At 36.3% G+C, this 67092-nt stretch overlaps 4 protein-coding genes across 4 annotated transcripts; 1 reads left to right on the top strand and 3 right to left on the bottom strand.

Moving 5' to 3' along the window:
• Positions 1-18683: 18683 nt before the first annotated feature.
• Or5m10b (olfactory receptor family 5 subfamily M member 10B) lies at positions 18684-19631 on the bottom strand. The gene has a single exon (NM_001000297.1). It carries the CDS (start codon positions 19629-19631, stop codon positions 18684-18686), a length of 948 nt encoding a protein of 315 aa, NP_001000297.1.
• Positions 19632-23513: 3882 nt separating this feature from the next.
• Or5ap2b (olfactory receptor family 5 subfamily AP member 2B) lies at positions 23514-24467 on the bottom strand. Its single transcript, NM_001000296.1, has one exon. The coding sequence runs from the start codon at positions 24465-24467 to the stop codon at positions 23514-23516; it is 954 nt and encodes a 317-aa protein (NP_001000296.1).
• Positions 24468-37903: 13436 nt separating this feature from the next.
• Or5ap2 (olfactory receptor family 5 subfamily AP member 2) lies at positions 37904-38857 on the bottom strand. Its single transcript, NM_001000934.1, has one exon. It carries the CDS (start codon positions 38855-38857, stop codon positions 37904-37906), a length of 954 nt encoding a protein of 317 aa, NP_001000934.1.
• Positions 38858-47823: 8966 nt separating this feature from the next.
• Or5ar1 (olfactory receptor family 5 subfamily AR member 1) lies at positions 47824-48756 on the top strand. Its single transcript, NM_001000295.1, has one exon. It carries the CDS (start codon positions 47824-47826, stop codon positions 48754-48756), a length of 933 nt encoding a protein of 310 aa, NP_001000295.1.
• The last annotated feature ends 18336 nt before the right edge of the window (positions 48757-67092 follow it).

Genomic DNA, 67092 nt, shown 5'->3' with positions numbered 1-67092 from the left:
AATGCCCTACTTTTTTTATCTTTTCCATGCTTTCTGAAGAAAAAGAAGTAAACAGAAGATACAAATAAGATACCGAGCTGGTTATTTCTGTCATTAATACTGACTAGTGATAAATTTTGGGTTTTTCATTTCCCTAGGCATGATAATATCTCATTTTAGATACAAAATAAAATAAATATTAAATTCATATTTTTACCTACAAATCATAGATGTCTCATTTAACTTTAGAGTTATAGATGAAACTCAATTTATAAAATATGTCTTTTAATATGTAACAAAGATTCAGATTCAAATACTAACCTATCTTATTCATGTACACATAAAAGTGATATTCTGTTCTGTCCCATTATAGAAGCTTACAACAGTAAACAAATTCTGCCCATTGCTGGGACACATATTATACTGTAGACATTAGCCACAGGTAAAATTATACAAATTAAATGAGTCATTTTTAGATTTTAGAAAACCCTGTTTTATGAAGATAGCATTTACACCATGAGTAAAAAATGTAATTATCTTAGACCAAGTGTAGATTTTTGCTTTTAATTTTGTTTTACCAAATCCATCATGAAAATACAAGCTGAAGTCTGGATAGGTATTTGAACAATGTCCTCTTTGTCATTGTGTGTGGAGTGGGGGTGAATATGTAAAAATACATAGCTTAGTCTTTAGACATTATATACTTGGACAATAATGTGTTTGTCCTCCAACTATATATTTGAAAAATATGTATATGACACAGATTCTTTGGTGACACAGAAATACCAACATATAAACAGAATGGTCAAGGGAAATTCAGGAAATATATTTCTACAGTGATAAAACAACAAACATTCAAGTTACAAGTTTACTTACCAAACACAGAAAATAAGTACCTGTGGATATGTATACACTACATATTACATAAACAAAGTGAAGATATTTATAATGTGATTATTCAAAATAGTCCCATAGGTTTCCAACAATAATTATAAAGATCCAATTAAAGTAGTCATATTCTCAGAGGCAGAACCTTAACTCTATGGCTTGAGGAAATGATTTTCCTTTGAGACCAAAATCTTAAACTAATTTCTATGTACAGAGCTTGACATCATGTGCATAAAATCTCAGCATAGTTAACAAAGTAGGCTTGTATCATTTTAGTCTTTTGACTAAGAACAAGTGTACTATCTCTTTTTGCCAGGTTTCCTGTTATATCCTCAGTATGGGAAAGTATATTAAATGGATTTTTGGAATTATGATATTAAAAGAGAGATCATACCATCCAGTCCACATGTCAACCTTGGAGTACTGCCTGAAATATTATGAAAAAAGACTAAAATTAAGTAAATTTTGTGTGAGTAATTTTGATATTATAGGCAAATAACATAAGGATACCATTTATTTTTGCTGAGTGTACTACATGTACAACTTTTGTTTCTTAGCAACATGATCTTAGTGTAAGATCATGGAGAAGAGGTTAGGCTGTATGAGTGATTTGAAGAAAAACATTGAGAGAAGATACTGCAAATCCATAAAACTGGAGTAAAAGACTTGATAAATCTGGGACACTTTATAAATCAGGGCGTTGAGGACACTGGAATTAATTGGACCTGTGGAGTTATTGTTGTCAAGACACTAAGAAACAGAGATAAATCTGAAAAATATAATTCACAAACTGAATGACTTACAGTATGGTTATTGAAAGGAAATTTAATAATAGATTCAAGAAGGTATTTCAGGATATTTGCTAATCCTGTGAACCTCAAGATTGTGTTATTTACTGAAAAAAAAATCCACCCTGTTTCTAGTTGTGTTGTGGCATACACTGAGCACATAACTTCACTCTGGCTGCAAAACAGACGTACCCTTAATATACACATTTAATCTTAATCAATAAGGGAAATTGTTTGGAAGAAAACAACCAAGTTTGAAAGTGATGTGTCATTGAATGACAAAGTGATAAATCAGAGAAAACTCAGACAGAACAGGATGTTCCCAACTCTCCTGAGAAGAGAGGAACAGTATCTAAGAGAGAAGGGAAGAGAGGAACAAAGGAAGGAAGGGGTTTTATTGGGAGAGTTTTACAGAGACAGATCACAGAAATAGAACAAGCTAGCTAGACATGAGTGAAGGCAGGAAAAGCCAGAGAATGAGGAGCCAGACGAATAGAACATATTGCCAAAGTAAGAGTTTGAAGCCAAGCGAAGTAATTCAGTAAGAAACTGAGAGAAACCAGATTGAATCAACCATCTTGGAGAGGGATTCTGAGCCAGAACTGCTGAGTTGAACTAGCCAATTAGAGCTCAGAAAGAACTAGAATTGGTGATCTTATTCAGCAGTACATCTCAGAGACTGAAAGCATTCTAGACCTAAATTAGATTGAATGGAGGCTAGAAGCTTCCAGGACTAGGCCTAGTTTACCAAATGGAGGCAGAAAGTTCCCAGATAAATATTACATAAAGTAAGTTAAAAAATTTATAAGAAAGCTTGAAAACTATTTAACAAAACATTTCTAAGTGGGTGAAGAAGGAGCTAAATGTTTTCATTTCAGGTGTCTTTCAATGAGCATAAGTCAGACTGTGTATCAAAACATAGTGCAACAATTATTAGAGAAACATCCTCAAAATTTATATCATACAAATGTTTTATGAGAAAACAACAATCGTTTCTATATTTCTATATAAATATCTGTTTTTATCATTGTAAAATTAGATAATTCAGCACCTGCCAGGTGAATCCTTTTCCAACCTGAGTATGAAAAGCTTTCCTGGCTTCCATTACAATATAAAACAAAATTAGTAAAAAGTGCCATCACTTAGATTCCAACACTCTACTGGAGATGGGGAGAATAGAGGCTACTATTACTAATAAAATTTCCATCTAAAATCTCAAATGAAGAGAATACCAACAAAGAAGTTCACACAATATGATCACAGAGGAATTCTGATTCACAGCTTCAATTTCTGAACAACAATGTATTTCTCCTCTCAATGTCTTACAAGTCTCCTTAACTGATAAGCAACTGAATAAGTAAATAAGTTTAGATAACTTATTTTACAACAGTGATTCAGATATATTATTTTTCTTAATAATAGACACAAGAGATCAATGAAATAACAGTAGCTCAAGTAAAAGCTTAACTACACCCATAGAGAAAAACACCCAATGAACAAAAAAAATTTTAACTTCCTGAACTCACAATGTAAATTTATTCCTATTTGAAAGGCAAAATGACAAAAATAAATCCACACAAACACTTTTGAGTCACATTCCTACTTGCTGTGCCCCAGCTTCCAATAGGGGCAGGAATCACTACTCAATGAGAGACCACACATAAAGGTAGAAGTCCAACCCACACAAACCAGAAGACCACTGAGCAAACAAACCCATGAATATAATACCATTCAAGAAAGACAACTGCAGAATCTGGCACCTTACCTTTAAATACCTCAAAACATATGTCTACAGTCCAGCATGAGGGTGCAAGAAACAATCACCAAGGCATAATGTCATCACCAGAACCCAGCTATCCAAGTCTAACATGACAGAAGCAAAAGTAAAAGACCATAAATCCAACTTTAGGAAGATGATTGAGGTCCATAAGGAGGACTCAAGTCGATACCTTATGGAAATTCAGGAGGTTTCAAAGAAGCAATTGGAGAAAATGTATGAAACCCTAAAAGAAAGTCAAGGGGAAATAGAAAACAAAGTTTTTGATTTGAAGGAAACAAAACTGTTCAAGACCCAAAAACGAAAATAGTAGTAAAGAAAACACAAACCGAGGGAATTCCAGAAATAAAAGGTATACATACACAAAGAGAAAGCACCAACACAAGCATCATCAGAAGAATACAAAAGAAGGAAGAGGGAAATCTCAGGTATTGAGTCACTTTTCTACATAAACACAGACAGTTAGATCAGCACCATTTGTTGAAACTGTTTTCTCTTTTCTATTATATGTTTGGCTTCTTTGTCAAAGATGAAGTCTACATACGTGTGTGGTTTTATTTCTTGGTCTTCAACTCTATTCCATTGATCAACCTGTTTGTCTCTGTACCAATCCCATGCAGTATTTATTACTACTCTGTAGTAGAACTTGAGGTCAGGGATGGTAATGCCCCCAGCCATTCTTTTACTGTTAAGAATTGTTTTTGGTATTCTGGGATTTTGACTTTCCAGATGAATTTGAGTATTGATCTTTATATGTCTTTGAAGAATTGTGTTGGGAATTTGATGGGGTTGCATTCACTCTATAGATTCCCTTTGATAGGATGGCCATTTTTACTATGTTAATTCTGCCAGTCTATGAGCATGGGAGATCTCTCCATTTTCTGAGATTTTCTTCAATTTCTTTCTTGAGAGACTTGAAGTTTTTATCATAAAGATCTTTTACTTGTTTGGTTTGAGTTACCACAAGATATTTTATATTACCTGTAGCTATTGTGAAGGAAGTTGTTTCCCTAATTTCTTTCTCAGCCCATTTATCATTTGTATAAAGTAAGACAATGTATTTATTTGAGTTAATTTTATATCTAACCACTTTGCAGAAGTTGTTTATCAGCTAGAGACGTTCTCTGTTAGAATTTTAGGGGTCATTTATGTATACCATCATGTCATCATGATACCTTTATTTGTTCTTAACCAATTTGTAGCTACTTGATCTTTTTTTGTTGTCTTATTGTTCTAGCTAACACTTCAAATACTACATTGAGTAGATATGGGGGAAGGGGTCATCCTTGTTCTGACCCCAAGTTTAGTGAGATTGCTTCAAGTATCTCTCTATTTAATTTGATATTGCTGTTGGTTTGCAGTAAATTGCTTTTATTATGTTAGGTATGGGCCTTGAATTCCTGATCTCTCTAATAGTTTTAAAATGAAGGCATGTTGTATTTTGTTGTATGCTTTTTCTGCATCTCAGGAGATGATCAAGTGATTTTTTCTTTGAGTTTGTTTATATAATGGATTATGCTATTGGCTTTTTGTATATTGAACTATCCAAAAATCCTTGAGATAAAGCCTACTTGATGATGATCTATGATCATTTTGATGTGTTCTTTGATTTGGTTTGCAAGAATTTTATTGAGTATTTTGGCATCGATATTCATAACAGAAATTGTTCCAAAGTTCTTATTAGGTCTTTATGTGGTTTGGTATCAGCTTAACTGTGGTTTCATAGAGTGAATTGGGTGGTGTTCCTTCTGTTTCTATTTTGTGGAATAGTTTGAAGGGTATTGATATTAGGTCTTCTTTAAATGTGTGGTAGAATTGTGCACTAAATCCATCTGGACCTAGACATTTTTGGCTGGGAGTTTTTAATAACTTCTATTTCCTTATGAGATATAGGACTGTTCAGACAGTTTACCTGCTCTTGATTTAACTTTGGTATGTGGGATCTGTCTAGAAATCCATCCATTTCATCTACATTTTCAAGTTTATTTGAGTATAGGATCTATTGTAGGATGTATAATTTTTTGATTGCCTTCATTTCTGTTGTTATGCCTCTCTTTTCATTTTTGATTTTGTTAATGTGAATACTACCTTTGGGCCCTTTAGTTAATTTGTCTAGGGGTTTACCTATCTTGGTGATTCTGTCAAAGAACTATCTTTTCATTTTGTTGATTCTTTGTATTGTTCTCTTTGTTTCTATTTGGCAGACTACAGCCCTGAGTTTGACTATTTCCTGCCATCTACTCCTCCTGGATGAGTTTGCTTATTTTTTTCTTCTAGAGCTCTCAAGCATTCTGTTAAGATGCTAGTGCAGAATCTCTCCAGTTTCTTTACCAGGGCACTCAGTACTATGAAATTTCCTCTTAGCACTGCTTTCATTGTGTCCCACAAGTTTGGGTATGATGTGTCAACATTTTCATTAAATTCCAGGAAGTCTTTAATTTCTTTATTTCTTCCTTGATCAAATTATCTTGAGTAGAGAGTTGTTCAGTTTTCATGCGTATATGGGCTTAATATTGTTTTTGCTCTTATTGAAGACCAGCCTTTGGCCATGGGGATCTGACAAGATGCATGGGATTATTTTAATATTCTTGTATCTGTTGAGGATGTTTTGTGAACAATTGTATGGTTGATTTTGGAGAAGGTACCATGAGGTGCAGAGAAAAAAGCGTATTCTTTTGTTTTAGGGTGAAATGTCCTGTAGATATCTGTTAAATCCATTTGGTTCATAACCTCTATTAGTTTCACTGTGTCTCTGTTTAGTTTCTGTTTCAGTGACCTGTCCATTGGTGAGAGTGCAGTGTTGAAGTCTCCCACTATTATTGTGTGAGGTTCAATGTGTGTTTTGATCTTTTGTAGATCTTCATTTATGAATGTGGATGCCCTTCCATTTGGGGCATAGTTGTTCAGAATTGAGACTTTCTCTTGGTGGATTTTCCCTTTAATGAATATGAAATGTCCTTCTTCACTATACTTGATAACTCTTGGATTTAAGTCTATTTTATTGGATATTAGAATGGCAACTCCAGTTTCTTTTCTGGGACCATTTGCTTGGAAGATCTTTTTCAATCCTTTTACTCTGAGATATTGTCTGTTTTGTTATTGATATGTGTTCCTTGTAAGCAGCAAAATGCTGGATATTGTTCCTGTATCCATTTTGTTAGTTTATGTATTTTTAGAGGTGAATTGAGTCCATTAATATTTTTGAGATATTAACAATAAAATTATTGGTGTTATTATTAATAATAAGACAGATGGCTGTTGGTTTCTGTTGTATTTGTTTTTGTAGGTAGATTTATGTGCTTATAGTTATCCCCTTATGGCTAGTTGTGAGATGCTTAATATCGCGTCTTTCTTTGGTGTAAGTACCTTGCTTGTTTTGGAGTTTTCCTTCTGGATCCTCTATAGGGATGGACTGGTCAATAGATACTGTTTGAATTTGGTTCTGTCCTAGAATATTGTGGCATCTCCATCTACATTCATTGAGAGATTTTCTGAATATAGTAGCATGGCCTGGCATTTGTGCTCTCTTGGAGTCTGTATGACCACTTACCAGGCTCTTCTGGCTTTCATAGTCTCTATTAAGAAGTCTGAACCCACACACCTATGGTCACTTGATTTTTGACAAAGGAGCCAAAACGTCAAATGGAAAAAAGACAGCATTTTCAGCAAATGGTGCTGGTTCAACTGAAGGTAAGCATGTTGAAGATTACAGATTAATACATGCTTATGACCCTGTACAAAGCTTAAGTCCAAGTGGATTAAGGACCTCCACATCAAACCAGATACACTCAAACTAATAAAAGAAAAAGTGGGGAAGAATCTCGAACACATGGGCACTGGAGACAATTTCCTGAACAAAACAGCAATGGCTTATGCTCTAAGACCAAGAATTGACAAATGGAATCTCATAAAACTACAAAGCTTCTGTAAGGCAAAGGACACTGTCATTATGACAAAACGGCAACCGACAGATTTGGAAAAGATCTATATCAATCCTACAACGGATAGAGGGCTTACATCCAAAATATACAAAGAACTCAAGAAGTTAGACTGCAGGGAGACAAATAACCCTATTAAAAAATGGGGTTCATACCAAAAAAAAATGGGGTTCAGGACTAAACAAAGAATTCACATCTGAGGAATACTGAATGGTTGAGAAGCACCTAAAGAAATGTTCAAAATCTTTAGTCATAAGGGAAATGCAAACCAAAACAACCCTGAGATTATACTTCACACCAGTCGGAATTGCTAAGATCAAAAACTCCGGTGATAGCAGATGCTGGCGGGGATATGGAGAAATAAGAACATTACTCCATTGTTGGTGGGATTGCAGACTAGTACAACCACTCTGGAAATCAGTCTGGAGGTTCCTCAGATAATGGGACATTTCACTACCTGAGGACCCAGCTATACCACTCTTTGGCATATACCCAAAAGATGCTCAAACATACAACAAAGACACTTGCTCCACTATATTCATAGCAGCCTTATTTATATTAGCCAGAAGCTGGAAAGAACCCAGATGCCCTTCAACAGAGGAATGGATACAGAAAGTGTGGTACATCTATACAGTGGAATACTACTCAGCTATCAAAAAGAATGACTTTATGAAATTCATATTCAAAGAGATGAACTGAAAAATATCATCCTGAGTGAGGTAATCCAATCACAGAAAAACACACATGGTATGCACTCATTGATAAGTGGATATTAGCCCAAATGCTTGAATTACCCAAGATGCACAGACCACATGAAACTCAAAAAGTATGACCAAAATGCAGTTACTTCACTCTTTTAAAAGGGGAACAAGAATACCCTTAGGAGGGGATAGGGAGGCAAAATTTAGAACAGAAACTGAAGGAACAGCCATTCAGAGCTTGCCCCACATATGGCGCATATATATTCAGACATCAAACTGGATAAGATGGATGAAGCAAAGATGTACAGGCTGACAAGAACTAGATGTAGATCTCTCCTGAGAGACACAGCCAGAATATGGCAAATGTATAGGCTAATGCCAGCAGCAAACCACTGAACTGAGAACTGGACCCCCGTTGAAGCAATCAGAGAAAGGCCTGAAAGTTCTGAAGGGGCTTGAGACCCCATATGAACAATAATGCCAACCAACCAGAGCTTCCAGGGACTAAGCCACTACCCAAAGACTATGCATGGACTTACCCTGTGCTCCAAATTCATAGGTAACAATGATTAGCCTAGTAGGGGCACCAGTGGAAGGTGAAGCCCTTGTCCCTGCCAAGTCTGGACCCTGAGTGAATGGGATTATTGGGGGGAGGGTGGTAATGGGGAGGATTGGGAGGGGTTGGGGGGATGTTGGCCTGGAAACCAGGAAAGTGAATAACATTTGAAATGTAAATAAGAAATACCCAATTTAATAAAGATGGAGAAAAAAAGAAGTCTTATGTAATTCTAGTTTGTCTACATTTGTATGCTACTTGGCCCTTTTCCCTTGCAGCTTTTAATATTCTTTCTTTGATATATGCATTTAGTGTTTGATTTTTATGTGACAAGAGGATTTTCATTTTCGATCCCATTTGTTTGGTGTTCTTTTTTTTTTTTTTGGTTTTTTTTTTTTTATTAACTTGAGTATTTCTTATATACATTTCGAGTGTTATTCCCTTTCCCGGTTTCCGGGCAAACATCCCCCTCCCCCCTCCCCTTCCTTATGGGTGTTCCCCTCCCAACCCTCCCCCCATTGCCGCCCTCCCCCCATAGACTAGTTCACTGGGGGTTCAGTCTTAGCAGGACCCAGGGCTTCCCCTTCCACTGGTGCTCTTACTAGGATATTCATTGCTACCTATGGGGTCAGAGTCCAGGGTCAGTCCATGTATAGTCTTTAGGTAGTGGCTTAGTCCCTGGAAGCTCTGGTTGCTTGGCATTGTTGTACTTTTGGGGTCTCGAGCCCCTTGTTTGGTGTTCTATAGGCTTCTTATACCTTTATGATCATCTCTTTCTTTATGCTGGGGGTGATTTTCATCTATGATTTTGTTGAAGACATTTTCAGGTCCTTTTAGCTGAGAATCTTCATTATTCTCTATGCCAATTATTCTTAGATTTGATCTTCTCATTGTATCATGAATTTTCTGGACGTTTTGGGTTAGGATATTTTATGTTTGAATTTTCTTTGACAGTTTGTTCAATCTCTTCTATGGTATCATATACACCTGAGAGTCTCTCTTCTATCTTTTGTATTATGTTGATGATACTTACATCTGTAATTCCTGAACTCTTTCCTAGGTTTTCCATTTCCAGGATTGCCTCCATTTGTGTTTTCTTTATTGTTTCTACTTCTGCTCTGATTCTTAGATCACTTTATGCAATGCCTTTGCCTGTTTGATTGTGTTTTCCTGTATTTCTTTAAGGGATTTTTTTTTTCTCTTTAAGGGCTTCTACCTGTTTACCTGTGTTTGGCTGTATTTCTTTCAGAGAGTTATTTATAGCCTCCTGAAAGGACTCTATTATATTCATGAGATAGGAATTTAGGCCAACTTCCTGATTTTCAGGTGTGTTGGAGTATTCAGAGCTTGCTAATGTGGAAGAACTGGGTTCTGATAATGACCACATATATTGACTTCTGTTGCTTATGGGCTTCTGCTTGCATCTCGTCATCTGGTTATCCCTCGTGTTTGCTGGTCTGGGTGGCTCTCTCTGGAATCTGACTCTTTAGCCTTAACCTAAAACAGAGATGGCTATAAAAGTATAAGAAGCTTACCAAACAGCAAATATACAGGACCAAATAGGTAATATCCTCGCCACATGATAATGAAAGCATTAAATGTACAGAACATAAAAGAGAATTAAAAGCTGCAAAAGAAAAGGCCAAGAAACATATAATGGAGACCTATCATAATTACACCTGATTTGTCAACAGAGACTTTAAAAACCAGAAGGACCTTAGTAAATGTCTTGCAGTCACTAAGAGACCACAAATGTCACCCAGACTATTATAACCAGAAAAAGTTTCAGCCACCATATATTGAGGGGGAAAAACATAGTTTATGATACAATGTATATTCTGATACCATAAAGTAAAAAGACAGAAATATGTCTAGTTTCCTCCTACTCTATTGAAACCACTAGGATACCATGGCACATTTCATTTCTGGGGAGCTCACCTCTTAATATAAGAGCATACTACCTTAAATCCTATCTTCTTGCTAAGTAGGTCATATCACTAGTCTTACTCAGTCTGTTAGTCTACATGGTTAACTTTTGAATTAGTTCATTTTACCTTCACAATAATCAAAATGTTGAATCTGTGAGTTATTCTCATAGGCAAAGTAAAGTAATTAAATAACATGCTTCCTGAAGACAAACTAGCTATCTCCTGAGAGGCTCTGCCAGAGCATGGCAAATACAGAGGAGAATGTTCACAGCCAACCATTGAACCAAGAACTGGATCCACATAAGAGAAGTTAGAGAAAGGATTGAAGGAGCTGAAGAGGTTTGAAACCCCATAAGAACAACAATACCAACCAACTGAAGCTCCCAGGGACTAAACCACCATCCAAAGAGTACCCATGGACAGACCCATGGCTCCAGCTGCATATGTAGCAGAGGATAGACTTGTTGGGCACTCTCAATTAGCATACATGGAGAAACCAACATATTTTATAACAAAACTAAATTTATACAATATCTTTCCATGAATCCAGCCCTACAAAGGATAATAGACGGAAAACTCCAACAAAAAGAGGGAAAATTGAAAGCAAGAGAAAGCAGAAAGTAATCTTCCTGTAACAAACCCAAAAGAAGAGAGGTACACAGACATAATTCCACCTCTAACAACAAAAATAACAAGAAACAACAATCACTATTTCTTAATATCTCTAAGTATCAGTAGACTCAATTCCCCAATAAAAAGACATAGACTAAGAGACTGGATATGTAAAGTGAACCCAGCATTTTGCTGCATATAAGAAAAAGCACCTCACTGATAAAGACAGACTCTACCTCACTGCAAAAGGCTAGAAAAAATTCTAAGCAAATGGTCTGAAGAAAAGAACTCGTATAACCATTCTAATATAAAAAGAAAATCAACTTTTAACCAAAAGTTATCAACAAAGATAAGGAAAGACACTTCATATTCATCAAAGGAAACATCCAGCAAGATAAACTCTCAATCCTGAATATCTATGGTCCAAATGAAAGGGCACCTACATTCATAAAAGAAACCTTACTAAATCTCAAAGCACACATTGCACCTGAAACAATAATAATAATGTGTCTTCAAAACCCAACTCTCAGCAATGGACAGATCATGGAAATCAAACCTAAACAGAGACATAGACAAACTAACAGAAGTTGTGAACCAAATGGATTTCACTGATATCTACAGAGCATTTCAAGTTAAAACAAAAGAATATACCTTCTTCTTAGTACCTTGGGGTACCTTCTCCAAAACTGACCATATAATCAGTCACAAAAGAGACCTCAGCAAATACAAGAAGATTGATATAATCTGATACATCCTATCAGATCACGTCAGACTAAGGCTGGTCCTCAAAAACAACAAAAAATGACAGAAAACCCACATACACATAGAAGATGAACAATGTTCTACTCAATGACAACTTTGTAAAGGAGAAAAAAAGAAAGAAATTGAAGACTTAAGAATTTAATGAAAATGAAGGCACAACATGCCCAAACATATGGACCACAATGAAAGCATGTTAGGGAGAAAACACATAGCTGTGATTGCCTCCAAAAGAAAACTGGGGAGAGCATACACTAGCAGCTTGACAGCACACCTAGGAGCTCTAGAACAAAAAGAAGCAAATACACCTAAGAGGAGTAGACAGCAGGAAATAATCAAATTCAGGGCTGAAACCAAATGAGTAGAAACAAACAAACAAAAAAAAAGGATACAAAGAATCTACAAAACTAGGAGCTGGTTCTTTAAGAAAATCAACAAGACAGATAAAACCTTAGCTAGCCTAACCAGAGGGCACAGAGGGAGTATCCAAATAAACAAAGTCAGAAATACCAGGTACCAGGTACCACATTTAAATTAGGATTAGATAAACCATCTAAACAGTCCCATAACTCCCGATAGAAGAGGTTATTAAAAGTGTCCCAACCAAAAAAGCCCAGAACCAGAATTATTGAGTGCAGAAATCTATTCGACCTTTTCAGAGAACATAATGCCAATACTGTCCAAACTATTTCACAAAATAGAAACAGATAGAATGCTACCCAATTCATTCTATAAAGCCACAATTACATTTGTACTTAAACCACACAAAGACCAAAAAGAGAAGGAGAACTTCGGACCAATTTCCCTTATGAATATCAATCCAAAATTATTCAATAAAATTCTTGCAAACCAAATCCACGAACACATCAAAATATTCATCCAGCATGATCGAGTAGGCTTCATCCCAGGAACGCAGGGGTGGTTCAATATACAAAATTCCATCAATGTAATCCACTACATAAACAAACTCAAAGAAAAAAAAACACACGATAATATCATTAGTTGCTAAGAAAGCATTTGACAAAATTCACCACCCCTTCATGTTAAAAGTCTTGGAAAGATCAGGAATTCAAGGTCCATACATAAACATAGTAAAAGCAATATACAACAAACCAGTTGCCAACATTAAACTAAATGAAGAGAAATTTGAAGCAATCCCACTAAAATCAGGGACTAGAGAAGGCTAGCCATTTACTCTCTACTTATTCAATATAGTACTCAAAGTCCTAGCCAGAGCAATCAGACAACAAATGTAGATCAAAGGAATACAGATTGGAAAGGAAGAAGTCAAAATATCACTATTTGCAGATGATATGATCGTTTTCTTAAGTGAACCCAAAAGTTCCAACAGAGAACTATTAAGCCTGATAACCAACTTCAACAAAGTGGCTGGGATTAAAATTAACTCAAAACAAATCATCAGCCTTACTCTACCCAAAGGATAACAAGATGGGAAAGAAATTAGGGAAATAACACCCTTCATAATAGTCACAAATAATATAAAATAACTCAGTGTGACTCTAACCAAGCAAGTGAATTATCTGTATGGCAAGAACTTCAAGTTTCTGAAAAAAAGAAATTGAAGAAGACCTCAGAAGATGGAAAGATTTCCCATGCTCATGGATTGGCAGGATTAATATTGTAAAAATAGCCATCTTGCCAAAAGCAATCTCCAGATTCAATGCAATCCCAATCAAAATTCCAATTCAGTTCTTCATAGTGTTAGAAAGTGCAATTTGCAAATTCATTTGGAATAACAAAAAAAAAAAAAACACAAAGATAGCAGAACCTATCCTCAACAATAAAAGAACTTCTGGGGGAATCACCATCCCTGACCTCAAGTTGTATTACAGACTAATACTGATAAAAAAAAAACTGTATGGTATTAGTACGGAGACAAGCAGCTAGATCAATGAAATAGAATTGAAGATGCAGACATGAAACCACACAACTCTAGTCACTTAATCTTTGAAAAAGGAGCTAAAGGTGTCCAGTGGGGGAAAAGTAGCATTTTCAACAAATGGTGCTGTTTCAGAAACAAACTGAATGTCAGCATGTAAAAGAATGCAAAGATCCATCTTTATTTCATTGTACAATGCTCAAGTCCAAGTGAATCAAGACTGCCACATAAAAACAGATACACCCAAACTAATAGAAGAAAAAGTGAGAAGGAGCCTCTTACACATGGGCACTTGGAAAATTTCATGAACAGAAAATCAATCAATGACTTATTCTCTAAGATCAAGAATCGACAAATGAGACCTCATAAAACTGCAAAGCTTCTGTAAGGCAAAGGCTACTGTCATTAGGACAAAACGGCAACCAACAGTTTTGGAAATGATCTTTACCAATCCTACATCTGATCGAGGGCTAATATCTAATATATACAAAGTACTCAAGAAGATAGACTCCAGAGAATCAAATAACTCTATTAAAAAAGGAGTACAGAGCTAAACAATGAATTCTTAGCTAAAGAATATCGAATGGCTGAGATGTACCTAAAGAAATGTTCAATATCCTTAGTCATCATGGAAATGCACACCAAAACAACCCTGAGATTTTATCTCACAGAAGTCAGTATGGCTAAGACTAAAAATTCTGGTGACAACAGATGCTGGCAAGGATATGGAGAAAGAGGAATACTCTTCCATTGTTTGTGGGATTGCAAGGAGGTACAACCACTCAGAAATCAGTCTGGAAGTTCCTCAGAAAATTGGACACAGTACTACCTAAGGCTACAGCTGCACTACTCCTGAGCATATACCCAAAAGATGCTCCAACATATAACAAGGATACATGTTCCAGTATAATCATAGCAGCCTTATTTACAGTAGCCAGAAACTGGAAAGGACCCAGATTTTCTTCAATGGAAGAATGGATACAGAAATTGTGGTACATCTACACAATGGAGTACAACTCAGCTATTAAAAACAATGACTTGGGGGTTGGGGATTTAGCTCAGCGGAAGAGCGCTTGCCTAGCGAGTGCAAGGCCCTGGGTTTGGTCCCCAGCTCCGGAAAAAGAAAAAGAAAGAAGAAAAAAAAAGAAGAAGAAGAAGAAGAAAACAATGACTTTTTGAAACTCATAGGCAAATGGATGGAACTAGACAATATCATCCTGAGTGAGGTAACCCAATCGCCAAAATACACACATGGTATGCACTCACTGATATTACGGGATATTAGCGCAAAAACTCAGATTACCTAAGATGCAATTCACAGACCAAATGAAGCTCAAGAAGTAGGATGACTAAAGTATGGATGTTTCAGTCCTTCTTAGAAGGTGGAACAATAATACATACAGTCACCAAACTATTGCTGATGCCAAAAAGTGCATGCTGACAAGAGATTGATATAGCTGTCTTGTGAGAGGCTCTGCCAGAGCATGACAAATACAGAGGCGGATGCTTGTAGCCAGTCATTGAACTGAGAGCTGAGTCCCTATTGGAGATGTTAGAGAAAAGATTGAAAGATCTGAAGGGGTTTGAAACCACATAAGAACAATAATATCAGCTAACTAGAGCTCCCAGGGACTAAACTACCATCTGAAAAGTACTCATGGACAGACCTATGGCTCCAGCTGCATTTTTAGCAAAGGATGGCCTCGTTGGGCACCAATGGGAGGAGAAGCCATTGGTTCTGCCAAGACTGGACCCCCAGTGCAGAGGAATGTCAGGGTGGGGAGATGGGAAGGGGGTGGTTGGATAGTTTGGGGAACACCTTCATAGAATAAGGGGTAGGAGATGGGATAGTGGACTTATGGAGGGGAAACCAGGAAAGAGGGATAACATTTGAAATATAAATTTTAAAAATCCAATTAAAATAATGTTTCAAAAAAAGGATCCCTTGGGCAAATACAACTGGAAAGCAATTCAACAAGAAACAATCTCTCAATTAATAAAATGGACACCTATGTAGGAAAACTTCCAATAGCATCAAATAGACAGACAGACAGGCAGACACACACACACACACACACACACACACACACACACAAACACACAGGAGAGAGAGAAAGAGAGAGAGGGAGGGAGAGGAAGAGGGAGATTAAACACACTAGTAATAAACTCTACATCTCCAGTAATGCATTGAAGCTGATGTAAAATGATTGCATGGGAAACCCTGGGCAAATATGATTGCTTACATTCTTCTATTAAAGACAGGTTAACAAAAAGGTGAGTATACAGCAGGATAGCAGTCTCAAGTCTTGAACTTTTTTATATTAATTTTGTTTCATCAAAATTAATTGCTTTTGTATTAATTTTAATAGAATACAAAATAAGTTATTATTGTGAAATTTAACAAAGACTGAGTCCAGCTTTGAGTTTGCAACTTCCTGATCCTTGTGTCTTCCCTCCTGTCTTTTGTATGAGTCTGAATATGTTCCTGCCTGGTAGCTGACTTGTGTATCTGTCCCTGTGTATGTGTGTTTCTGTGTGACTATTTCTAACAGGTTTCATGTCTTTTACTAAACAGCACAGAAAGCATCCCACGGGAAAGGAATGGAATGCTTTACAGAAAATTTAGATGGAATTTTCAAAGGATTAAATCACCTGCTCTAACTGACCCAGACAACAAACTGCACTAGAAACACCGTTGTTTTTTAATATTGATTCATAATCATAATTGTTGCTTTCAACTTATATGGTAGATTTTGTGATAGCTTTATTCCTAGGACTGGGTTAAGTTGTCCTTTTCAGAGAAGTCATCTCTATATATGTGTCTGATTCACTTCTTTCTTGTTTTATGAGTGATTCATGGCAATTTTTCCAATAGTATTATTAGCTATAATTCATGTGTATTAATCAATTTCAACTTATAAGCAATTTATTAACAATAGGCACTTACTATCTTATACTTAGTTAAGTCAAAAATTACAAAAATTTAAGACTAATATTAGCTTTGTAAACGTTTGTATAATACAGTTGAATGTTGATATAATATATTTTAGTACACTATTCTGATATGTATAGACAGTATTTCTCCTACATTTAGGAAAGTCTGTAAATACAAGATAACAAGTCTTCTTTGAGATAGAAAGTAGCCATTGCATAGCCCTACACCTTCCTCAGCACTGACAACCTTCTATATATTTTGTAGGTAGACATAGTATATATCAAACTGTGATAATAAAAAAATTAAAACCATTCAGAATTGAACCAATAAGAAGATTCAAGCGTTAAAATATTTTCTGGCTTCAATCATGGCTACGTAAAGGGTGAAAGGAGATAACCAATTTTTATGAACTGTCTTCTGAACTCTGCCTACTGGCCATGGCATACATGTAATACTCTACTCTCCACATAAGCAAAAAAAATAAACAAAAGGAATTATTTTTAATACACAAATTCCAAATTCAATAGTCTAGCCTAAATGAAAAGAAAACATATACAAAGAGATAAGACTATAACAATATTTTATACAAGAATAAAGTAGTTAAATGACTTGCATGAGTATGAAAGGAAACAAAACATATAGTGAAATGTATATATTAATTTTGATTCCTTAGGACTTTCATCATTTTAAATTTGTTATTCCAAATTAATTTTTTGTTTTTATACAGATGAAATGACAATTAAATTGTCATCATAATTAAAAATGATGAATTATGTTCATATAAATATAGATATCCTACTCATGAAATGAATGTTGATATATAGCATAAGATTTTAATGTTGCCTTATAAACCTTATCAAAATATACAAACATGAATTTATTCATAGCTAAAATAAAACAGGACCATCTACCTCACTCAGTGTTAAACATTAGACTCATAAGTTTCTGCTTCAATTCATCCTAACCACCTAGCTTTTTTATGGAGTATGTATTTACATTAATAAAATGCAGTTTAAATAGTCTACCATAACCAAATTTTTACTTTCATATGAACCAAATATTATTCTATTCATAGTGTACAAAATTGTCATATTAACATGAAACCCCAGGAATGTATACTCTAGTTATTTCTTTAAAACAAAAAACACCATGGACATTATAACCATCTTTCAAATTTCATTCACAGCAGTAGAAGCATGGTGTTACCTTATGAGATCAACATACTAAACATGCCCACCACCATTCTGGTGTGTTGAGAACTGATAAATATCAAACTGAGGGTATCCAAAGGAGAATCAGAAAAGAAATGTGCTATTTTATGATTGAGGGACCTTGTGCAAGTAAATTAATTTCCGTGCTAAAGACTCTATATATCATGAAGACACAATCACTCATTCATTAATCATTAACAACATGAATGTCAAAACTTAATACAAATTAAGAATTAAACAATGTTTTGAGTAATGTTTTTTCTTTTGATTTTCTGCCCTTTAACTGATAAATCAGTCATCAAAGCAATCATTTTGTAGTGTTCTTCGTAGTAAAAAATTCAACACTTAAAAAAACTAAAAATTATTTATTCTTTTTTAAACATTCTAAATTTTCAAGCATGTCATCATTCATAGGGTATGGCTTATTTCCATTAAGACATGTTATATAGAAACTACATTTCATGTAAATTAGGACAATCTTTTTATATGAAATCCTGAAAAATAAATAGAGTATTAAAGATGTATCTGAAAAATTTATAATTTCAACATATAGTTTTAGTAAAATGTATAACTGGATGTTGTAAAGTACAAGAGTAAATTGGTTACTATATGTATATGCTGTCACACAAACCATAAGTTTGAAGTACTAACATTTTCCTACAAAGATACAATGTCATCAGAGATATCTACTAATAACACATAAACATCTTCCTAAACCAAAATTTTCTGACAGAACTTTCCCTTGATCGCCTGTTTCATAGCATTGATGACATCCTTATTCCTCAGGCTATAGATCAAAGGGTTCAGCAATGGACTCAAAAAAGTGTAAAACACCGCAATTACTTTGGACTCCTCTACTGACCTCTCTGATGGAGGCTTTAAATACATACAGAAAAGGGTTCCATAAAATATGGTGACTGTTGTCAAGTGAGAACCACATGTCGAAAAGGCTTTCTGCCTACCTTCTGCAGAACGGATCCTCAAGATGGCTGCAAAAATGTACAGGTAGGAGAAAAGAATGATAGAGAGAGAACTTATGAGAGTGAAGCCAGCAACAACAAACATGGCCATCTTTTTGACATGAGTGTCAGAACAAGCTAGCATGATCAGAGGAGGATCTGCACAGTAAAAGTGGTTGATTGCATGGGAGCCACAGAAAGACAGGTGGAAAGTGAGCAGAGTCTGAGACAGCCCATTCAGGAAGCCAAACATATATGAGAATGCAATGAGTGAGACACAAACATTCTTGGACATCCTGGTACTGTAATGCAGAGGGCTGCAAATTGCCACATAGCGGTCCAGTGCCATTGAAGCAAGGATATAAAACTCAGTGATCACCAGAGCAATGAAGAGGAGACACTGTGTGAAGCATCCAGCATAGGAGATGGTCTTCTGGTCTGAGATGAAACCGTGCAGCATGTTTGGGGTAACATTGGAAGAGTAGCAAATGTCTACAAAGGAGAGGTGGCCAAGGAAGAAGTACATGGGTGTTTGCAGGTGGGAATTGGTCCTGATCAGCACAATCATACACAGGTTTCCTGTCAGCGTTATAAAGTAAATGACCAGAAACACCACAAAGAGGATCCTCCCCAGGACTGGGCTGTCTGTGAGTCCCACAAGAATGAAGTCCATCACTGCAGTATTGTTTAAAGATGACATTTTCTTTCACCTTGCAAGTCGAAAGTGACAAGAAATATAAGCATTGCCTTCTCATCTAAACTGTGTGTTCATTACTGATTTCTTAATGTGTATATGTTGATCTGAAGCCCAATTCCTCCTCATCGATTACTTCCAAATGCCTACCTTGAATGCCCAACATACATTTTTTGGTGTTCTTTTTTTTCTATTCTTTTTGATCACACAAGCAGACAAGACAACAAACATAACCAATTCTCATTGTATTTCTTTTTCTTTATCACAAATGTATGTTTATTCATCATAAACAAATGCTTTCATATACATATCTTCTTAGTAATATCCATGTAAAATGAATTTCCATAATTTTAACATTTGAACTGTATTGAAAAATTTTTTAAATGTATGTCACTTTAGTCATTGCTGCCAAGCAAATTGGAAATGAAGGGGTGTGTGTTTTTAATCTTTGAAGCCACCATATCCTGTACACTTAAAGCCATAATAAAATATGACCATCCAATATATTATGGTACTTTTGACTCACAGTTGTCAATAAGAGTTTCTGAAGTTCTGCAGTTTTCTTTTAATAAATTATATAAATCTTTCAAAATCAAGGAATAATCTCAACCATGGTACCAGTTGCTTGCATTTTCAGCACTTGTAGAAGGAAGAGTAGCAATTTCTGGTCAGCCAGGGTATCAACATAACAAAATCACGTTTCCAAAGTCCAAACCACCACCACTAGTAACAACAATAAACAATAATCACAAGAGAATTGTTCCCTCTATGTTAGATGTTTATCAATAATTAACTTCTATTCACTGAAAATTCCATTTGTGCCAGTATTCAACAATATAAGATTACACCAATTATCAAAACATGTTTTCATACAGAGTGCGTGATGCAGAGCAAAATAGACACTATAAAGCTATGTAATATGTTGTCAGATGAAAATTAATTATGATAAAAACAAGGGTGGAAAGGTTTCAGATGGAAGAGAAAATCTTCCTTAGAGGGAGTAATTGAATGGTGAAAAAGATATTCAAGTGACTAAAATAAAGCCTATCACTGGAGTGTGGAATGTGTGTGTGTGTGTGTGTGTGTGTGTGTGTGTATGTGTGTGTGTGTGTGTATGTGTGTGTGTGTGTGTGTGTGTGTAAAATGTTTTTATATTCTAACTTATCCATAGTTAATTTCTTTCTGGAAGAATCTTAAGGATGGTGTCAATGTCAGTTTGATCTACCATCTAGGACTTCTATGCATATGTGATTTTTTGTGATAAAATTTCCTCAATACTAACTTTCAATATATTTGTTTATTTGCTTCTCATACAAATACAGCAGATACATAAGAGTTCACATATAATATTGGATACTTTAGAATATTTATGATATATGTACATATGAATAAAGTGATCTAGAGCAATTGACATTATATTTTCTATAATGACAAATAGCAATTTATATATAAACACATGAATATATTTTAGATATCAAATACAGAATTCAACCTACCTGAAAATGCTGACCTATTGCACATCCTAAGAAGTAGGAAGATTTATAATATATTTTCTTGATTAACTCCCTAAGTGTCTAAAGATACCATTAAAGATCAATTTAAACATTTTTTGATTCTCAAGGGCATAAATCTAATTTGATGCTGTGAGGAGTTGTATTCACCCATGAGGTCAAAATCTCTCCCTAACATATGTAATATGTAAACAACTCTCTCTCTCTCTCTCTTTCTCTCTCTCTCTCTCTCTCTCTCTCTCTCTCTCTCTCTCTCTCTCAGCGTTTGTGTGTTGTTTTAATCTATTAATTTAAATAACAAAAGACATAAATATAGTTATATGATGTTTTGTAAAGTAGTATAAGATTCTACCTAGACTCTCTCAGTTTTCTCTGTACTCACTAAAGAGAAGTCATCCCATAGGATTGAGGAGTAAGATAAGATAAATGACAGTTTTGAGGAAACATTACTGAAAAAAAAAAGTAGGGCACAAATACAATCTTTTACTTGATACCCATTTCTTGAAATTCATTGAACTCCAATTTTTTTTGTTTTCTTCTAAATAATACTATCTCTACAAATTTAATGTAAAATAGTTTTTCTCTCAATCAAACAAATCAAATTATCTTTTGAATATTTAGTATTATGATGATGAGAAAAAGAATGCTAATCATTCTCAAATTATATTTCTTCTCTGAAAAATATAAGATTGATTTAAAGGAAATGGCGCAATTCATTTTTAAGCATGTAGAACACAGAAAATTATTTTTTATAACTAAATGGCACGAATGTTATGATAGAAACCAAAAACTTTTTGATTTGATTAAAAGGTTTATAAGACTGCTACTGTTAACCATATCATAAACCATAGCTGATGAATGCATAAACATAAGGCATAACCTGATATTACTTCTCTGCTAAATGAATATATTGATAATCTTATCCCTGAGTCCTTATCTTTATACTTATAGATTAGAATATCACTAAATTGTTATTGGAGAATCTTCTTTTTTTAGTTGATAGAGATTAAACAGAGACTCTCAGCTGGTCAACATATGAGAATAAAAGTCTGTGAGGTGCTACTCCAAAAGGAAGGTCTACATCACACTCTCTCCCCTCAGGAATCACTGGAGAAGAAAGGGATGAAAAGTTATGAGAGTCAGAGATACTAAGCATCTGTACTTAAATATGATTTATTGGATAGAACAGGACTGTTGCAGAGATGAATTCACAGTGACTGAAGCTGTATTCCACAGACCAGCAATAATTCAAGCCAACTCTACTTATTCTGTGAAAGACAAGAAATATCACTAAGACACTGTAGTTCCGGTTAATTTTTAAATTATAGGAAAAAATTTATAATTGTGATTTTAATGTGGATTATTCCAAAGGTAAAGAAATAAAGTACACAGATATGTCAGGAATAATTCATGTACATCTGTAAGAATATGTCTATGATGATCTGAAAGTGTATGTATTATATCTTTATTTTTTATTGAAGTAAAAAATAAATCTTGGCTAAGTGAAAAAATTAGACATTAAAGGATATTAGAAGACTATGAAAGGTTGCCTAGATAAGGTAAATTGTCAACAATTCTCTCTAAATTTATTTTCAGAGATATGACTATTTTTTTTTGGATCATACAGGATAGTAATGTTTTTCTTCATGGTCTAAGGTGGTTGATATGTTTTAAAGAAGCATTGATGAGGAAGTTACTCAGTTCTATATCTTCACAATATCTACTTCAGTGTGGCATATTAACACAGCTGTTAGTTGTCACATTGTTCCAACATTGATCTTCTCCTACATCAATGAACAACATAATACTCACTCATTTTATTTCACAAATTTTTACAAGAACCTCTTGATATTCTGGAGGGAATAGAGATAAAACTTTCAATTCTGTCTTCAACATGTTTTAAATAATTTAAGAAAACCAAATATTTCCACATTATTGCTACAGTTCCCATTCTATAGTAACATCTGGTAAAAGTGTTTGTATTACATATTTTATTCTTTAGATTAATATGAGAAAGTAGAATTAATATTGGTAATCAATCTATTAAACTAGTCAAATGTGCCTATCATGGAGGAATGATTTATTTCTCATATACTATATATTTGTGCAACTCAAAATCACAGCTATTTTCACATAGACATTGACTATACAAAAAAATTGCCTTGGCAAGATAGTTCATTCTCTGAAACACAGAACAACATTTACCTAACATATGTATTTGTGGGTTGAATAGGCATCTTTATGACATGGAGGTGATGAAGAAGCATGTTTAATGATAATACATAAACTTGAACATGTTGAAACAACTGAAGATATCAGATAGCATTTTTAAATATTCTATTATATTGTGCATAACAGAAGAATGGAAAACATAGCCTTATAGAATGTGTTTCTGTATGATTTTTTTTACTGCCTCTTTCACATCTTTATTTTTTAAACTGTAGATGAGAGGATTAAGCATGGGGATCACTACTGTATAAAACACAGAGACGACCTTGTCTTGTTCCATAGAGTAGCTAGTAGTAGGTCGCAAGTACATAAAGAGAATTGAACCAAAGAAGATAGTAACAGCCATCAGATGGGAGGAGCAGGTGGAGAAGGCTTTGTGTCTTCCCTCTGCAGAAGACATTTTCAATATGGCAATGAGGATGCACAGGTAAGAAATGAGAACAATGAGAACACAGATGAGAACAGTAAAACTGGAAAAAATCATGATCACAATGCCATTCGTATGGATGTCAGAGCAAGAGAGTTTGAGTAGGGGTGGTGTGTCACAATAGAAATGATTGATCTTATTAGAGGCACAAAAGGACAGTCGGAAAGTCATTCCTGTGTGGATGGCTGCATTGCCAAACCCTGCTAGAAATGAAGTAGACACGAACATGAAACAAATTCTCCCAGACATGAGAACTGGGTATAGGAGGGGACTCCAGATGGCCGCATAGCGGTCATAGGCCATCATGGCTAACAGGAAGCATTCAGTTCCCAAGAAAGAGCCAAAGAAGAAGAACTGGGTAGCACATCCATTGAAAGAAATGCTCTTATCTTCAGCCATGAGGTTCAGCAGCATTTTAGGGGTGACTGTAGATGAGGAAGAGGCATCAACAAAAGAAAGGCTGCTAAGAAAAAAGTACATAGGTGTGTGCAGACAGCGGTCAATCTTAATCAGGGCCATCATCCCTAAATTACCCACCAGTGTCACCATGTAGATGATCAGAAACAATATAAAGAGGAAATGTTGTAGGTCTGGATTGTCTGAGAGGCCCAGAAGGATAAATTCTGTCACATCTGTGTCATTTTTATCTTGGATTCCTTTTACAATTCTGACCATCTGTGCTACAAAATAAAAGAAGTTACAGCATTCCATTTGGCTAGATGATTGTGTCATACTTACATATATATATACTAACGTAACATATATATCACATATAAATATTAAATAGTGAAAAGTGAGATCAGTGAAATTTTAATGTGTATGATATTAAGTCAAAAACATTGAATATTGTATGTCAGATCCTAAGTACCTTGAGACAAGTACTTTATTTTCCACTAACTTCGACTACATTTTATATCATTTGTGCATTAATTACAGCATATCATTATTTGGTATTATGTCTACTATGATTATAATTAAGCCTTTATTTCTGGAGAAAATTAACATATTTTTTAAAGCACAGAGTGTTCCTTCACAGTCCTAGTGGAAGAATGAAAAATAATAATATTTGTAAAAAAGAAATAATCAATAGCAAGAAAGGCAGCAATTATCTTTAAATTAAATATTGGATTTGTGAAGTAGGGAATTTTTAGAAAGCTAAGGAAAAAAATGAAGATAACCTCATACAGCCAATAGGTTTTCAATAACATCTTAAATTTAGAGAATTATCAACTGTACAATCCTAGCCTATTAGTACCTAGAATTTTATTAATTGGATAATCATATTGTAAAATTAATATAAAATCTAGATCCAAAAGAACTGAAAAAATTCTCTAAGATATAGAAGTCTATAATTGAGAATTACAGAACTACAACAGACCCTATTATAAGTCAAGCTGAGGATGTTATTATGTACTGAATATCTCTATGATGAAAAATGAAAGAGCTGCATGTTTTCTGCTTAATGAATAAACCGTGAGAAGATAGGTATTAACCTTAACCCCATTTATATGTTATACAAAATGTATGTATAATACTCACTCAGTATGTATGTAATTCTCACTCATTGTGCCTTAGACTATACAATTTTACACTTTAATTTTCAGTAAAAAACAAATCTGATGATGATGATATTTACTGAATAGTAAAACACAAAACACCAGAGATAATTTAATGATTTTTTGAGCAATACATTGGGTTAATATAACAACTTAATAATTTGAAATTTAAATGAAAAAAGTCAGGCTACTCATGCAAATAGCATGGAGAAGGATAAAGTACTAAAAGTAGAGGTAAAGCTCAGCTATATCATTCTAGTCATTAAAATTAAATGAAACATCTCTTTCATTTCATTAAAATTAAAAATTAGAAAGCAATAACTACCAGTACATTGTTTCAATTATAACTAAATAGTATATTACTAATATTTTAACAACCTGTATTAAAGTAAGTATAAACACGTTTTACAATATGAAACAAAGCACTTGATTCTCCATCACTCACAGGAGATGGAAAATTCAAAGAATAGAACATACTCTACTCTACTCTACTCTAACTAGTTTCTATTATGTCAAGATCCTAAGACCTAATAAAACTTTTTATTTCCATTGAGGAGTATAACATCTGCGCCTACAGTTCTACATGAGTCTCCATTCAAGTCAGTGGTGAAGATTTAGTAGAAGTTGTACGAAGCCTATGCTTGTTATCATCTTCATGTGTTAAAGTCAAAGAAATATGGGGCATTCACTTTCAGTGTTGCCTCCTAAGGTATAACATACGTTCATGGTACAACACAACTTTCCTTTTTTTCAACATCATATTACACTACACCTATAGATCACTGATATAGATGGATGGGTTCTTTCTTGGAGTAATAGTCACCTGTGAACTTCAATAATAATGTCAGAAACAAGAAAGAATGCATCTTTCTGTTTTCTCATTCCAACACCACCTCTGAGAGTACAAATATAATAAAAGCAAATGAATTAATAAAATACCCCAGATGTGATAAACATACAAAAAGGAACAAATACTAGGAAACTTCACATATTTAATGTGTAAAATTTTAATGACTTACTGCACCTTACAGGCTTGCTAAGTGTTCGTTGTGCTATTTCATTTAAGACTCAGGAGATTGAACACTGTTACCTCCCCTTTGTAGAGAAGAAATTTAACTTATGAATCATCAACTCGCTGGGAATAACCAGCTTCATCCTGATGGATAGATTCTACATGCATACTCAGTCTCATTCTGCTAACATTTGTGATCGTTCAAAATGTCAACGACTAATGTCAGCACTTGTACAAAGAATACCCCATAGTTAATTCTCAGAGCTTCCATAACTCTCTAGATAATATTTAGAATTACAGTAAAATTTGACATATTTTTGACAAAATCATATAATTAAAGTTGCTGAAAATACTTTGTTAGAATTCCCAATATTGAATAACCTTACATTACCCAAACACGAGTTGTCTCTCATAGCATGAACAAGCCTCCCCCTTAAGTATTTTACATATTAGTTTTTTTTCAGTTTCTCTGCAATATTCATCTTCATGCTGTTCTCAGTCAAACTGCTATCCAAAGATGAGTTCTTGTTTTAAATTTCCAAGTTTTTTTTAAATAGCTGTAAGATTTCCGTAGCTGATTCTTGAAATTTATAAAAATGCTCTTACTTATGCTAGGCACACTGACACTCACCTTAAATCCAAGCAACTGGGAGGCAGAAGCAGGCATAGCTCTGTGAGTTTGAGTCTAGGCTGGTCTACATAGAGATTTCCAAGACAGCTATGGCTACATAGATAGACTCTGTCTCAAAAGGGCTCTATATCATAGCCTTTATACTGTTTTATCTTTGCAGATAATGTAAAGTATTTTAGTAAGGAAAATGTGTGTAGCATTTATATTGCTCAAGGCTATTAATTCCCTGTCAGTGAGTAACTTAAATTCATAAGATTGTAAATTTTTTTCATATCAAGAAGCCAAAAGACTAAATATCTTTACATTGTTTCATTACCATTTGCAATTCATTGATTGTGATTAGGTCTGTGTGCCTCATTTTCTTTCTTGCCCAAATTCCTACACATTATCAACAACAGATTAGATAAAAAGCATAAGTCCATTTTTAGGCAAGGCATGCTCTTTGATTAAAAAAAAATAGTGTTTCAGACAAATTTAAGAGACTATCCAGTACAAGGATAGGATACAATCCTTTTCTCTGTACTTGACAGGTACTCAATTCTGTCTTTCACTTACCATATCAGAATACAGTACCTTTGAAAATGCAGTATCACTAATAACGTGTTCAGAATGGTGAGCAATTCTCGCCCCTTAGAGTCTTAGGAAACACTAGACTATTCTTATTCATTTAAGTAGGATATACTTGATGTTCTTTCATCTCTAGGGACTCCATCTCCTATGTGCCTCATTGTAATCTATTGCTTTTCCCTGATGAGATTAAGAAAATCTCAATTCTCTTTCATATTGTTTTGCTTTACTCATAGGGTACCAAAGTCCAATGTTGAATAATCTGGGGTTCTGAATTCATAACCTCTATTCACTATCTGTTTTTTGTTTGTTTGTTTGCTTGCTTGTTTGTTTTTGTTTTTGTTGTTGTTGTTTTGGTAATGACTAGAGCTGCTGTGATTAGGAATTATGAGTCCTCAGAATGTTGGGGTGCTGCCATCTTTGTTCTCCTTCCTGAGGTTAGGATTATGAGTTGTAAGGTACTAATCACAGAATAGCATGGTGGGAACTGCCAAGTAGTTGAGAAGAAGGATGCGTACACTTGAGTTCTGGCCCTTCAATCACAAACTGAGTCTTTAATCCCTTTTCCCCTAAACATCTCCATTATTCTTCCTTACATCATAGGTGACTTGAGAAATCTAATAATGTAAGTGAGGTGACACATTCAGTCCATAATGATCACAGGTATCTTAGAAACTCCATAGGCATAATTCTCCCTCTTTTCTGAGTAATAAACAACCATCAACTTACTTTCTCTAGACTGACACCATTGACATTTATACTATCCAAATACTCCTTTCCTACATATGACATGAATATAAAATATATTTATCAAAATAAAATGATGAGTGCATTGATAGTGCTGTTTGTGGAGGTTTGTAAAGGGAGAGGGAGGTGATAAGGTTGATTGCAATTCTAATTAAAAATACATTTTAAAAAGAAAATAACTGGCCCTGAGAAGACTGACATCCCAGAGTAATTATCATTCTCCTGCTGCCTCTCTGCCACCTCCACCAAACTCCTGAACCACACAGGTAAACTTCCCTACCCCCACCCATTTTCTTTGCTCTTTGAGTTCTGTGGGCCAAGGCAAACTGCACTGAGTAGCTTGCCATCCCAGAGGGGCTTCCGTTCTCCTGCTGCCTCTCCTCTACCTTCACCAAACTCCTAAAAGTACAGGTAGGTTTCCTTTCCTTGATTCATTTTCCTGTTGATTAAGCACTGTGGTCCAAGTCAAGCTGCTTTGAGCAGGCTGCCATCCCAGGGTGGTCTCCATTCTCTCACTGCCCCTCCCCCACTCCTCTATCAGACCTGAGACCATGAGCCATACAGATTATCTTCCCTTCCCTTACCCATATATCCTACTCTACCTGAGCCCCATCATCCTTCAAGTCTGCAACGCCACCTGAACCCATGACAGATAGGCCTGCATGGTCCCCTCGACAGCCTACCTGTATCACAGAAGGTCTGCCATAACTATGAACATAGATGAAACCCCCACCACAACCCTATTAAAGCTGGGACCCTCAGAGACCAGCAAACATGGGATCTATCCTGCTCTTCCTAAGCAACCTGTCTTCCTTCTGGTCTACACCTATGCCTGGAAGCTTGTCAGAATGTAATTTGACACCCAGTTTACCTACCATAGTGAGCCCTAGCTATCCTAACAACCTGAAGTGCAAGATTCTGACTTAAAAATTCCATCTCATGAAGATGATAGAAGTATTAAAAGAGGATGTGAATAGCTCCCTTAAAGAAACATGGAAAACACAGGCAAACAGGTAGAAGTAAATAAAGAGTAAACAAATCCCTTAAATAAAGGAAAATATAATCGAACAGGAGAAGGAATTGAACAAAATGGTCCAAGACCTAAAAATGGTAATAGAAAAAAAAGGAAAAATGAAATCACAAATGGGGGCAACACTGCAAATAGACAACTTAGGAAAGAGAACAGAATTTATAGATGCAAGCATCATTAACAGAATTCAATAGATGGAAGAGAGATGCTCAGACATAGAAAATACCTTAGAAGATATAACAACATTGATCAAAGAAAATACAAAGTGTAAAAAGTTCATGAAAAATTATCCAGAAAATTTCGGACATAATGAAAAGACCAAATCTAAGAATAATACAAATAAAAGAGGGTGAAGTTTTCTATTGCAAAGGGCCAAAAAATATCTCCAACAAAATCATAGAAAAAAATGTCCCTAACCTAATGAAAGAGATGGATATAAACATGCAAGAAGTCTATATAACAACAAATAGATTAAACAAGAAAATAACCCCCCTGCTAAATAATAATAAAACCAATAAATGTACAGAACAAAAGAAGAATATTAAAAGCGGTAAGGCCAAGGTAGAACTATAAGAATTATACTAGTTTTCTTAAAAGACACTAAAAGCCAGAAAATCTAAAGCAGATGTCATGTAGACACTAAGAAATCACAGATGCCTGGCCAGGCTACTATACTCAACAAAACTCTTAATTACCATACATGAAAAGACAAAGATATTCCATGACAAAACCAAATTTAAACAATATCTTTCTACTAGTACAGTGATACAAAGGATACTAGAAGGAACATAAGGAGGGTAACTGCACCCAAGACACATAAAATTAAGCACCTCACCACAAACCCAAAGGAGAGAATTGCAAACACATAATACCACCTACAACAACAACAAAAAAATCAAGAACTAATAATCAATGGTCTTTAATATCCCTCAACATCAATGGACTCAGTTTCCAGTGAAAAGACACAGGATAAAAGAATGGATACTTGAACAAGATTCATCATTTTTGTGATTACAAGAAACACCTCAGCCGCAAAGACAGAAACTACCTCAGAGTAATGAGTAAAAAGTTATTCAAGCAAACCATAACAAGAAACAAACTAGAATCACCATTATAATATCAAATAACAGAGACTTTCAATCAAAAGTAATCAAAAGAGATGGGGAAGGACACTTCATACTCATCAAAGAAAAATCCAACAAGATGAAGTCTCGGTACTGACCATCTATGACCCAAATGCAAGAACACCCACATTTATTTTTTTTTAATTAACTTGAGTATTTCTTATATACATTTCGAGTGTTATTCCCTTTCCCGGTATCCGGGCAAACATCCCCCTCCCCCCTCCCCTTCCTTATGGGTGTTCCCCTCCCAACCCTCCCCCCATTGCCGCCCTCCCCCCACCAGTCTAGTTCACTGGGGGTTCAGTCTTAGCAGGACCCAGGGCTTCCCCTTCCACTGGTGCTCTTACTAGGATATTCATTGCTACCTATGAGGTCAGAGTCCAGGGTCAGTCCATGTATAGTCTTTAGTTAGTGGCTTAGTCCCTGGAAGCTCTGGTTGCTTGGCATTGTTGTACATATGGGGTCTCGAGCCCCTTCAAGCTCTTCCAGTTCTTTCTCTGATTCCTTCAACGGGGGTTTTATTCTCAGTTCAGTGGTTTGCTGCTGGTATTCGCCTCTGTATTTGCTGTATTCTGGCTGTGTCTCTCAGGAGCGATCTACATCCGGCTCCTGTCAGTCTGCACTTCTTTGCTTCATCCATCTTGTCTAATTGGGTGGCTGTATATGTATGGGCCACATGTGGGAACACCCACATTTATAAAGCTCAAAACATACATTCAACCTCACACAATAATAGTGGAGGACTCTAAGCAATGGACAGATCATGGAAACAGAAACTAAACAGAGACACAATGAATCTAACAGAAGTTATGAACCAAATGGATTTAACACATATTTACAGAACATTTCATCCTTAAACAAAAGAAGATACCTTTTTTCATCATCTCATTCTCATTTGGAAAAGGAATCTTTTCCAAAACTGACCATATACCCAGACACAAAAGAAGCCTCTCAACAGACACCAGAAGATTGAAATAACCCCATATATTCTATTGGATGACCCCAAATTATGGCTGGATTTCAATAACAACAAAAGCAACATAAAACCCACTTATTCATGAAAACTGAACAACTATGTCCTGATTGATAAGGGAATGAGTAAAGAAAGAAATCAAAGACTTTCTAGAATTCAATGAAAATGAAGACACAATATAGCCAAACTTATAGGACACAATGAAAGCAGTCTTAAGAGGAAAACCCACAGCACTAAGAGACTTCATAAAGAAATTGGAGAGATCCCTATACAAGCAACTCAACAGCATACCTGAAAACTTTAAAAAGGAAAGAAGGAAACACACCCAAGAGGATTAGAGAACAAGAAATAGGCAAACTCTGGGCTGAAATCAACCAGTAAGAAAAACAGAGTGATAAAAAAAAAATCATTACCAAGAGCTAATACTTTGAGAAAATCAACAAGATAGATAAACCCTTAGCCAAAGTAACTAAAGGGCATGCAAACAGTATCCAAATTAACAAAAAAAATAGAAATGAAAAGGGAGACATAACAACAGAAACATGAAATTCAAAATATCATCAGAACCTACTATACTCAACAAAAAATGGAAAAATCTAGATGAATTGGATGATTTTCCAGACAGGTGCAATATACCAAAGTTAAACAACAATCAGGTAAACTATCTAAATAATCTCATAACTTCTAAGGAAATAGAAATGGGCATTAAAAAATCCTAAACAAACAAACGAACAAACAAAAAAGCCCATGGCCAGATGATTCTAGTGAAGTATTCTACCAGACCTTCAAAGAGCTAATATGTATATTCCTCCAACTTTTTCCCAAAATAGAAACAGAAGAAACACTACCTAATTTATTCTTTAAAGGCACAATGACTACAGTATGTAAACCACACAAAGACCTAGGGAAAAAAGAAAATTTAAGATCAATCAATAGAAATACTCAATAAAATAGTCACAAAACAAATCCAAGAACACATAAAAACCATAATTCACCATGATCAAGTAGGCTTCATCACAGGGAAGAAGGATAGATCAAACTAGAAAATCCATTAACATAATCCACTATATAAACAAACTCAAAAAACTTATGTGATCATTTCATTAGACACTGAAAAAGACTTTGAAAAATACAATATCCTTCATGCTAAAAGCCTTGGCGATATCAGGGATTCATAGCACATACCTAAACATAATAAAGCAATGCACAGCAAAACATCAGCCAACATAGAATTAAATGGATTAAAGTGTGAAGCAATCTCACTAAAATTAAGGACAACACAAGGCTGCCCACTCTCTCCCCATCTATTTAGTATAACACTTGAACTTCTAGTTAGGGCATTTAGACAACAAAAGAAGATCAAGGGGACATAAGTTGGAAAAGAAGTCAAAGTAACACTACTTGAAGATGATATGATAGTATATATAAGTGACCCGAAAAATTCTACCAGAGAATTCCTATAGCTGATAAAGAACTTCAGCAAAGTAGCTAAAATTAACTCAAACAAATCAATAGCCTTCCTTTATACAAATGGTAAACAGGCTGAGAAAGAAATTAGGGAAACAAGTCACTTCACAATAGCCATAAATAATATAAAATATCTTGGTGTAACTCTTACCAAGTAAGTCAAAGATCTGTATGACAAGAACTTCACGTCCCTGATAATAAGAATTAGAATAAGACCTCAGAAAGAGGAAAGATCTCCCATGCTCATAGCTCAGGATTAGCATAGTAAAACTAGGCATTTTACCAAAAGCATTCTACACAGTCAGTGCACTCCCTATCAAAATTCCAACACAATTCTTCACAGACATGAAAAGAGCAATTATCCACTTCATATGGAAACACAAAAAAACACAGGAGAGCCAAACAATTCTCAAAAATAAAAGAACTTCTGAGGAATCATTTTCCCTGACCTCATGAATATACACCTAACCTTTGAGAGACTTGAGACCCCAGAAAATGGGGATTCGTGGTCTTTGACAAATAAGCCAAAACCATACAATGGAGAAAAGAAAGTCTCTTCAACAAATTGTGCTGTCCTAACTGGCAGTCTTCTTATACAAGAATGCACATTGATCCATATTTATAACCTTGTAAAACCTCAAGTCCAAGTGGATCAAAAACCTAATCATAAACCCAGATACACTAAAACTAATAGAAAGGGGAAATGGCTTCAAAAGAATTGGCATAGGGAAACATTTCCTGAACAGAACATCAATGGCTCAGGCTCTAAGATCCAAAATTGACAAAGGGGACCTCATGAAACAGAAAACTTCTGTCACTGTCAGTAGGACAAAATGGTAACCTACAAATTTAAAAAAGTTCTTCACTAACCCTACATAGAAGACTAATATCCAAAGCATATAAAGAGCCAAAGTTAGACTCCGAACACAAAACAAACAAAAACAAATAATCAAATTTAAAAATGGACTGGCCTCTAAAAGACCCAATTAAGTAGCTCAAAGAGTCAGAAGCTGTTGACCTCTCAGGTTAAATTAGAGAAAAGCTAGAGTAAGCTGAGGAGGAGGGTGGCTCTGTAGGAGGACCAGCAACTCAGCAACTCAAATAAGCTGGACTCCTGAGATCTCTCAGACACTGGATCACCAATCAGGCAATATACACCAGCTGACATGAGGCCTCCAACACAAACACAGCAGAGGACTCCCAGGTCTGGGTTCAATCAGAGAAGATACACCTAACCCCCAAGAGACTGGAGGCCTGAGGAAGTTTAGAGGTCTGATGGGGTGGGGACATCCTTGTGGAGACTGGGGAGTGGGGAGGAAGTATGAGATGTGGAACAGTCAGGTGTTGGACTGGGAGGGGAATAAAATCTGAAGTATAAAAATAAATGAATCAAAAAATTTTTAAAATGAGATAGAGAGCTAACAGAGAGTTCTCAACAGAGGAATCTTTCATGGCCCAAAAGCACTTTAAGAAATGTTCAGAGTCCTTCATTATCAGGGAAATACAGATCAAAATGACCATGTGATTCCACATTATACCAATCAGAATGGCTAAGATCAAAAACTCAGGTGACAGCACATGTTGGGGAGAATGTGGAGAAAGAGAAATATTCCTCCATTGCTGGTAGTGCTGCAAACTTGTACAACCACTGTGGAAATCAGTTCCTCAGATAATTGAACATAACTTCATCAGGATCCAGCTATACCACTCCTGGGCCTATACCCAAAAGATGTTCCAACATATAACAAGGACACATGCTCCACTATGTTCATAGCAGCCTTACTTGTGATAGCCAGAAGCTGGAAACAATCCAGATGTCCCTCAACTGAAGAATGGATACAGAAAATGTGGTTCATTTACACAGTAGAGAACTACTCGGCTACTTTGAACGAGGACATCATGAGTTTTGCAGGCAAAAGGATGGAACTAGAAAATATCATCCTGAGTGAGCCAACCCAAATCCAAAAATGATATGCATGTACTTTACTCACTGATAATTGAATATTAGCCAAAAATTACAGAATACACATAATACAACTCTAGGACCCTAAGAAATTTAACAAGAAGGAAGACTCAAGTAAGGGTGCTTCAATTCCACTTAGAAGAAGTACAAAATAATTATGTGAGACAGAAGGAAAGAGGTGCCTAAGTGGAAGAGGGAAGGGTGAGAAGGAAAAAGGGACCAGATCAGGTATGGAGAGAGAGAGGAGAAAAGCCCAGAGAGTCAAGAGAATAAATATAAATATGTACCTGCAAGGATTTTGGATGGGCTCTCTAGAAAATCCCAGAGAACTGGGATATGGAAGGCTCCCAAAACTCAATGTGGATGACTTTAGCAGAAACAGGTCTTCTCTTTTGTATTTGTTTTTTGGGGGGGATATTTTATGTACTTAAATTTCAAATGTTATCCCCCTTCTCCCATCTCAAATCCCCTCTTTCCCCTCCCCCTTCCTCCATGAAAATGCTTCCACTCCTATCCACACACTCTGACCTCAACACTCTGTCACTCCCCTACGCTGGGGAAATTAGCCTTCACAGTAACAAGGGCTTCTTCTATTGATGCCAGACAATGCTATCCTCTGCTATATATGCAACTGGAGCCATAGGTTCCTCCATATGTACTCTTTGCTTGGTGGATTAGTTCCTGGGAGCTCTGGGGGTCTGGTATGTTGATGTTATTTTTTCCTGTGGGGTTGCAATCCCCTTCAACTCCTTCATTTCTTCCCCTAACTCTTCCATCGGGGTCCCCTGCTCAGTTAAGTGGTTGGCTGTGAGGATCTGCATCTATGTTAGTCAAGTGCTGGAAGAGCTTCTCAGAGAAGAGCTGCACCAGGCTCCTGTCTGCAAGCTCTTCTTGGTATCAGCAATAGTGTTCTGGTTTGGTGTCTGCAGGTGGGATGGGTCCCAATGTGGGACAGTCTTTGGATGGCCTTTCCTTCAGTCTTTGCTTCATTTTTTGTCCCGAATTTCCTTTTAATAGGAAAAATCCTGCGTTAAAGACTTTGAGATGGGTGGACGGCCCCATTCCTTAACTGGGAGGCAATGTCTATCTACTGGACATGGTCTCTTCAGGTTCTATTTCCACGCTGTTAGGTATTTCGGCTACTGTCATCCCCACTGGGTCCTGTGAGCCTCTCCCTTCACTGGCATCTGGGACTTTCTAATGGTTCCTCTACACCACCATCCCACATGCCCTAATGCTACATATTTCTATTCATTCTCCTGGACCTCTGGACTTCTCTCCTGTCTCTCCCTATACTTGATCTTGCCCCTTTTTCCTTTCCCTCTCCCATCTCCCACCCAGGTACCTCCCTCTGTCTCCCGTAATTATTTGTTTCCCCTTAAGTGAGACCAAAGCATCTACACTTTAGCCTTCTTTCTCATGCACAGCAGCCTTGTTATATTAGCTAGAAGCTACAAACAATCCAGACATCCTCAATAAAAGAGTGAATACAGAAAATGTGGTACATTTACACAATGGAATACTACTCAGCTTTTAAAAATGATGAGGTCACAAATTTTGCAGGCAAATGGATAGAACTAGAAAGTATCATCCTGACTGAGATAAGACAGACCTAAAAGGACATACATGCTATGTACTCAATGATAACTGGATATTAGACCAAAAGTTCCAAATACCCAAGATACAACTCACATACCGTAAACTAGTCTTCTTCCTTGAGGAGATGAGATAAGTGAAGGAGTAGATGTCTTATAAATTTAACAAAAGGACCGGGGTTTTATTCATAGCTGAGTGTCCTATGAAGTGTATATCTTTTGTATTTATGCCAAAATTAATATAACCTATTAAGTTAATGCAAACAGCAAACTTTGAGTTCAATACAAGGGGCTTGTTTATAAAATGGGTAATAAGGAAACTGGTCCTTAAACATAATTTAAAAGATACAATTAGAAAAACAAAATATTATTGTTAGAAGAGAAGGAGGGTATTTACAGTTTTCTCATCTTACAATATGCAGCTATTTCTTCTGATTGTCAAAACAAATTTAGTTCCCACCATACTACACACACACACACACACACACACACACACACACACACACACACACACAAACCTTACTTAGGAGAAATAATTTAATTTGACAAATATTTATTGAAAACTACCTGAATGTTTTAGGCAGTATAATAACAGATAAAACACTGTGATTCTCACTTGAAAAACAGTAATAAATAATTGACAAATTGAACAAACAATTGCTTATTCTTGCTCTATCCCTTAATTAATGTAATACCTGCCAAGATTCCTTGTTGTGTTTCATTTAAAATGATTGAATACAGAATGCATGGAGCATGCTGCTCTCTACAGCCATTCAGTGCTGTGCAGATCACTCAAAGTGTTCAATGTTTGCCTTAGTTGTAGGCATTTGAGCAAATGACAATCCTCATCTGACTTCCATGATTGGAACTGTGCCCTGCTAGAAAAATTGCCTAACTTCAAAAGATGAATATTCCTACTACCAAACTGCAGGTAAACAGGCCATTGTGGAAGTAGAGTTTAAGACGAGAAAGAAGTACCAAAGCATAATTCTTTATGTATTCATCATGATCCATCTTGTCTGTCTAATTCTGCTTTTTCCTGATAATATAACCCGTTAACCATTCTGAAAACATCCCTTTGTCTCAAAGATAATCTAAGAAGCCAAAATTAATACATAAGAGAAAGAGATCTCAGATACACATATAATATAAATGCAAGTATGTATATGCATACATACATATTGAAGGAAATTGAGTTACTGCAATTACCTAAATATATAACCTGAAACTGAAGCACATGCCAAATAATTTCCATAGCCACACTTCCTCAAGTACTGTTTTGATTCAACAAAGTGCCCAGGTAGACATGTATATGACATGAGAAAATTAAGATAAGTATTATCTGAAATCATCAATTCTACGCCAGAGAAGGTTGTAAGCAAGTATGTTATAAAACATTTAAAAATATAATACAATCAACACAGGGTGAAAACATATACCCTGGCTTCAAAGCACACAATTCTGTAAGATTTTCTTCACTGCTTTCTTAACATCTTTATTTTTTAAACTATAGATGAGAGGATTAAGCATCGGAATCACTACTGTATAAAACACAGAGACAACTTTGTCTTGCTGCATAGAGTAGCTAGAGGAAGGACGCAAGTACATGAAAAGAATTGTTCCAAAGAAGATGGCGACAGCCATGAGGTGGGAGGCACAGGTGGAGAAGGCTTTGTGTCTTCCCTCTGCAGAAGGCATCTTCAATATGGCAATGAGGATGCACAGATATGAAATGAGAACAATCAGAACACAGCTGATGACATTGAAACTAGAGAAGGCCATGATCACAATGCCATTAATGCGAGTGTCAGAGCAAGAGAGTTTGAGCAAGGGTGGGGTGTCACAATAGAAATGATTGATCTTATTAGAGCCACAAAAGGACAGTCGGAAAGTCATTCCTGTGTGGATGGCTGCATTGCCAAAGCCTGCTAGAAATGAAGTAGACACCAACATGAAACAAATTTTTCCAGACACGAGAACTGGGTATAGGAGGGGATTCCAGATGGCTGCATAGCGGTCATAGGCCATCATGGCTAACAGGAAGCATTCAGTTCCCAAGAAAGAGCCAAAGAAGAAGAACTGGGTAGCACAGCCATTGAAAGAAATGCCCTTATCCTCAGCCATGAGGTTTACTAGCATCTTAGGGGTAACAGAAGAAGAATAAGAGACATCAACAAAAGAAAGACTGCTGAGAAAGAAATACATAGGTGTGTGCAGACTGCGGTCAATCTTAATCAGGGCCATCATGCCCAAATTACCCACCAGTGTCACCATGTAGATGACCAGAAACAATGCAAAGAGGATACATTGTAGGTCTGGATTGTCTGAGAGGCCCAAAAGGATAAATTCTGTCACTTCTGTGTCATTTTTATCTTGGTCTCCTTTTAGAGTTCTCACCATCTGTGCTGCAACACAAGAATTGTTAGAACATTGAATTAGTTTCTATGACTGTAGAGTATAGATGATATAAAGACTAATGAATGTAACAAAAAACACAAATACACACATAAATTTTTGATACACACAAGTACTTACAGAAGAGTGAAATATTAAGATCAGAGTCAAAAGTACTCTCTGACTTAACTGTCTTTATTATTAATGATTAACAAAACTATAAATATTTATACATACAACTGAAGAAACATGGCACATGTTACTTAACTTACTAACTTCTCTTTCTCAGTACATCTAAAGTAACTTAAAATATTAAAAGTTAACAAAGTGAGTCATATGTAGCAAGGAGTTCTTGAGGTCATTCACATTTTATGACCAATAAAAGAAATTGAGATTATCCTAATACAGACATGAGATTTATGTCAACTAACCATCAGGAAGGTTCAGTAATCAACTCTAATGATTAGAGAACCAGAGTGTAGGATGTGTAAGCATTCATGATAAAAAATGTAAGCAGCCAATGAAGTTCAAAGGTTTTACTCGGTCACAAGACCACAAAGAAACTATTATAAAGCAGGTAAACTATGAATAAGACTTATGTACTAGATCACTCAAGCTTGCAGAAAGGATTTCCAATAATTTTACTATAATAAAAGACAAATGTGTGAATATACACATATATAATTCTAAAACTGATTTAACAGTTACATGAATGTAAACATTATAAAAATAAGTAGTTAAGACAAATTTAGTTAACAATACTAACAACATGATAGGGCCAGAACACATAGTATGTAGAAGAGCCTGTGACAATAGCAAATTAAAGGAATAGTCTAATATTATAAAGTATAACTTAAAATCATCTTAAACCCTACAACATAAATTGAAGTCAAATGGAAGAGAAAATATGAAAAAGAAAAGGAAAATTCAAAAGAGATGCAGCCTTATCACCCTTTCAAAAACTTAGACAACACTCTCAACCATATGGACACTTCATAGTTATTTCAGAACACATCTTTCATATCTCATATTATTTATTAATATATTAAATTGATATAACCTGCTTAGGAAATTACAGTTCAATATGCCAGTCCTCTCGCTCATCACTCACTGAGAAATGTTACTTGGCACTTTCTAAAGTGAAATCACAAGGCCAACATTATCCAATACCTTACTCGCAGTGAGGATGAACATGCAATTCAGTATCTGCATCTGGTTAGAAGATTCTGTCTTATGGAAACATCCATTTATATAGATCTATATTGAAAAAATAGCTTCCATTGGAACTGACACTCAAGAGTTAAGTACTATACTCTCATATTTTCATATTTACTAAAACATTGTTGAGGTGTCATTGCTTCTGTTATACATATGAGCCTTACTAATCAGTGATGGGGTTTTAATGGGTACTATGCCAAGGGTATCCATTAGAATGTATGTGTGTTTGGGGTGGGGTCCCATCTAACTGGTAATATATTTTGTCATAAAACCGATATTGTAATGATATAGCATTTTTCCTTTCTTAACATGATGTTGCCCATATCAGTGATTCACTGGCATAGACAAACTTTGAGCATATCATCTTCACAGTCTAGAGAGACTGCTCAGTGGTTAACAGCACTGGTTGCTCATACAGAGAACAAAGGTTTAATTACCAGCATTTACACAGTAGCTTGTAACCGTGTATAATTCCAGTTTCCATGGATACTGCACATATCCATACATGCAGACTGAACACTCATGAATATAAAATAAAGATAAAGACATTTAAATATAATTTTGTCTCTGAAAAAGCAAAGATGAATCACTTTTGTTAAATTTCCAAACAATTTTCATGACAGTAGAAATCTAATAAAAATAGCAAAAATGAAAAGCCACAGTAGCGCTAATAATGATGAGCAGAAAGAAAATTTTCAGTAAGAGATAGCAAGTATTGTAATGTGCCAAGTATGCTTTTATGCCTATTCTCTACAAGCCCCATGTCAAATATTTTAGTTATATTATTTTTTAAATACATAGAGAATAAGCACAGAGCAAATCTAAAGTACAAATTAATAACATTCCAGGTCATATAGCTACCTTTATGGATCATAAATTTATACTCAAATTGAAAATCTACTGTAGACAATATTTGTGATCATTTACAATAACTCCATGAATGTTGATGTGGGGACTAGTGCCCAGAGAATTGGTAGCTTAATTTTATGCGCTCTGTTCAAACTTCTGAATTGGCTTAGTTACAGTGAAAACTCACAGATCATCTGGGGATGCAGATCGGTGGTAGAACACTGACTGAAACATGTATGAGGTCTGGGTCAACCCTAATTGCTGCTCCAAAAAATCATGCTGTCTCCCGAGGAACTATGGCTTTATATATTTATAGAAAAATATCATCTGTTTACATCTTTACTTGTGAATCATGCTTTTCTGTCTTTTTCTTTTACTTCTTATGTAAATCCTTCCTGTGTTTAAATTGAGACTAGAGATATTCCCATATAGTCGCTACATGGCTGGAATTACAGGGGTGAGCCACCAAGCCTCATATTCCTCCATTCTAACAAAGATATGTCCTGCTTCTTCACAATACGCTTCCTGCCTTACAGTGACTTTGCAGTCAAACCCAGAAGTCCTGACAATATTCAACAGGACTTTCCATGTTTATGTCTATCTGAAAATAACTGTAAGGTATTCTAACATTCTTCTTGAATTTAAAATGGCAAAAAAGGGAGTATGTAGGAGAGTTTTGAAGAAAAAGCAAAGAGAAATGTTGCAATTTTATTACAATCTCAATATAAAATAAAGACATAATTTTTAAAAATAATCTAGCATCACATTATTTCTTGCTGTTTAGGTTCATTATTACAACTGCAGCTTGAGCAGAGCAACACAAATGGGCATAGAGTTAATTTAACAGATGTTCTCATCTCTCAGCACTTTGGAATTTTGAATCAGTTATAGCACAATGACTTTTGCTTCACATCAGAATATTTAAAGCATTCCCCTTACCTTACCTAACTCCCTGACCTCTTTTGATCCCACTGTTGCTGGTCTTTGCCTAATTCACAAGCAGGCACAGCTTCAGCAGGAGCACATGTAGTGACCTTCGTGAAGAAGTTGTTGAACCTCTTGACTCAACAAACAAAAATGTTGAGACTTTTCTTCATGTCTCCTTAAAGGTGAACACTCCAACTTATCATATTGCGATGAAGTTGCTTTCAAAAGAGACTGTCAGTCACTATGGTCACGCTGTGTGTGGGCTACAGTTGGCTGGAACTTCAGAACACACTGCATAGTGTTCACACTCATTTTAAGTAGGATCTGGTTCTCATTCCATGTTCTCTGGGAATTGATTCTCTCATGTGGCATCCATATAATCTACATATTTCCTCTCTGAAGTTAAGAAAACATTAAATCTCCTTTGTATTTCTTTTCATCCCCCTTGAGACTCCATAGCCTACTGGAGAATAATTTTTTGAGTACTATGATTTTAAGCACCATTTTGCATCATTCCTCTGTACTCACCAAAAGCTGGGGTTATGTCTGCTTGGAAAATTGTCTCTAGTGTCTCTTTCTACAAGAAAGCTATGTACACACAAGGAATCAGGTCTTTGGATGGTATTTAGGAGTGGGGTGAAGGAGGCACTGGGCAATTGAAACCCCAAGGGTTGTTTGGGAAGATGACACCTCAGTTCTATGTTTCTGTGACTGTGTGCGTTTGAATGTTTCCTAGGTCTTTCTTAGCTATATCATTTCTAATGACTATGGAGACAAAAAGAATGAATGTGAATTGCAATTAGTACACAGAAATAATTAGTAAAGAAGATTACACGTGCACAGTTATTTAAAAAGTCATAAATTTGTGATAGAGTTGGGGGACAAAACAGGTATTGGAGGGAGAAAATTAAGAGGTGAAAAAGATGTAAATAACACTCTCCAAAAATTAAAATAAAAAACAACGTTCACTCATACTTAAACCCATTTTAGGCACATATCAAAGATGTTCATAAATATGATTATTAAAATGCAGAGTGATATGAAGTTTCCTTGTAAGACCCTGAAGCTATATTGAATACACCTGATATCTGACTTGATCATTCCAATGGGTGACCACAGCTTGGACTACATAGGGAAATCCTGATTTGATTTATTGTTTTAAGGTCCTGTATCACTCATAGAGGAACTATTCATATTCAATATGAAAACTTCGATGATTTTAGACATTTCAGTCATATTTACCAAAAATGTAACTAATGGACTCATAAACCTCTGTAAATTTTGTCTTCCTTTTCTAATTACACATGATACTTTTTCTTTAATACATTAATGTCATTCTGTAAGAAATGGCATTTTCAATGGATTTTCAAGATTTACCAGAAAGCTTTCTCATTCATCGCCTAAATCATACCACACGGGGTCTTAAGCCTTGACAAAAATCCTGAACCTACATGGCATGGTGATGCACATCTTTAATTCCAGTACTGGGGACTGAGAGGCAGGCAGGTTTCTATGAATTCAAGGACAGCCTGGTTTACATAGGGAATTCCGCTCTAGCAAGGGCTGCAAGGTGAGACCTTGTATCAAAAATGAAAGGAAATGAAATTAAATAATATTTGCTCCTTACAACAAATCATCATTACAGTACAGTATCGTCAAATAAACCTCTTCTTGTTTTTATCATCAATCTCAAAGGAAAAGGAAAGTAAAATTCCTTAGGGGGTGGCACTTATGCGTATCTCTGAGTCTCTGGTGAGTGTTGTAAATCATTTCATGATGCTTCTTACAGCAAAATAATGCATACTCTGAAAAATAAATACCTCCTGCACACAGGCACAACAGCAGGATGAACAAGTGGCTCCTGAAACAAACGCCAAGAGGACTCACATCCTTTCAATTAGTCACAGAACATTCACTCAACCAGACATCCGTCTAAGAAGAAGAATGCTTCAGCGTGCTACCAACATGTCGAAAACAGGTTAGCTTTCTATTGGACCAGGACTAAGAAGAGACGTAATCTGGCCAGTGCTGCTCTGACTACCAGCTCTTATGGTCCTTATACCACCCTCTAATAACAACAACTCACAGGTCTGCTTTTAATGCTAGCTATTATTAGGAGTTAGAATCTAGAAAATGATAGAACTAAAGGTCTTCACCACCACATCCAATTCACAGATCATAAAGTCCCACTAAAAACAGCAGTTCACAAACCAAAAACAATTATTGCAAATGCTGTAGCAGCATCTCCAGACACTTAATACATGTTCTTTTCACAAAAACTTTATTTTTAGCTGAAGTATATAAATCTAAAATGCATTTGCCTACTACACACTTCAACAGTAAGTTTCTACACTTTGCTTAAATATTTCTGTTTGTGGCTAAAATGTGAACAATATTTTATTTCCCAATCGGCTACTGTTTCTTCAGAGGGACTGAACATTCATTACTTGAGAAAAAAACTAAATAAGAGTGTGTGTATATGTGTGTGTGTGTATACAAATATATACACATATATATGTATAGTGTTTTTGTGTGTACATAAATGTTAATATATACAGGAACATAAATATAAACATAAGTGAATACATACGTATATATAGATATATAGATATATGTTCATTTAAGCTGAGTCTGAATATCCCAGGTACTTCCTACTCATTTTAAAATTTAACTGACTTGGCTTAGAATTAAAATTCTCTTCTCTTAGCAGTAAAGACAGCAGGTGATGTGTCACTACTATAGATAAACTGAATACCTTTTGAGAATTATGAACATGAACTTATGTTAAATTAAGAATTAATCCTAGTACACAATATCCAAATGCATTTCATATGGAACACACAGAATTATTGCATCAGCACCATAGATATAGTCTAACTGAATTTTGCACAGTATCTTTAAGATAGATACTTTTCTTCCCATTAGCAAGTGAAAGTCCATGAATTCAAATACTCTTCTGGGAACTACTAGCAGTAAATGGTAATGCCTGTACTTCTCTGTCCACAACACAAGAGAACAAGCAACGTACTTTGTGGTGAGTGAAGTATCTGCTCATATTTCGCTCTCTTTGAATAAAATATTGAATCTGTAAATAGGGAGAGATTTACTGTAAATCACTTTGTTCACTTGAGTGACATAGCCCCATGTGGTTCTAAGACTTAACTCATTGCAAGGTATCTCTTACTACTGTACACGTGACAGTTCAGTGATATGAACTGTCAGACATAATGTTTGGGTCTGGGTCTTTATCCACATCAGTATACAATTGACTTTTTTCTTTCAATAAGACTATTTCATCGCTTGCTGAGGAGAAAGGACATCCTAGAAAGGGTTAAGCTACTATATGTGCATAAATGTGTCTGAGAGTGGTCACATACTTGCCACAGTTCATGTATGAATGTGAATGTAAATGTGAAAGAAGAGCTTCAGGTCTTGGTCCTTTAGCACTTCATATGCCAGACCAACTGTCCCATGAGATGCCAGGGTTCATCTGTCTACCTCCCAGCTGTCCTAAAAACACTGTGGTCTAAACACAAATCTTCCCTATTGGGTGGAAACCACTTTATCCTTGGAGCCCAATCTAAAGTCCTGTTTATTCTTCTTACTGCTGCTACTGATGGATTGTTTTCAAATTTCTAAATGAGGCATCCAGGGCAATGAATGAATACCATCTAGAAAATCATCCAACCCACAACCATATGATCAACTAAAGCAAAATGTGACTTTGCAAATCCCCTCAAAAGAATCCCTAAGAACACTGACTTGTGAAATAATACATGTTTTCAAATGCAGAAACTAAGTTAAGTGTTATCTAATTTGCTTTTGTTTTCTTCTTGACTTTTTAGACAGATATATTGAAGAATAATTGACATCAACTATACCTAAAGTGCATTCAATTTGGTATATTTCAGTATGTGTACTCAAGCATGAACTCATCGGCAGAAAGGTAAGCTTTTTTGCACTGCTACCACTTATCTGTGAGTGTGTGTGTGTGTGTGTGTGTGTGTGTGTGTGTATGTATGTGTGTGTTATATGCCTGCATTCCATCACTATTAATGAAATTAATCTTTCATTTTCTACATTTTCCGAAATGGGATAATTCAAGGTATTCACATTTTATGTCTTTGCCCCCTGGGTATAATTACTTTTGTACTCAGCCTGTATCACAAATATATCAATAGTTTTACCTTTATTTTTAATCAAGTAGTGCTGCATCATGTGCCCACACTATAGTCTATTAGACATGTCTCCTATGCATGAGCAATTCATTTGTTTACATTTTTGATGGATGATTCATAAAATCAAGATATAGGTTTATTTTTATAAGAGAGTGAGTACTTGTATACTTTGCATTTCTACTAACAATGATAAAGACTTTAATTCACTTATTGTCATGTCAAAACTTGTACCAAAATTCCATTATATATGTATTCATATATACATATTTATCAATATTTCACTTTTGTTTAATTTATATTTATCTACATGATTATTTGAGCATTTTCTTTTTTACATATTAAAGTTATTTATAACCAAACACAAAGTTCTGTGTTATCAAGAATGATAAAATTTTATAATCATGTTTTAAAATCTTATGTCAAATTTTAAATGTATATTCAATTATAGAAGGGTCTGTGTGTGAGAGGGTATATATGGATGAGCATGCACATGCACGTGCCCAAGTATATGCAGGTTCATATAGAATTCAAAAGATGAACTGAAATTTACCAGAGCGAGAGTTGCAGGTGCTAGTAAACTGCCTGATATCAGTGTAAGGAACCAATCCTCTGTGATATCAGTATGTGCTCTTAAGATATGTACCACCTTTCCTGACCCCAAATTAGAATAATAGTTTTAGAAAGCTAAATTTTATGCTCTAAAAATGAGACTCACAAATAACATAATAGACAACATTCACAACTGTCTTTATATTTTTATTCAGTCATCACATCCATAGAAAACTCTGAGCTCTTCTTACTGATTTCTTAGGCTTCTTTGTAAGTTAAAAAAAATAAGCTATTGACCAAAAGGTGCTCTCCAAATGATTTCTTATAGTTTGATCTTTCCATTCTGCTTATTAATTGATCTAATGGAGGTACCAATGTACACAATGGACAAAGAATGAGTTGTCAGATATGTGTGTGGAAATCAATGAACTACTAGAATAATGTATATCTTGTACATTCTTCTTTGTTGTGATTGATCTTGTAAACTGACCTTGTTTTAAAAAAATCAGACCTAAGGATACAACTTGTAACTAAATTCTAATCTTAAAATTTAGTCTTATCTACAATGAATGTCCACAATATCATAAATGCTTCTCTCCCTCTGCTTCCACTTCTTTGTTAAGCAGCAAACCACTGACAGAGCAGTGTTTCTCTCTTCAGGTTTTTGAAGCCATTATGCCCATTTCTAAATTACTTTCTACTCTATCTTACTTGATTTCATCCTGTTTGGCTTGCCTGCTGCCCTTAATTCTATAAGTGAACAGACAGCTATCTAATGAAGGAGGGAAATGACACATCAAAAATGTGTATTCCTGTGCTTTGTTTCAGAGAGAAGAATATCACACCTCATCTTTAATGCTAATGAATACAGTGGATAATAACAAAAACAAAGTCAAATATCTGGTTTTGTTTGTAAATGACCACAGCTTACTAAGGGACTGAAGAGGCAGAACTTGCTCTCTCATGAAACTCAACATCTTCCATGTATGTGTGCACTTGGAAAAGGACACAAAACCTTGACTAAAGTCCTCTGAGCCACTGAATAATCCCTGAATTGAATGATTGGATAAAGGGCTGAGTATCTTCCAAAGAAAGCCTTTTTTATTATAAAAAATAGTCTATAATATCCTAAGCACATAATTGCTTATTTTGGGTAATTCCAGTGATAGGAACTCATTAACTAAACACGCACAAGTGTTCACACACACACACACACACACACACACACACACACACACACTGCTTAGAACAATGCATAAAGAAAATCACTCAGTAGTGACTGAATTTATCTTTATGGGCATCACTCAAGACCCTCAGTTGCAGATCATCTTTTTTGTGGTCTTCCTCATTGTCTACCTGGTCAATGTGATAGGGAATGTTGGCATGATCATCCTGATCATAACAGACAGTCAGCTTCACACTCCCATGTACTTTTTTCTCTGCAACCTCTCCTTTGTCGACCTGGGCTACTCATCAGCCATTGCTCCCAGGATGCTGGCTGATTGCCTAACAAAGCACAAAGTTATCTCTTTTTCCAGCTGTGCTACCCAATTTGCTTTCTTCGTAGGTTTTGTGGATGCTGAATGCTATGTCCTAGCTGCCATGGCCTATGACCGCTTCGTGGCCATCTGCAGACCTCTCCACTATAGCACTCTCATGTCCAAAAAAGTCTGCTTGGTCCTAATGCTGGGCTCTTACTTGGCTGGCCTGGTGAGTTTAGTGGCCCACACATCTCTCACTTTCAGCCTCAGTTACTGTGCTTCCAATGTCATCAACCATTTCTTCTGTGAAATTCCACCACTCTTGGCTCTCTCTTGCTCAGATACCTACATTAGTGAGATACTGCTCTTTAGTTTGTGTGGATTCATTGAATTCAGCACCATCCTTATCATCTTCATCTCCTATGCTTTTATTCTTATTGCCATCATCAGAATGCGCTCAGCTGAAGGCCGCCTAAAGGCTTTTTCGACCTGTGGGTCTCATCTTACTGGTGTCACCCTTTTTTATGGTACAGTCATGTTCATGTACCTGAGGCCAACATCCAGCTACTCCCTGGACCAAGACAAGTGGGCCTCTGTGTTCTACACAATTATCATTCCTATGCTGAACCCCTTGATCTACAGTTTGAGGAACAAAGATGTGAAAGCGGCTTTCAAAAAACTGATTGGAAAGAAACCTCAATAATTAAAAGGATTAAAATACAATTATCTAAAGGTAAAAAAGTTAGCAGAAGGAAATTGTTAGGATACCAAAAGTGTAAAATCCTTACTGAACATATCTCAAACTTGGAAAAAATTTCTAGAATGTTTGCAATGTAAATCTCATCAAGTTTCATTAGCAACTGTGAGAGGTGGAAATTACCTCATTTTACAGATAATAAAATTAAGGCACTAGCAAATCAACAAGCTTGTCAAAATTAATGGTATATAAGCTGATCCAAGGACCATACTTCCCATCATAAACACTTAGGTTATAAACAACTAGCATTCAATTCTGTGACGGTGAGCTATGTAATCTTCATCAAGTTACCTGATATCTCCCCACTTTACCTTTTAGCATTAAAAACTTAATGTTCGTGAATTCTATACCTTCATGTAATGTGTTTCAATAAAATCACCTCCCCCATTTTCTCTCCTCCCATTCCTCCTATATTTCTTGTTTTATTTTTCCCTCCAAGGTTCACATTCACTTCTTTTAAATCAGTGAGTTTGCTTAGTGATGTTCTATGTGCAGTGATGTATGACCCTCTATTGGAGTATGGCTAGTCTCCGAGGAGCTGCATTCCGAATGAAAACTTACACTTCTTGCCCCCGGCAGCCATTAATTGCTAATAGCTCCTGATTTGGGAGTGAGACTTCATGACCAATTTCCCCTTCTATGCTGGCATTTTCTCTGGCTTAATGTTGTGCAAGTCTTGTATGCACAGTCACAAGCACTGTGAATCCATGTGTGCATCAGTCTTGTCATAGCCAAAAATAGTGTTTCACTATAGAAATCCTCCACCTCTGAGTCCTACAGTCTCTTTCTTTTGTTCTGTGACAATTCCCAAGGCTTGAAGAGAGTGAGTGTTTAGACAATAAGACACTGGATTGCTCAACTCTAAATAGCAAATCTTACAACATTTAAACTTGGCACCATGTCCCTTACTACTTTCCCATCATATAAATAATGTTTAGTATGCAATAATTACATATTGTATTTTTGGTTTATAAGTTGCCTATCTGTGTTTATGACTGTCCATAATCACACCACCAATGTGTGATAATAAACCGAAGGTGAATTTTCTTTTTAATTTTTAGGCTGCAGTTGTAGATTGAAGTATTTTCATAAATCCATACATATAAGACAATTATAGACATAAATTCAATCATCATGGTTTTGATCTCAATCCTACCAGCTCTGTCAATTAAATCTTTTGATCTCTATATACATCAGTTTTTTATCACTATAATGAAGGCTAAATTCATATTTTATTGATACTATGAGTTTGCATAATTAATAGTTCAATAAATTCTATAGGTTTAAAAGGACTCAGGTCTTTCAACTTTTGGACATTCTTACAATAATAATTAAAGTAATAAATATATTAATCATATTCCCCATAATAGGTTGCAAAATTCATAATCATTGGTCTTCTCTAAAACCACTGATGATATTGCTTCCTTAGTGGCAATAAACCAAAACTGAATGAAATGGCTCTGTATAGATATATAAAAGAGAGATTCAATTGCACTTGCCTTGTACTTGATCTATCTGAACTTATGTGAGAATATTTAAATCTGTGGTAAAGATTGATGGAAAATACAAGAAATATACTTTATTTTATCCTCCTAGATAAATACAACAAATGCAAAACAGGAAAACTAATGATAAATATTTAAAAAGAATGACAATGTTTATCAATTCACAAAATATAAGTTATCTTCTCCAAAAATGAGAAAAAATATTATGAGGAATATGGCATTTGAATCATCTTTAATGCTTCGGCCAAAAAGTTAAAAGCAAGAAAATAAACTAGGTAGTTTATACTAGCCACATAAGGTATGATATCAGAAGCAGTTGTTTGAGCTGATTGTGCTGGTGAGAGCTTCTTGGCAAAAGTGAAATATGTCCTCATTATCTGGTAACAATTTAAAGACAAGAAGTTAATTCCTTCAGAAGAAAGGAGCTTGTAGCTTACAAATAGTTGAGAATAGTCACTGTTCTCCAAAATCATGTCACATAGCCACATTACAGCACTCTGCCTTCCAGAAGCCTATGCTTCAGACTTTATTCTAGCATAGAATTTTGCTCTCTGTAAATTCTTCCTTATTCCAGCCACTGTTCTCCAAACTCAAGAAATCCACTTAAAACACACAAAGTCTTATTATACATTGCACATCCATCATCACCTCTTTATAACCCATTCCTAGTCTCATCATCCAGGATGTTCTCATCTGTAACAAAATGAGAACTAGGTAAGGCAATGTTCTTGGAGGAAGATTTTACCCATCTTATTGGAGACAACATTGATTGTCACCAAATATTCTGGAGAAAATATTAATAGTGCTGTCTCTCTCTCAGACACATACTAGAACATCTGGAAATGTTCTAGCAGAAATCTACCATATTTTAGTAATTCTATATTAATAAATGCTGATATTTCAATGTGCTACAATAATGTTGTGTACATAATTCTGCTGCAGCTCAAAGCATCTGTACTTTAACAGAAAGGCTCCCTTGGAAAACTGGGAAATATAAAGGGAGGATTAAGAGTTTGGAAACATTAATTATGCATCACAGGTTCATCAACCTAATGAATGTTCATTCATCCTTAGAATGGAAGAAAGCCAATGGAATCCAGTCCAAATTCTCATACTAGAGAAAGATATGAACACCTAAAAGTCTACCTGCAATCATTAATTGATTGATTGTGATAAAGACTGAAATCTGAGCTGCATACATGTTTTAGAACTGTAGCATCAAGCTACCTTCTCTGCCTATAGCTCCACTTCATGAAATGATGAAACTGGAGTTAGGGAAACACAATGGTTTTGATGACCATGTTCTTAGTCTATGATAGCTTAGGTAAAATTAAAAGAATTAAACAAAAATTTCAATTCTGTAGAGCTCTTGTGTAATTACCACAGCTGCTGCTGATTTAGGTATGCAATAACCAAGTCTTATCCAGAGCCCTCTTCCCCATCTTCCAGGGGCACTTTTTCTGCCTCTTCTTCCCAGATGTTCTCTAGCATGAAGGTAAGGTGTGTAATCAAGATAGATGCACTAGAGGTCAACCCATGCCACACCCAGCTCCCAACAGCCAATTTCCATTCACTCTCATAGCCCTATCTCCCTGGCCTCCCCCAAGATTGATCCACCACACCATTTCCCTTTCTTCCACCCAATACCCTCCCTCCATCTAGCTCTGATGACTATTTCCCCTTCTGGATGAGATTCAAGTATCCTCCCTTGTGGCCTCCTTGTTATTTAGTTTCTTTGGGTTTGTGATTTGTAGCATGGGTATCCTGTACTTTATTGCTAATACATACCAAGCATGACCTTTTGTATCTATCTGGGTTACCTCATTCAGGATGTTTTCTAGTTCCATCCGTTGTCCTGCATTTAATGATGTTTTTGTTTTTAATAGTCGAGCAGTATTTCATTGTGTAAAAAAAAAAGAAATGGTTTCTTTATCCATTCTTTGGTTTGGAGACATCTGACTTGTTTACAGTTTATGGCTATCATGAATATAGTGGCTATGAACATAGAAGAGCGAGTGCCTTGTGATTTGGTAGACATCTTTTGCGTATAAGCCCTGGAGTGGTACAGCTGGTCTTTAGGTAGATCTAGTCCCAAATATCTGAGAAAAGGCCAGATTGATTTCCAGAGTGGATGTGCACTCCCACAATGGAGGATTGTTCCCCTTGCTTCCAATCCTTGCCAGCATGTGCTGCCGCTTATACTTTTTATATTATCCACTCTGATGAGGGTAAGGCAGAATCTCAAAGTCCTTTTGATTTGTATTTTCCTGGTGACTAAGGATGTTGAACATTTCTTTTTAAAAAAAATGTAATAAGCATTTATTAACATTTGTTGAATTAAACAGAAATGAATGAGTTGAACTCTAAGAGGAGAATAGTTAAATTCATTCAATAATTAAGTAGCCATTCTTGCATGTCCTATAAATATAACTATATTAGACTTCTGTTTATAAATTATTACTTCCAGTAATAAAATATGCTAAAGAATATTAAATAAATAATTTGTATGAAAATGTGGAGAGAATACACATGAATATGTACATATACATGATTATATGACACAGCTAATATTTAGACGTATGTCAGGGTGCTTAGTGTGTAATACACTTCAATAAATATCAATGAAAATCATACAGCTTTCGTGGGTGAAAACGTGAAACTGACTTGTTCATTTTCTTATCCAGTGAACTGTAATTCCATGCTTACTGTATTGCGCCTGGGATAGTGGGTAACATAGTAATGTTTTCTCCTTCACAGTCATGTGTCACCTTACCATCCTTGCCTGGCTGACAAAGAAGGAGAACAGAGAAATGATGCAGAAGCCTTGCACTGGTTGGACTTAAGACTCTGGATCCCTGAACTGCTAGAATGGGAGCTATCCCAAAACCTGATGCTTGTACATGGGATAAGTTCTAACTGGGCTGCCCTGTCTGGCCTCAATGGGAGAGGAAACACCTAGTCTTGCAGAGACTTGAAGTACCAGGATTGAGGGAAGGCCAAGGGGGGACCTCATCTGCTCAGAAATGAAGGGGATAAGGGAAGAATTGTGGGGAACTACTGGGAGGGTTTCAGTAAGTGGGATTTAAAGTGAATAAGTAAAAAATTAAATTAAATTAAAAATAAAAACTTACACACACACACACACACACACACACACACACACACACACAAATGGTCACAGAAATGAAAAACTCATTTCTCATGAGTCGTCTATCCTTGGGTATGGAAGAAACTGGTTATGACAGGGGCAGAGGTTAAACTCTTTGGAAAGGAGAATTTGCAGAAGATCTCAAACAAGTGTAATTAGAGGGAACTCTTTCTGGAAGCCATAGCAGTACACTCAGTACCAGACTTTACATCAGCAGCAGTGAAATCTGAAGTCTGTAGATATTAATTTTTTTTCTGAAGTGGATATCAGAATATGATCAGAAAGTAGAAGAAAAGAAGTATGCTGTGGAAACTTAGACCCAGTAGAAATAGTAAAATTGGCAATTGTAAACTGGCTTCTGCATCCCTGTTGAACTTTTCTTTTATGTTTTCAATTTATTAGATGAGTAAAAATTGCATTTTGCAGGTAAATCATTTCAAATAATCATTTTTAAATATGGTACATACTATATAAAACATCCCAATAAAACACCCAAAATAATTTTTGAACAAATATATGACCAGTGTTCAGCTAAATTGACAACACATTGCAGTATGCTTTTCTGTCAGTAATGTATCATTTACTAATATATTTAAATTGCACAGTATATCCAAAATCAGTTTGTACATTAAATAATTGCTTCCTCCAATGAAAATTCAAAGTTGTGATGGAATGTTAATGTTAGTTGCATTAAATATACATTGAATTCTATGAAAAAGTAAGGAAAGATTTGCCATTTAAACTCCAATTGAATGTATGTTAAAATATTTTAGAGACTCTTAATATTTACTGTTATATGATGAACGTGTCTTTAACTGCTTCTCAGCCATTAGAAATTTCTTTGTCAAGAATTGTCTGTTTAGCTCTGTATCCCATTTTTAAAATATTTTATTTATTTTACACTCCAGATTTTATTCCCCTCCTGGTACACCCTCTGAATGTTCCATATCCCATACCTCCAACTAGCCCCCATCCCAGTCTCCACAAGGATGTCCCTACCCCTCACCTCACCAGACCTCTAAACTCCCTGGGGCCTCCAGTCTCTCGAGAGATAGGTGCATCTTCTCTGACTGAACCCAGACCTGGGAGGCCTCTGCTGTATATGTGTTGGGGGCATCATCTCAGCTGGTGTATGCTGCCTGGTTGGTGATCCAATGTCTGAGAGACCTCGGGATCCAGGTTAATAGAGATTTCTGGTCCTCCTACAGGTTTGCCCTCTTCCTCAGCTTCCTCCAGCTGTCCCCTAATTCAACCAGAGTGGTCAGAAGCTTCTGTTCATTACTTGTATGCAAATATCTGCATCTGATTCTTTCAGCTACTTACTGGGTCTTTTGGAAAGCAGTCATGATAGGTTCCTTTTTGTGAGCACCCCATAACCTCAGTAATGGTGTTAGGTCATTGGTCCTTCCGTTGAATTGGATCCCAATTTGGGCCTGTCTCTGGACTTTTTTCTCAGTATCTTCTCCATTTTTATCCCTGCATTTCTTTCAGACAGGAAAAATTGTGGGTCAGAGTTTTGACTGTGGGATAGCAACCCCACCCCTCACTTGATGCCCCATCTTTCTGCTAGATGGGCTCATCTTGCTGAGGTGGGCTCAATAGTTCCCTCTCCCCACTGTAGAGCATTTCATCTAAGGTCCCTCCTTTGAGTCTTGAGAGTCTCTCTCTTCCCAGGTCTCTGGTACATTCTGGAGGGTCCTCCCAACTTCCTTCCTCCTGAGGTTGCCTATTTGGATTCTTTCTGCTGGTCCTCAGGGCTTCAGTCCTTTTCCCCCATCCAATACCAGAACATGCCCCCTCTCCCTGCACTCCCATTCCCATTCCATCCCCTGTCTTTCCCTCCCTCCACCCTTGTGGTTGCTTTTTTCTCTCTCTCAAGGGAGACTGAGGTGTCCTCACTTGGGCCCTTCAGCCTGTTGGCCATTTTGAGTTCTGCGGACTGTACCTTGGGTATTCTCTAAAGTTTTTCTGGTTTTTTGTTTGTCTGTTTGTTTGTTTGTCTGTTTGTTTGTTTGTTTGTTTGTTTGTTTTGGCTAATATCCACTTAGTGAGAATACACCGATACACCGTGCATGTCCTTTTGGGTCTGAGTATCTCTCTCAGGAGGATATTTTCTAGTTCCATCTGTTTGACTGTAAAACTCTGGATGTCCTCATTCTTAATAGTGGAGTAATATTTCATTGTGTAAATGAACCACATTTTCTGTATCCATTCTTCTGTCATCGGACATCAGAGTCGTATCCAGCTTCTGGCTCTCACAAACACGGCTGATGGTAACACAGTGGAACACGTGACCCTGTGGCATGGTGGGGCATCTACACCCAAAAGGGTATAATCCCCAAAATGGTATTTCTGGGACTTTAAATAGGTCTATTTCTGATTTTCTGATTAACCTCCAAATGGATTTCCAGAGTGGTTGTACCTGTTTGCACTCCCACCAGAAATGAAGGAGTGTTCTTTCTCCACATCCTCATCAACATGTGTTGTTACCTGAGGTTTTGATCTTAGCCACTCTGACTGATATAAGGTGGAATCTCGGGGTAGCTTTGAATTGCATATTTCAGATCACTAAGGACGTTGAACATCTCTTTACATCCTTCTCAGCTATTTGAGATTCCTCTGTTATGAATTCTCAGTTTGATTCTATATCCCATTTATTGATTGGGTTGTTTGTTATTTTTGATGGTTAGCTTCTTGAGTTCCTTATATATTTTGGATATTAGCCCTCAATCAGATATGGGGTTAGTGAAGATTTTATCACAATAAGTAGGTTGCTAATTTGTCTTATTGACTATGTCCTTTGCATTACAGAAGTTTTCCAGTTTCATGAGGTCCTGTTTATCGATTCTTGATCTTAGAGCGTGGCCCATTGAAGTTCTGTTTAAGAAATTTCCCCCTGTTCCAATGGGTTCAAGGCTCTTTCCCACTTTCTCTTCTATTAGATTGAGTGTATATGACTTTTAGATTATTTGGTTGGTTAATGTCTAGCTTCTTCTGTTCTTTATATATTTTGGATATTGGCCCTCTGTCAGATGTAGCATTGGTGAAGATTCTGTAGGTTGTCATTTTGTTCTATTGACAATGTCCTTTGACTTAAAGAAGGTTTTCAGTTTCATGAAGTTCTGGCATGGGGGAGTCTCCAAGGGTCTATGAAGATTATTCTAGCTGAGACTCCTAGCAGTGGAGGATATAGAGCCTGAAGTGGCCATCTCCTATGGCTAGGCAGGACTCCCAGTGCAGGTATATGGATATCAACCCACCCACAAAACTTTTGACCCAAAATTTACAAGAAGTGCAGCAACAAATTGAACAGAGACTGAGGAAATGTCCAACCAACCGTCGCCTACCTTGAGATCATTCTCATGGTCAAGAACCAATCCCTGACACCATTAATGACATTCTGTTATACTTGCACGCAGGAGTCTAGCATAGCCGTCCTCTGAGTAGCTCCACCCAGCAGCTGACCAAAACTGATGCAGAGACCCAGAGCCATACATTAGAGAGAACTCTGAAAGTCTTGTGGAAGAGTTTAAGGAAGGATTGAGGGACCCGGAGAGGATAGGGACTCCACAATGAGTCAACTAACCTGAACCTTTTGGGGGGTCCTAGAGATTGAACCACCACCCAAAGAGCATACATGGACTGGACCTACCCTCCACCCATGCATGTTTGTAGCAAATATGCAGCTTGGTCTTCACGCAGGTACCCCAACAACTGGAGAAGGGCAGTTCCTGACTCTGCTCCCTCCCTGTGGATCCTGCTCACCTAACTAGGCTGCCTTATATAGCACGAGTGGGAAAGGATGTCCTCTGTCCTGAAATATTTGATGTGCCAGGCTTGGATGGTACCGAATGAGTAGCTACCCCCTTCTCAGAGGACAGGGGATTAGAGATTAGGGCAGGGGCTATGCGAGTGGAAGAATGGGAGGAGAAGGTGGGGCGGCGATTGGGATGTAAAGTGAATAAATAAATTAATTAATGGAAAAAGATAGATTATATTCATGCATAAAATTTTCAAATAAAACAATAAAAACATGATAATATTAGTATTATAATATTGGCCTTAAAATTAACCTGGTAAAAAATACTATTTGAGGATAAATTATGATAGATTTATGGTTAATTTACCTTTGTAGATAATATATGGTCCATAGGTAGACAAATAAACTGGAAAATAGATATATTTATCATAAAATGTATATTAGCATAAATACTATCTCATGTTATCATACCAAAGTTAGAATCTTGAAATTATACTTTTGTTCTTTAAAAAAAAAAACCTCCTAAAATGTATAGTAATACTGATCAACTAAGGTCTAGAAAAAGTATAGTTCATGACAACAGACTGTATTTTGTTGATGCTAGACTTTGTTGAAATAATCCATTTTCACTTTTCTGAGCAGTCAGCAAGATGGCTGAAATGGAGCAGAAGAAGAAGCACCCCTTACACAAGTTCACCAACCGTGATATGCACTTTGACCAACTGCTGGATGAGTAATTGTACATGAGCAGCTGATGCAATTGTACAGTGCCCACCAGAGGTGGCACCCTGAATCGTGGCCTGCATTGGAGGCAGCAGTCCCTATTCAAGTCTTTGAGAAAGGCCAAGAAGAAGGTGCCACCCATGAGTAGCCAGATGGGTGAAGACCCATCTGAGGGACATGATTGTTCTGCCTGAGATGGTTGGCAGCATGGTGGATGTTTACAATGGCAAGACCTTCAACCAGGTAGAGATCAAACCAGAGAAGATTGGGCACTACTTGGGCAAGTTCTCCATCACTTACAAGCCCATAAAGGATGGCTGGTCTGATATTGGTGCCATTCTTGATTATTCCTTTCAAGAAGCCAAGGCCAATGAAGACTTGCTTTTTGGTCAAAAAAAAAAAAGAACAAAAAAAAACAAAACAAACAAAAGACAAAAAAAAGCAACAAAAAAACCCATTTTTACAAACACAGCTAACATTTTTTAATCTCTTAAATGGAATTGGGCACAGTAGAATGAGATGCCCATTTAATAGACTAGTAAATCTTGGCAAAGCTACTAGAGAATAAGAATAGGGAATACAAGAGATGTATTTTAAAAAATGATAATGAAACCACAATTTTAACAATAATTTTTTTACAATATTGACCCATAATATGTAAAAATCAGTATTAGTTAATAAACATAAAGATGTTTAAATTATAAAGTAAGTGACTACATAAAATGTAAATATTTTAAGCACCACACATCATTGAATGCTATATATATTTTTTCTCTGCAGTCTTTATATTGCCATGTCACACACATGTACTGGGAAATTACACATTAGAAAAATCGATGTAGTGAAGGATGAAAAGGCCATCATTTTTGTCAGCTTTAAAATGGGTTTCTTTTTGAAAAATGGCTTATGTATAGTGAATAGATAGTATTCATGCAGTATTTCTAAAATATTGGGTTTCTCTCTCGTTAGAAGAAACAAACATAAAAGGGATTAAAAAAAATGTGCTTGGCATGACCTAGATGATACCTAGTTCAGTTCCCCTACTGTCTGGATTACTTAGTTTACATTATTGTACCTGAACATAAATTGTGGCTCTGACAAAAGAAAAATTAACAAGAAATGAAGCTGTTACTAACAGACTCAAAGATGGAGGAAATCATTGCCTTCAGTTGTTAAGCCACCAGCTTTGGGCCAACACATGGCCTTTTCAGTGTGAGAGAATGTTTTAGTCAGAGCTGTTAAGTTAGGAGACAACCATTTTTTGTTTGTTTATCAAAACAAAAAATCTAACTCTACATATCATTGTTAGTTTTTAGTTTCTTTTTGAAAAAATAGTATAATTGTTTCTAAATTATCAGCAATCACATAAGTATATCTCTAATTTTGTGATATTTGGAAGAATTTAAAATGTCATCCTGTCATTTCAACCAATTATTCTGAAGAAAATGTATCAAGCATGTAAGTTTCTTTACTTGATGTGTATGAGAATGTATATAACATTTATTTGTAAATCATAGCACATTCTAAATATTATGTTTCTGTCTAACGGTTAAAGTCTTCATTCATGATTGCCTTTTCTATTTTGCTTGCTAAATATTTAAAATTTATGTTTACGGTGACCACCTACAGCATTAGAGCTGTCTTCTTGCTGATTGACCCTTGAATTTAGGTAGAAGAAATGTTTGTATTATACGTGCTAGATATTACTAAAATTAGATCCAGTCTTTCATTCTTAGTCTAAAGTGTCCCCCTCTCCTTACTCCTAGAAGTTCTTTTCCACATCCCTTCCCATTCAGATCCTAATTGACTATGTCACTCATTAGGAAACCAGGAAAGGGAATAACAATTGAAATGTAAATAAGAAATACCCAAGTTAATAAAGATGGAGAAAAAGAAAAAAAAGAAAAAAAAAGAAAACAGACATCTGGGGACCTGACACTTCCAGTTTCTAGCTGGATCTTGAATCCCACTGATCCCTGCCCAAAACTCCTTGCTCCCCAACCCTGTGGGAGAGAGAGCTGATCTCCCAGAAGTGCGGGCAATCCTGAGACTGCAGGGCAGGAGAAACTGCCACTTCTGCCCAACTTTGCCCACAACCCTGGCCCAAGAGGAAACTGTATAGTGCACCTGGGCACAGGAAGATAGGGGCAGTCAAGCTGCAGGAGCCCTGCGGTCCAGACCATGCTCAGATCTGAACGACCTGGTCAAATAGCTCCCTGCAACCAATTCATGTGGGAGGGAGAGCTAGACCTTCAGAGGGGCAGACATGCCTGGGAAACCAAAGGAGATTACTCTCTGCCCTCATTTCTGACTCTAGAGGAAAACTCCTACCACCATGTGGGGCCCCTGTGCACAAGGACACAGGAGAAGGAGAGGCAGGCCCTTCTGATTCCCACCCAGAGGGACAGCTCAAAGCCAGTGGACAGGAACAACTACAAGCCTGAGAGCAAAACACTCTGTTCCCATAACTGGCTGAAAGAAAACAGGAAAACAGGTCTACAGCACTCCTGATACACAGGCCAATAGGACGATCAAGCCACTGTTAGAAGTAGCAAAACAAGGTAACACCAGAGGCAACCTGATGGCTAGAGGCAAGCACAGGAACCTAAGCAACAGAAACCAAGACTACATGGCATCATCGAAGCCCAATTCTCCCACCAAACCAAACACTGAATATCCAAACACACCAGGAAAGCAAGATCTAGATTCAAAATCACATTTGATCATGATGATGGAGGACTTTAAGAAGGTCATAAATAACTCTCTTAAGGAAATACAGGACAACATAAGTAAACAATTAGAAGCCTTTAAAGAGGAAACACAAAAACCCCTTAAGGAACTACTGGAAAAAAAACAACAAAACAGGAGAAGGAAATAAACAAAACCATCCAGGAGTTAAAAACGGAAATAGAAACAATAAAGAAAGCATATAGAGAGACAACCCTGGAGATAGAAAGCCAAGGGAAGAGATTAGGAGTCACAGATGTGAGCATCACCAACAGAATACAAGAAATAGAAGAGAGAATGTCAGGAGCAGACGATTCCATAGAAATTATCGACACAACTGTCAAAGATAATGAAAAACAGAAAAAGCTACTAGCCCAAAACATACAGGAAATCCAATGAGAAGATCAAACCTAAGGATAATAGATATAGAAGAGAGTGAAGACTACCAGCTCAAAGGACAAGTAAATATCTTCAACAAAATCATAGAAGAAAACTTCCCAAACCTAAAGAAAGAGATGCCCATAAACATACAAGAAGCCTACAGAACTGCAAATAGATTGGACCAGAAAAAAAAAAAAAAAAAACTTCTCCCATCACATAATAGTCAAAACACCAAATACACAAAACAAAGAAAGAATACTAAAAGCAGTAAGGGAAAAAGTCAAGTAACATATACAGGCAGACATATCAGAATCACACCAGACTTCTCACCAGAGACTATGAAAGCGAGATGACCCTGGACAGATGTCATACAGACCCTAAGAGAACACAAATGCCAGCCCAGATTACTGTATCCAGCAAAACTCTTAATTAACATAGATGGAGAAACCAAGATATTCCATGACAAAACCAAATTTACAAAATATTTTTCTACAAATCCAGCCCTACAAAGGATAAAAAGTGGTAAAGCCCAACACAAGGAGGCAAGCTACACCCTAGAAAAAGCAAGAAACTAATTGTTTTGCAACAAAACAAAGAGAAGACAAGCATACAAACATAATCTCACTTCCAAATACGAAGATAACATGAAGCAACCATCACTATTCCTTAATATCTCTCAACATCAGTGGACTCAATTCCCTGATAAAAAGGCAAAGATTAACAAATTGGATACCTAATGAGGACCCAGCATTTTGCTGCCTACAGGAAACACACCTCAGGGACAAAGACAGATACTATCTCAGAGTAAAAGATGAATAAACAACTTTCCAAGAAAATGATCTGAAGAAGCAAGCTGGAGTAGCTATTCCAATATCGAATAAAATCGACTTTCAACTAAAAGTCATCAAAAAAGATAAGGAAGGACATTTCATATTCATCAAAGGAAAAATCCATCAAGATGAACTCTCAATCCTAAATATCTATGCTCTAAATACAAGGGCACCTACATACATAAAAGAAACCTTACTAAAGCTCAAAGCACACATTGCACCTCACACAATAATGGTAGGAGATTTCAACACTCTCATCAATGGACAGATCATGGAAACAGAAATTAAACAGAGACATAGACATCCTAATAGAAGTTATAAACCAAATAGACTTAACAGATATTTATAAACATTCAGGGTACTTTCTCTAAAATTGACCATATAATTGGATACAAAACAGGCCTCAACAGATACAGAAAGATAGAAATATTCCAATGCATCCTATCAGACCACCACAGGTTAAAGCTGATCTTCAATAACAATAAGGAAAGAACACCCACATAAACATGGAAGTTGAACAATGCTCTACTAAATCTTAACCTGGTCAAGGAAGAAATAAAGAAAGAAATTAAAGACTTCTTAGAATTTAATAAAAATAAAGGTACAACATACCCAAACTTATGGGACACAATAAAAGCTGTGCAAAGAGGAAAACTCATATCTCTGAGTGCCTGCAGAAAGAAACAGGAGAGAGCATATCAGCATATCAGCAGCTTGACAGAATACCTAAAAGCTCTAGAGCAAAAAGAAGCAAAAACACCCAGGAGGAGAGAAGGCAGGAAATAATCAAACTCAGAGCTGAAATCAACCAAGTAGAAACAGAAAGGACTATACAGAGAATCAACAGAACAAAAGCTGGTTCTTTGAGAAAATCAACAAGATAGATAAAATCTTAGTCAGACTAATGAGAGAACACAGAGAGTGGGTCCAAACTAACAAAATCAGAAATGAAACGGGAGACATAACAACAGAGCTGAAGGAAATTCAAAAAATCATCAAATCCTACTATGAAAGTCTATATTCAAAAACCTTGAAAATCTGGAGGAAATGGAGGAGTTCCTAGACAAATACCAGGTAAGGAAGTTAAATCAGTTCATGTGGATCAAGGACTCCACATCAAACCAGATACACTCAAACTAATAGAAGAAAAAGTGGGGAAGAATCTCAAACACATGGGCACTGGAGAAAATTTCCTAAACAAAACACCAATGGCTTAGCTCTAAGATCAAGAATCAACAAATGGGATCTCATAAAACTGCAAAGCTTCTGTAAGGCAAAGGACACTCTTGTTAGGACAAAACAGCAACTAACAGATAAACCATTTAAGCAACCCCACAACTCCTAAAGAAATAGAAGCAGTCATTAAAAGCCTCCTAACCAAAAAGAGCCCAGGTCCTGATGGGTTCAGTGCAGAATTCTATCAGACATTCATAGAAGATCTCATACCAACACTATCCAAACTATTCCACAAAATTGAAATAGATGGAGTGCTACCAAATTCCTTCTATGAAACCTCAATAACTCTTATACCTAAATCACACAAAGACCCAACAAAGAAAGAGAACTTCAGACCAAATTCCCTTATGAATATCGACGCAAAAATACTCAATAAATTCTTGCGAACCGAATCCAAGAACACATCAATCACATCCATCATGATCAAGAAAGCTTCATCTCAGGTATGCAGGGATGTTTTAATATATGAAAAACCATCAACGTAATCCACTATGTAAACTAACTGAAAGATAAAAACCACATAATCATTTCATTAGATGCTGAGAAAGCATTTGACAGAATTCAAACTCCTTCATGATAAAAGTCCTGGAAAGACCAGGAATTCAAGGCCCATACCTAAACATAGTAAAAGCCATATACAGCAAACCAGTTGCTAACATTAAACTAAATGGAGAGAAACTTGAAGCAATCCCACTAAAATCAGGGACTAAACAAGGCTGCCCACTCTCTCCCTACTTATTAAATATAGTTCTTGAAATTCTAGCCAGAGCAATCAAACAAGAAAAGGAGGTCAAAAAGACACAGATTGGAAAGGAAGAAGTCAAAATATCACTATTTGCAGATGATATGATAGTATATTTAAGTAATCCCAAAACTTTCACCAGAGAACCACAAACCTGATAAACACCTTCAGCAAAGTGGCTGGGTATAAAATTAACTCAAATAAATCAGTAGCCTTCCACTATGCAAAAGATAAACAAGCTGAGAAAGAAATTAAGGAAACAACAGCCTTCATAATAGTCCCAAATAATATAAAGTAACTCAGTGTGACTTTGACCAAGCAAGTGAAAGATCTGTATGATAAGAACTTCAAGCCTCAGAAGAAATAAATTGAAGAATATCTCAGAAGATGGAAAGATCTCCCATGCTCATGGATTGGCAGGATTAATATAGTAAAAAGGGATATTTTACCAAAAGTGATCTACAGATTCAATGCAATCCCCATCAAAATTCCAATCCAATTCTTCATAGAGTTATACAGAAAAATTTGCAAATTCATCTGGAAGAACAAAAAACCCAGGATAGCTAAAACTATCCTTAACAATAAAAGGACTTCCGGGGGAATCACTATCCCTGAACTCAAACAGTATTACAGAGCAATAGTGATAAAAAAAAAAAAAAACTGTGTGGTATTGGTACAGAGACAGGAAGATAGACCAGTGGAATAGAATTGAAGACCCAGTAATGAACCCACACACCTGTGGTCACTTGATTTTTGACAAAGGAGCCAAAACCATCCAATAGAAAAAAAGATAGCCTTTTCAGCAAATGGTGCTGGTTCAACTGGAGGTCAGCATGTAGAAGAATGCAAATCTATCCATTCTTATCACCCTGTTCAAAACTTAAGTTCATGTGGATCAAGGACCTCCACATCAAACCAGATACACTCAAACTAATAGAAGAAAAAGTGGGGAAGAATCTCAAACACATGGGCACTGGAGAAAATTTCCTAAACAAAACACCAATGGCTTAGCTCTAAGATCAAGAATCAACAAATGGGATCTTATAAAAATGCAAGGCTTCTGTAAGGCAAAGGACACTCTTGTTAGGACAAAACAGCAACTAACAGATTGGGAAAAGATCTTTACCAATCCTACAACAGATAGAGGCCTTATATCCAAAATACAAAAAGAGCTCAAGAAGTTAGACCGCAGGGAGACAAATAACCCTATTAAAAATGGGGTTCAGAGCTAAACAAAGAATTCACAGCTGAGGAATGCCGGATAGCTGAGAAACACCTAAAGAAATGTTCAACATCTTTATTCTTAAGGGAAATGGAAATCAAAACAACCCTGAGATTTCACCTCACACCAGTGAGAATGGATAAGATCAAAAACTCATGTGACAGCAGATGCTGTCGAGGATGTGGAGAAAGAGAAACATTCCTCCATTGTTGGTGGGATTGCAGACTGGTACTACCATTCTGGAGATCAGTCTGGATGTTCCTCAGAAAATTGGACATTGCACTACCTGAGGCCCCACCTATACCTCTCTTGGGCATATACCCAAAAGATGCTCCAACATATAACAAAGCACATGCTCTACTATGTTCATAGCAGCTTTATTTATAATAGCCAGAAGCTGAAAATAACCCTATTCTTCAACAGAGGAATGGATACAGAAAATATGGTATATCTACACAATGGAATATTACTCCGCTATCAAAAACAATGACTTTATGAAATTCATAGGCAAATGGATGGAACTGGAAAATATCATCCTGAGTGAAGTAACCCAATCACAGAAAAACATACATGGTATGCACTCATTAGTAAGTGGATATTAGCCCAAATGCTCAAATTACCCTACATGCATAGAACTCATAAAACTCAAGAAGGATGACCAAAATGCGGATGCTTCTCTCCTTTTTTAGAGGGGAACCTGAATACCCATAGGAGTGAATAGGGAGGCAAAGTTTAGAACAGAGACTGAAGGAACGCCCATTCAGAGCCTGCCCCCACTTGTGGGCCATATACAGCCACCAAACTAGATAAGATGCATGAAAATAAGAAGTGCAGGCCGACAGGAACCAGATGTAGATCTCTCCTGAGAGACACAGATAGAATACGGCAAATTCATAGGCGAATGCCAGCTGCAAACCACTGAACTGAGAACGGGACCCCCGTTGAAGGAATCAGAGAAAGGACTGGAATAGATTGAAGGGGCTCGAGACCCCATATGAACAACAATGCCAAGCAACCAGAGCTTCCAGGGACTAAGCCACTACCCAAAGACTATACATGGATTGACCCTGTGCTCCAACTTCATAGGTAGCAATAAATAGCCTAGTAAGAGCACCAGTGGAAGGGGAAGCCCTTGGTCCTGCCAAGTTTGGAACCCCAGTGAAAGGGATTCTTGGGGAGAGGGCAATAATGGGGGGAAGGATGGGGAGGGGACATCCATATAGAATGGGAGGGAAGAGGTTAGGGGGATGTTGGCCTGGAAACCGGGAAAGGGAATAACATTTGAAATGTAAATAGGAAATACCCAATTTAATAAAGATGGGGGGAAAAAGTGAGCAAATCCTAATGACAGACTCTAGGTAAGGAGCACAGCAGAGGTGACCATGGAGATATTTGCTGTGTGTTTGATCATCTCCATAATAAATTTTTCCTTTATTAAGAAAAAAAGAAAACAGACATCTAAGACATAATAGTAATCGTGAAATAAACAAGTCACAATAGAACAAATCATACAGAAGTGAAAGACCCAGAGAGAGATAAAGAGACAGAGAGACAGAAACAGAGAGATAAAGACAGAGAAAGAGAAAGAGAGTGAGACAGTCAGAGAGAAGGAGAGAGGCATGTTTAGATGCAGAATCACACATGTTTCTACACACAGGCGTGCCAGCTGGTACATGGCCTAGCAACTCCCTGCCTTCCTGGGCACCTCCTATTGCTCTCCAAATTGGTTCTGTTACTGTGCTTTTTCTCTTTCTCTCTTTCCTTTTATTGGATATTTTATTTATTTACACGTCAAATGTCATCCCCTTTCTGGGTTTCCTATCCAGAAACCCCCAATCCTTCTGCTGAGACAACTGTTCTTATCTACTATCTTGGAACTCTTCCTTCTGGTACTTATATAAAGTTCAGAGGACACCCTGTTTATTGTAGTGTGTTTGATGCTTACTTTCTCAGAATGCTCTGATGATTACTTTCTCAAAATTATAGTCATCCCAGTGTGATAGTGGTA

Source organism: Rattus norvegicus, chromosome 3 (genome assembly GCF_036323735.1).
Source record: "Rattus norvegicus strain BN/NHsdMcwi chromosome 3, GRCr8, whole genome shotgun sequence".
In the NCBI taxonomy this organism is placed as follows: domain Eukaryota; kingdom Metazoa; phylum Chordata; class Mammalia; order Rodentia; family Muridae; genus Rattus; species Rattus norvegicus.
Note: the sequence above shows the minus strand (reverse complement) of the source record. Positions and strands in the feature narration are given on the sequence as shown.

What these genes read in the sequence shown, in the direction of transcription:
- Or5m10b (NM_001000297.1), bottom strand. Translation starts at nt 19,631, where the DNA reads ATGTCATCTTTAAACAATACTGCAGTGATGGACTTCATTCTTGTGGGA.
- Or5ap2b (NM_001000296.1), bottom strand. Translation starts at nt 24,467, where the DNA reads ATGGTCAGAATTGTAAAAGGAATCCAAGATAAAAATGACACAGATGTG.
- Or5ap2 (NM_001000934.1), bottom strand. Translation starts at nt 38,857, where the DNA reads ATGGTGAGAACTCTAAAAGGAGACCAAGATAAAAATGACACAGAAGTG.
- Or5ar1 (NM_001000295.1), top strand. Translation starts at nt 47,824, where the DNA reads ATGCATAAAGAAAATCACTCAGTAGTGACTGAATTTATCTTTATGGGC.